This window comes from Pistacia vera, unplaced genomic scaffold (genome assembly GCF_008641045.1).
Source record: "Pistacia vera cultivar Batoury unplaced genomic scaffold, PisVer_v2 Contig212, whole genome shotgun sequence".
Classification (NCBI taxonomy): Eukaryota; Viridiplantae; Streptophyta; class Magnoliopsida; order Sapindales; family Anacardiaceae; genus Pistacia; species Pistacia vera.
Genome location: NW_022196016.1, coordinates 558,599 through 630,687, shown reverse-complemented (window position 1 = coordinate 630,687; position 72,089 = coordinate 558,599). Strand labels below are relative to the sequence as shown.

General features: G+C 37.1%; 2 protein-coding genes and 2 non-coding genes across 4 annotated transcripts; 1 reads left to right on the top strand and 3 right to left on the bottom strand.

Annotated features, from left to right (window-relative positions):
• Positions 1–40,704: 40,704 nt before the first annotated feature.
• On the bottom strand, positions 40,705–40,811 carry LOC116129661. The gene has a single exon (XR_004127941.1). It is a non-coding gene; the product is annotated as a small nucleolar RNA R71 (small nucleolar RNA).
• Positions 40,812–41,334: 523 nt separating this feature from the next.
• Positions 41,335–42,525, top strand: LOC116129498. Its single transcript, XM_031415235.1, has one exon. It carries the CDS (start codon positions 41,335–41,337, stop codon positions 42,523–42,525), a length of 1,191 nt encoding a protein of 396 aa, XP_031271095.1.
• A 13,651-nt stretch (positions 42,526–56,176) lies between these two features.
• On the bottom strand, positions 56,177–56,283 carry LOC116129650. Its single transcript, XR_004127931.1, has one exon. It is a non-coding gene; the product is annotated as a small nucleolar RNA R71 (small nucleolar RNA).
• Positions 56,284–64,424: 8,141 nt separating this feature from the next.
• Positions 64,425–65,758, bottom strand: LOC116129497. The gene is made up of 3 exons (XM_031415234.1): positions 65,612–65,758; positions 64,953–65,350; positions 64,425–64,893 (listed from the first exon to the last, which is right to left on the bottom strand). Exons 1-3 carry the CDS (start codon positions 65,756–65,758, stop codon positions 64,425–64,427), a joined length of 1,014 nt encoding a protein of 337 aa, XP_031271094.1.
• Positions 65,759–72,089: the final 6,331 nt, after the last annotated feature.

The window sequence follows — 72,089 nt, the reverse complement described above, 5'->3', positions numbered from 1 at the left end:
AGGTCCATTATCTCTTTAAAAGGTGTTACATGTTATAATACAACCACTATTGGGTGGTTGAGTGGTCAACTAGGACTCTTAGGTATATTACTCAAAAGGTTTTGAGTTTAATTTACCTCGGCCCTTAATTAGGATGGCCACAGGAGACTTACCTGATCATTAATTTTAGGGTCTTGAGGGATTAATTAGTTGAAGTACACGAGTTGGCCCAAACAACCTCGGTCAACCAAAGAAACAAAAAAAATTTGTTGCATGTTACCCCAACGTACAAGATAGTCAATAAGAAATATTTTCTAAAAGTTAACAGGATTTCTAAGTCCCATTGAATTATATTAAAATTTTAATTAAAGTATAATGGTGTTAATGAATATTCTTTCATATTGAAATGCATTTCAGGTAACAAGCATGTGGACCTTTCCTTATTAAATTAACACAAAGTACCAGTCAATAATTAAGCATACCATTTACAAATTTACTATGAGAAATGATATACGATTATGATATAGACAAGTTATATTACTTTAGACAAGTTCCTATTATAGCACTTCTAATTTTCTCTTTATATACATTTGAGACTCGGTCAAATTAATGAATATTAGTTATAAATTATTGCTTTTTTACTTCAAGATCAAAATTGCAACTTTAATCATTTTACAGAAATTAGTAACATATATATTGATAACATTATAGATTTTAATTTTGTATAATCATTTCAATAATACAGACTTTCAGTTTTAAGGAAGCAAGTATTTGTTGATGCATGATTTTGACACCAATGACGTCGCATGTGTAAAGTGCTAAGAGAGTCTTAGAAATTACACATGAAATAATTATGAGAGTTGATTATGAAGCTGAGATAATATATGTTTGAAGAAACATAATTAAAAGATTGACAAGAGAGATTTTTATAGTGGTTCGAATGTTTAAAGCAAATCCTACATCTACTGTTATTTTATTATTCTCTGACTATTTTTCTGATATCGTCTGTGAGGCGTACAAAGATAGAATAATACTTTGTTTATAGAGAAAAATAATGAAGCTCAAACGTATGCCTAACTCACATATATCCAGCCTCCTCGTTTCATGAAGAGGTGTCTATTTATACCTTTGAGCTCAATGTAATAAGTGTTTTTACAAGTTGTCTTGATATTTGGGGACTACTCTTTAATCCTTATCTTAAAATGGGATATGATTGATATAAATGCTCTTAGGTTAGTTTGTTCTTGACAGCTACTTGGCTAAGCTTATGAAAATTAACTTATAAGCAGCTAATATTTAGAGCATCTCCAAATGACTTTTTATATTACTTAAACTCTTTATTATAAAGAGTCTATCCATAAAAATAAGAGTCCGACAGACTCTTTATTCTTTAAATATAAATTAAAGAGTGAGTTTGACTCTCCACATCTAGAGAGTCAAATTTCACTCTTTATTCTAATTTTAATAAATAAACTACAAGTTTCTATGCATTTTATTTATTAATTCTCTCTCTTCTATTAAATCTCTTTCTTGAAAATAAAGAGAATTTGTATTAAATTTAAAAAGTCTATTGGATTTGAATAAAAATTTTGTTCTTTATATTTAAAAATTAATAAAGATGCTCTTTATTTATATGAAAAATACTCTTTAAAATAAAGAGCGTCACTGAAGATGCGTTTGAGATTTTAAGCAGTCATTGGAGATGCTCTTTATTTATAAGCTAATTTGAGCTTATAAGCATTTGAAATTTTAAGCAGTTACGTATTTGATTAAAATATTTATAAGTGATTGATAAATAGTTGATACGTTTTGTAAAATGTGGCTTATAAGTATATTTTATTATTAAAATGACTAAAAACGGTACTACATAATTTTATCAAATAATACATTATATAGTGAAAATTTAAAATTAAATAGGGATAATGTGGTAATATACTTGGTAAAACTAGTTTATAAATAGCTAAAAAAAAAAGTACTTTCCCTCAACTTAATTTTTTTGGGTTATAAGCAAAAAAAAAAAAAAAAAAAAAAAAAAAAAATGTTATAAACAAACATGTCAGTTTAATTTTAGAATTTATAAGCTAGTTTGATCAGCTTATAAACTTAGACAAACACCCCTTTTGTCTGTTAGTTTTTACTAAACTTTGATTGATGAGACTGATAACTCATTATGATTGGTGGTACTGATGCCAGTATAATTTTACCTATAACAGTATTAGACATTGGATTAGCTCTAAAAGAAAAGAAATTATATTAAGGAATGTAAAGGCATATTCTTATAAAATGGATTGTTTTTTGTTTAATTATTTCGCTAAATAAAATAAGAAATAAATAAAAAATATATATGCATAGGACGAATTGTTTTTTTCATAATTTATTTTTTCAAATGTGAAAATGAGGAATTAAGGCACCTTTGCGTTGATTTGATTTAGATTTTGAATGAGGAATTTCAACTTTTTAAGATTTGAGTTGATTTTTCTAACAATTGCAATGACTTAGATTCAATGGATACTTGCTTGTTTGGTCTGGTTTATGTACACGGAAAAGGATTTCTTTTTTTTTTTTTCAGTTTTTTTTTCAGTTTTTTTTTTTTTTTTCTGTGTTTGACTGTGAATAATGAAGATGAATATACTTTAAGGAGCACCAAAATTAGGTTTATTTCTCATACTCAATTTGACAGAGTTTATTCATAATTAAAAAAAAAAAAATAGTGAAAAATTCAAAGGTTTTTTTTCAAACAGCTAGCTAAATTCATTACCTCTGAAAATTTTCCAATAAAAGACTAATACTATATTATTGCATCAAACAAATATTATTTTATAGAATTTACCTATCATACAAAACCCTTATTAATACCATATTGAAATATTGTAAATCATTATTACAATCTTTGCGTGCAATATTCATATGATAGAACAATCTTATTCCAATGTGATATATATATGTGGGGAAAAAAAGGAAAAATTAATCAAAATGGTAGTTAAATAATTAATGATGAAATTAAATGATTGAACTGAGAGTTGGGGTGCCTTTGTACAACAATATGATTAATTAGTGGGATCGGTTTAGTTATAATATTCTCATTGATGATGAAGTTATTAACGTCCTTAATTATCTCTCGCCTTCCATGAAATATATAATAGGTTGTATTTATTCAAGTATATATATACATATTCGATGCCCATGGCCTTTTTTATCTTCAAAAAAATTCCATGAAAAGGAGCAAAGTTGTACCATCACTATCGTGAATCAACCCGCCACAACCAATCTTACTAAATATGTGAAAATTTAACTTAATTTTATCACAATTCTTTTACAAAAGTTTTAGAATCAAAATGGAAAATTTTTAATAAGGTTGTTAAGACAGAATATCTTATCTAAAATTTAAGTTATATATAATTAACTTAATTTTGTGGACATAAATATATAATATTATCTGTTGATACAAGATTTGCACCAACTAGAGTGATCCGATTGACTTTGACGGAATCGAAACCTATATGTGCGTGATTAAGGATAACCAGCAATGTATGTAAGAAGCAATAATGTAAATGACACAAGAGAGTTTTAAAGTGATTTGACAAGTTTGAATCTTGAGCTTACGTCCACTGTTTTTATATTTGTTGTGAGAGCTTACAATAATATTTATAGAATAATTTGCTAACTCTTTTCTCCTCGTTGGACAGGGTTTATATATAGATTATGTACAAAGGAAATAGTGAAAATAAAGGGATTACAAGTATAATTGAAATTCAACTCTGATATTCTCGCAATTGAGCATTGAGATTGCGCCAAGATTACTGTCGATTTGATCCCTTCCGAGATATCCGGGATCTGAGGTTATCTGTGAGCTGATTGAACAATTGTCGAGATTGGTCATGACTAGCTTACGTTAGGGTCGAGCTACATCTCGACGAGCTTATATTGGGTCGGACAATTGATGGAGCCGAATGGATTTTGGGTTAAGCTATAAACTCGCCGATCTCTGACTTCTTTGAGCTTGATGGAAAAATCACACACAATATTTACCCCTAGTATTCGGTGTTCGTCTCGAGCTTCGAAGACTAAATGCTCGATTTGATTTCAAGCTTAGACTTCGAAGGTTGTGCACTGAAGAAAGATCTGATCGAGCTTCATGAGTCGAACTCATTTTCGGTCGACGTAATCAACACTTGACCTTTCCTCTGCTGTGATATTCTTGAAAAATTTGAAATTTGAAATGAAGGGCATATGTGTAACTTCCACATGGTCATGTCGCATTAAATGTAGTAGCATTTGGCAGGTACTTTTAGTCGCGCGTGGGTGACTACAACTGTCCACGCGCGAAGTCGAGGCGACGATTATGATTGCAGTAGTCTGACGGTTGATCAACCTTCATATATGATTGACACGTGGCCACATCTAATGGCTATGATTGCTCGACGATTAGAGGGTTGAGATTCACTGTAGATCGATGGTTAAGGTCGAATTCCACCTCTTTGCCTCCCATGCAAACCACTATAAAAAGGGGCAACTTCATCAGAACCCACACACTTTACAAAAAAATTCAGATTTCTTTGCTTTTACTCCGTCGCTATTCTTTTGACTTCATGGCATTTTTCCGGCGAATACCCTCCACTTTTACACTTCGGTAAGGCTTCTTTTCCCTCCATTTGTTTTTATGCCTTTTGTGGTTGAGGGTGGCCATTGTCGTGGCCACATTAAGCTTTTTAGAGCTTTTTTAGGGTTTTTTGAGTGTCTCTGTCGGTTTTGGGTTTAATAAGGGTTTATGGAGGCGGTCGTTGGAATCCCGATAGCTCGCTTGCGTCCGTTGTCTGACGCGAGCTACCCTAGGTGCCTAAACCGAAAGTAAAGTGTGGATAGGTTGCCGAATTTTTGAGCTCTGACACTCGTTCGCATCTGTTTCAGGTACCCAAAGGCGAGCTATTACCATGTCTTCGTCAAGCAGCCATAGTATAGACCACATGTTTGACTCTCTGGTGGGCTTAACAGTTCTCGGGGACATATTCTCATAGGCTTCCAAGGACTTCGTTGTATGGAGCTTGGACGCTGATGTAGTGGGCTCTTCTAACCATGCTTCCGTGGAGACTCCTTCGCTAAAGAAATCTCCAGCTCATAGGCCCCGAAAGGAACCATGTTCCTCGATTAGGGCCGAGGATATTGAGCGCATAATTAAAGTTTATGCGCCTCAACTTCCTTTGAGGGCTTTGAGAGGCTTCTCCCAGAAAAATCCCCCCACCAGTTGTGTGGCGGTCTCTGATACCCTCTTGAGGTGCAGGATGTACATTCCCTCTCATTTTTTCATTGCCAACGTTTTGGAACGGTTTGGTATCGTTCCCCTTCAGTTGTCAGCGAACTTGTACATAATTATTGTAGGCATGTATATAGCTTACCAAATAGTTGACTTGGACGAGCTATCTGTAAAAGAGCTCATCCACTTGTATAAGATGAAAAAGAGTCAGGACCAAACGTACTACCTCTTTAAAGCGAGGAAAGTACATTTTAACTATTTGGTCGACGTTCCAAAAAAAGTTCCACATTGGGACTCTTAGTATTTTTTCTATGAGGCTGGGGAAACCGACATTTTTGCTCCAGAAACTAGTAAGATTCCAACCCTTATGTGTTCAAAGAGCGTTTTCAAGCTTGACCGTCAAACTAACCAAATTCCTTTGCTTTGCACTAAACGTCGAGCAGAACTTCCTTCCTGAAGCGAGCTTAAAGTGACAGCGAGTGCAACGTTACCGAGCTTATCACGCTTCCTCAGTTGGAAGCGTATGACTTTTGCGCCAACAAAGCTGAATTCAATATCACTTTTCAAAAAGGTAAGTGCTTAATAGTTCGCTATTTTTGTCCTTGCTTTGTTAGGTTGCTAACCGTTTGCTTCTTCTTTTGCAGATATATGGGTCGAGAAACCCAAGGCCTAAAGAAGAAGGCACCAGCACTTGGGGTTGCCAAGAAACCATTGATTACTCTAGTGAAGAAACAATCGATTGATACTGCTGGGATGCTCGGGCAAGGTACCTCATGCCTAGTCCTCAAGCGTAATGGTGGCAAGCTTGGGGAAGGCCTAAGTGCTAAGAAACCCGCGACTGCCTCTAAGGCAGTCGGGGGGAAAGGTGCCTCCGAGCCTTGGAAGGGCCCGACAAAGAAAACAACAAAAAATGTTCGAGTAGTAGGATGACTCGGGCAAGAAGAAGGTGTCAGAGCAGCAAGAAGGCTCAGGCAAGAAAAAGTCGACCGAGCCATAGGGGGCCTTGAGAAAGTAGAAAATTGTTGAGTAATAAGGTGGCTTGGGCAAAGAGGTTGCTAGGTAAGCTAGTGGCTTGAAGAAAGCTGTAGCCAAAGACTTGGCAAAAAAGAAGTTCGTTCCCACAGGTGAAGCTGTCATTCCCGTGGGAAGCAGATCGAGCTCACCTTTGCAATGAAGCAAAAAGAAGCCAGACGAGGTAGCTTGGGCTATGCTGGACACAATGATCGATGGGCTCTCTGAGCACATCGACGTTGGAGCCTCAGCAGCTAGGGAGGCCATCACGCCGCGGACTTATGCGGGTCTTAGAAATGCGTCTCCGCATGAGCAGCTTGCTTGGGCATGTAACTACGTGACTAAGGTATTAACAGTTCACCCCATTTCCTTTCTTATGAGCTTCTTTATTTATTCCCTGTTGACTTTTCTTTCTTTTCAGGCTTATGTGGCGACCAAGCTTCTCCTTGATGAAAGTTACCCCACATTGGAGGGTACTCATGTGGGGTGGCAAAAGACGAAGAAGCTAAAAGAGGATGTCTTGGCTAGGGCCGAGGTGGTAGAGAATAAGAAGGGCTTGAAGCAGGCCGAGCCTGAGCATTGAAGAAAGAGGCTGAAGCCTTCGAGGTCAAAGTGAGGGAATTCTTTGACAAAATCAAGGTGAGCGAGGGTGCTCGAGCAAAAGTTAAGTGAAGTCGACCGAGGGTGAGAAGAATTTGGCACAGTAGCTAGGTGCCAACAACAAGCTGAACTCCGAGCTTACCTCAATTTAGAAGGTTGTCTTGGACTAGGAGGCCAAGTATGAGAAAGCTTCGCACGAGCTTACCAAGGAGGTGGAAGATCACAAAGAGGTTAAGGTTGAGGTTGACCAACTCAAGCTCAATATCAAGGAGTTAAAATTGGACATTACGAGCCATGCTTGGGACGCTTTGGTCTTTCTCGTGTAGAAGCTGTAGGAAGCTCATCCCTCTCTTGACTTTTCCTTCCTTCTAGGGACTTATCAAAAAGAGGTCGACAGGATGAAGAATGAGGCCCAGGGTACGCAATACATTTACTCGGACAACTTTGAGCTCGACAGCAAGGATGAGGAAGGAAGAAGAGGAGGAAGCCAAAATTAAGCAAGAGGTTGAAGATCCACCTCATCTGGCTACACTCCCACTTGTTATTGTCGACCTTCCCCCAATCGAGCCTCCAAAGGATGTCCCGGCTACCGCCCCTAAAGAGGCTACCAAGACTCTTGCTGTCGATGATACTCTTGCCCCTGTTAGCGATGATCTCCCCAGACCTACTAGTGACAATGCCTCTATTCCTATTGTTTAGATTTTTTTCAATTTACTTTTTTGTTTTTAATTTAGCTTGTAACTAAACCACTACAATCAATGAACAATTCATTTTGCCCATTTCTGTCGAGCAATTTTTCCATTTCTATAGAGTCATCTCAATCGTTCTAATCGAACTTAACACAAAAAATTTGAATTTGCCCCAAGTTATGCATAGCTCGCTTCTTAAGGAACTTTTCAAACTTATAAGAAAATCTTATGTGCGACAACTTCAAGTTTAGACTAGTTTTCCGTCTTGAGTTTTGGTCGCCGGTTTATGACCGATTTTCCTTCAACGTGTTTTACTTGAGTTTTTCCGAGTTTTAGCTTTGTCGATTCAGACGATTTCTCCCTTCATGAGTTGAATTTTGGTATAGCTTATAAAGCTAAAGTGCCTTTTTCAAACTCTTGACTATGAGTTTTGGATGTGATCGCTTAGGTCGTGATTTCGGAACAATAGATAATAAATGATGAACAAAATAACAATAGATAAACAATAACGAGCAAAATAGAGTATATAAATAATACTTCTTTATTAATGAATGAAATTCGGCCATAAAAGGCCTTACATTGAATAAGAAAAAAGATAAATAATAACTAAAACCCAAGATACTATTGGTAATACCTTTGCAAATGTTCGACGTTCCGTGCTCCCAGTACAGATTCACCATTGAGGTATTCTAGGTGAAAAGTTCTTGGTGCGAGCTTTTTAGAAATCGTAAAAGGACCTTTCCATTTGGGCCCAAGTGCCCCCAAGTTCGAGTTTTGTGTTCCATGGACGACCTTTCTAAGGACCAGGTCACCCACTTCGAAGTCTTTGTTTTTGACTTTAGAGTTAAAGTATTGTTTGGCTTGCTATTGATAGGAAGCGAGCCTTAGCTGAGACTTGGCCCGATGTTCTTCGATGAGATCCAATCTTAGGCAGAGAAGATCTTTGTTTGTTTCTTCATTAAAGACCTCTCTTAAAAACGAGCTAATCCCCACTTCAATTGGGGCCATCGCTTACACCCATATGAAAGGGAGAACAGGGTTTCTCTTGTCGAGCTTCTTGTAGTTGTTCTATAAGATCATAAGGCCTCAAGCAATTCTTTAGCCCATCTTCTTTTAAGGGCATCAAGCTTCTTTTTAATGGTATGCTTAATCACTTTATTTACAGCCTCTACTTGACTGTTAGCTTGAGGCCGATAAACAATGGCAAAACTTTTCTTGATACCGAGCCTTTAATAAAAAGATTTGAAGTCTTCACAATCAAATAGTCTCCCCCTGTCAGTTATTATGGTATGGGAGATTCCAAATCTACAAATGATATTTTGGTAGACGAAATTCTTCACCTTGTTCGACGTGATGGTTGCCAACGGCTCAGCTTCCACCCACTTGGTGAAATAATCCACTGCGACCACTGCGAAGTTAACACCCCATTTTCCTTGAGGCAAAGGGTCTATCAAATCAATCCCCCAGATCGCGAATGGCCAAGGAGTTGTCAGAGTTTTCAATTCTTGGGGTGGAACTTGCGGAACATCCATGAATCTCTGACATTTGTCACACTTGCACACGAAGTTCGCTACATCATCGAAGACTGTCGGGCAATAGTACCCCTAGCAGAGTACTTTGTATGCTAGAGATTTGCCCCCTACATGGTTTCCACAAAAGCCTTCATGGATTTCCTTCATGACGAACTCTGCGTCTTCATGATCAATACACCGCAGGAGTGACGAGTTATATCTATGCTTATACAATTTTTTGTTGATAAGTGTGTACTGAGTAGACTTTGCTCAAAGGGTCTTGGTTTCATTTCTTCCCTCGAGCACTGTCCCATCCTTCAGGTATGCGATTATTGCGTCCATCCAACTGTATCTCTTCCCTGTTGCCAAAATTAACTCCGGGGGTGTGAGGACTTGGTAGAAATCTGACTGGAATGGAATCAGACGCTTCTTTACTCATCGCTGAAGCTAAGCGAGCCAGAGCGTTAGCTACTAAGTTCTTTTCCCTAGGAATTTGCAAAATAGTGAAAGTCTTGAACTGCTCAAGCTTAGATTGTACCTGTCGGAGATAGGACACCATTATGTCCTCTTTTGCTTGGTATTCCCTAGAAATCTGGTGGACCATGAGCTGGAGTTACTGTAGATCTTTATTGACTTTACCCCTATTTCTTTGGTGAGGTAGATCCCTGCGAGCATTGCTTTATACTCTGTCTCATTGTTCGAGGTGGCAAACCTGAATCTGATTGTAACTCGGATCGGGTTTCCTTCAAGACCTTCAAGCAAGAGCCTAGCTCCTGCCCATTTCTTATTTGAGGATCCATCTACGTATAAGGTCCACTGCCATAAACTGTCGAGCTTCGGCTTCACTAGCTTGCTTGCTTTCGAGTGCTTGCCTTTGACAGGCTTATTTCTCCCTCGGGTTGATAAGAGAACTTAGAAATGAAGTCTGGCAAAGCTTGCCCCTTAATCGCTATCCTTGGGATGTACTTGATATCGTACTGACTCATCTCCATGGTCCAATGAATTAACCTGCTCGATGCCATGGGCTTCTGTATTATCTTTCTCAATGGAAAGTTTGTTAGTACATGTATGGAGTGTGCCTAGAAATAGGGCCGCAGCTTCTGAGAGACGATGATGAGTGTATAAACGAGCTTCTCCACTTTAGATATCTTGTCTCAGCATCGAGCAATCACCTACTCACATAGTACATCGGCCACTACACTCCCCTTTCTTCACATACCAAAGCCGTGTTGATCACAGACTTAGATACCGATAAATACAGTAGTAGGGGCTCACTCTGGATGGGCTTTGATAGCAAAGGGGGCTACCCCAAGTGCTTCTTCAACTCTTGGAATGCTTTCTTGCACTCCTCTGTCCACTTAAAACCCTTATTTCCTTTAAAGGTTTCAAAGAAAGGTAGGCACCTATATGTAGCTTAAGAGACAAACCTGCTCGGCACGGCCACATGCCTTGTCAAGCTCAGAACCCGTTTTATGCTAGCCAAACTTTTCATGTTTAAGAGAGCTTGAATCTTGTCTGGGTTAGCTTCGATACCTCGCTGATTAAAAAAGAAATCCAGAAACTTTCCCGACCTTACTCTGAAAGCACACTTCAGGGGATTGAGTCTCATTCTATATTTTCTAAAAACATCAAACATTTCCCCTAGGTGCTTAATGTGGCTTTCGGTGACCTTTGATTTGACGAGCATGACGTCAATGTACACCTCGATTGTCTTTCCACTTTGCTCGGTGAACATTTTGTTCACCAAACGCTGATAGGTTGCTCTAGCATTCTTCAGGCCAAATGACATTACCTTGTAATAGTAAATACCCTGGTCAGTAATAAATGAGGTATGTTCTTCATTAGGTTGATAATCGGGATTTGATTGTATCCCGAGTATGCATCCATGAAGCTTAGTAGTGCGTTTTCGGTGGTCGCATCTACTAGTTGATTGATCTGAGGTAGTGAAAGGTTGTCCTTGGGATAGGCCTTGTTCAGATCAGTGAAGTCGATGCAAGTCTGCCACTTGCTATTCAACTTTTTCACCAAGACCTGGTTGGTGAGCCAGTTTGGTACTTGACTTCCCTGATAAAGTTGATGTTTATGAGCTTATCAACTTCATCCTTGAGCACTTTGGATCGCTCAACGTCCATAGATCTTATCTTCTATCTAATTGGTCGAGCCCTTGATTCGACATTCAATCTGTGACACATTACCTCAGGGCTGATCCCTACCATGTCCGCATGAACCCAAACAAACACGTTGAGGTTTTTTTTCAAGAACCCACAAGATTGTTCGGTAGCTCATCGCTTAGACTGCTACTAATATTTAGCACGGGAGTTGGGTCCTCCTCGCTGACAGGTACCTCTTGCAGCTCTTCTGTTGGCCTTGCTACGAGCTCTTCTTGTGGATGCGAGGATCTATGGTGTCTTATAAAGGTTTGGACTTCGGCTTAGACTCAGCGATAAGCATGGTTCTTGGAGCAACCATTTCTGTGCAGCATGAATGACCCAATTGTAACATACTCGAGAATCTTTCCTCCGTGAACGGAGAGTTGGTAACGTGTCGAATGCTCCAAATTAATAACCTTCCTAACCTAACTACTAAATTGTATATAAGGTAAGCAAGGGTCGATCCCACAGGGAATGATTCAATTAATTTCTATATTCTAAAACAATGAAAACAACAGAAAAATAAAATAAAACCCTAAACAATAAACATGACAATAGTAATGAAAGGGGGTTGTAGTCAAGGCAAACTAAATAAAACAAAGATATCTCTAATGGTAGAAAATATTAGGTTAAAAGCAATCAGTTCTCGGTTCAAGATCCACCTAAACATGCATTGGACATGAACTAACCGTAACACTATTCTATCTTGTTATTATGGGACTACTAACCCTAGGAAACAAGAAGCTCTGTTACCCAAATTTTCCCTTAATTTTCACTACTGAAATAAGCTCTCCAAGTAGATCCCAACCCTTGAACAACCTAGAATAAGCTCTCTAAGTTTAATTCAATGGCAGCCTTAAGAATTAGGAAAATAGATCAATCTAAGCAAAAATCTCGCAAGCTCGGATTATTTAACTTAGGTTATGTTATTCAAGATGACAGATTGAAAACTTGTCCATAATCATCTATCATCATATGTTACTTATTGAATAGAAAAAGGACAATTACGTATCACAATTCCTAATTCTAACAGGTAAAATTCCGATTAAACAATTTAGTAGGCTAAAACTAATTCACTCAAACAACAATCATAAACAATTAAAACAAAATAACATAAACAATTCCAATAAAAACAAGATTAAGAACAATGTTACTGAAGTCAAGTTACACCAATGACATGAATTTAGGCTTCAAAATCCCATTGAACTGACGAAGAAAGATAAGCCGCACATCTTGACCTAGAAAGTAAAAAACTGAAAACAAAACTCCACTGCTGTCTCCCCCCTGGTTAACCTAACACTCCTCAATAAATAACATGTTTTCTTCTTAATTCTACCCCAGGAATCACGGAAAATATTTCCTAGACATTCCCTAAAAGATAGACTTCCAGATTTGTCAAAATCTTATCAGATATGGAAAATAGAATTCATCTCCAGCTTGCACCAGGATTATTGCAATGTAAAAGATATTTTCTGTGCTCGGTCACTCATAAAAATTGTAGTCCCGAATGTGCACATGAATCTGGGCTTTTGAATCACCCACTTTCGATATCTGACGCTCCAATTAGGCCCATTCGAAGATTCAATACTCAACTAGGAATCCTTCTGCGAGTAGGATTCCAGGTCCGGTTTTGCAACAACTAATGAAGACCCAAACAAACTCGGATTCTCACCCACAATACCTTCCTGGAAAGCTTGATTTGTCAACTTTACTTTTTCTGAAGAACACTTTTGCAATCGAGAAATCTGATTCCATGAAAAACCTGAAAAAATGCAGCACTGGTCAGAATAACAAAAATCTGGAATTTCCTAATCTTTTATCACTTAGTTCCTAAAGTCTATCCAACTATGCCAAACTCACAAAATAAACTCTAATCAACTCAAATAGGCATAAAACACAACCAAAAACATAATATGGAAGGAATAAAAATATATAAATTATACTCTTATCAAGAGCTCACTATTTCTTCAGCCGCATTGTTTTGGTGAGCTCTCAGATCGTCGAGCATTTTTTGCACCGGATCTATATCTTCATTATAGGGATCACTCTAGCTGGCTCTATTCAGCCTTACCTTGAGCAGATGAGTTCAGAGATCTGTTGCTTGTGAGCCCCCTCCGTTGTTTGTATTGATGTGCAAGGTTGAGTCATGATAGCTAGGTTGGTAGGTACTATCATACTCCTCAGTGCATTGCTCACGACGTTGGTTAAAACCGGAATGTCACTCATTGCCAGATTGGCATGGGTGGCTCATCTCGTGAGCTTGCAAGGTCTAAGCTCGCCTTTGGCGTGGGTTAAAACCGGCACGCTGACGTTGGGGATATCTTTGAGTAGGTCGAGTATCCCTCTAGCAACTGTTACCTTCAACCTCCCCCATGGATTGTTTGCCCAGTCACCTTTCGGGGTTAGTTTGCTCACAGGACTCTCGTTTATGAGCAAAATATGCTCGACGATGTGGGGGGTGTCAGTCGTTCCTTGGTGCTGATGAACTAGATTGGTCACTGGCTGAGTTCCAACTTGTTGGGGGTGATGTTGGTGAAATGTGGCTGGTCAAGGTCTTGTAGGGTCGTTTGCTGGTTCCTTAACTCAACCACGTTCTGTTGCACTACCTGTGCAACCATTGTTCTGATCATCTCCACCAGTTGCCCATTCTCGGGATTCAACGTCCTTATCCCTTACTGGTTTGCAATCTGCTGCACCGGTAACACTGGTGGTGACCTAAAGGCACGATTTGATGAACCTCTTGATTGGTGGTTTCCATGTTGTCAGGGTTTCCTATATTGGTCTTTGATCTAGTATGAACCATTTGGAATTTTTAGGTGATTGGGTCACTGGAATTGATTGTTGAAAATTCTGAAATTTGGCAGAGGCCCTCCTTCTAGCGCCAAAATGTTGATACAAGATTTGCACCAACTAGAGTGATCCGATTGACCTTGACGAAATCGAAACCGATGTGTGCATGATTAAGGATAACCAGCAATGCATGTAAGAAGTAATAATGTAAATGACACAAGAGAGTTTTAAAGTGGTTCGGCAAGTTTGAATCTTGAGCCTGCGTCCACTGTTTTTGTACTTGCTGTGAAAGCTTACAATAGTATTTCTAGAATAATTTTCTAACCCATTTCTCCTCGTTGGAAGGGGTTTATATACAGATTATGTACAAAGGAAAGAGCGAAAATAAAGGGATTACAAATAAGATTGAAATGCAACTCCAATATTCTCGCGATTAAGTGTTGAGATTGCGCCAAGATTGATGTCGATCTAATCCCTTCCGAGATATCTGGGATCTGAAGTTATCTGTGAGTTGATTGAACAACTATCGAGATTGGTCACAACTAGGTTATGTTGGGGTCCAGCTACATGTCGACGAGTTTTTGTTGGGTCGAATAATTGATAGAGCCGAACTGATCTGGGTCGGGCTATAACCTCGCCAATCTTTGAATTCTTCGAGCTTGATGGAAAAATCATAGACAATATTATCATACCATATAATTATTAAAACATTTTAATCCAAAACATGTTTGTCTTAATATGAAGATCAAGTCTGGATTAGGAAAACTTCATTTGGTGTGAAAGGAATAATTGTGTGTTTAGCCATGAGAGCAAGACCTCGCGTGTGATCACCAATGAGATCCTTTCCATAGTTCGAGATCGAGCCTCTAACCTAGCCTCCAAGTATGCCATCCATCCTTAGCTTAGATCTGGAGCCTACCTGACTAATTGTTCTTGTCTATTCTGAGCCTATGTGCTCTATTCGGGCGCCTATGCCCATTTCTCTGTTTTGTTTGGTTTGAGCCTACGAGCTCCGTTAGGGCACCTGAGCCCATCTCCTTCTTTTGGGCACAGTTGTTCTGGTCTTTTTTTGACCTCTTCTGGGGGTATGCACGTAGTTTTCTATATAATTTCTCTTCTTTTATAAAATTTACCTTTTCCAAAAAATAATGTATTTCATCTACAAATTAATTTAACTAATTTCTTCACTATTCCATCTGTCATGACATTATTTCGATCATGATCACATCACTGATAGAATGCTATAAATATTCTTGCTTTTATTTTAATTTATTTACATAGTTATTGCTCACAAACTGTTATAGAAGTGTCTGAAGAAGTTTTCTTCCCTCGATCTATTTTGATATTAAATAAAGAAGAAAGCAATTCTTGCTCAATTGAGGGAGCTAGAAATCTCCAGAGTTCAAATAGAACCTTTTATGCAAATAATCATCATATTCCTTCCAATAGAAATCTAGGAAATATATATGAGCTTACAACTATACTTCCCTACTAAATAACAAAACACGTTCACAACTTAAACAAACCAAAAAACACGTTCAAACCCAACTAAAGAATCCTAAATATGTGGCTAACTTATTCAACTAAAATAAATCTCATCTATATCCTAATCTAATTTATTTAAATTAATTATTGAGATAAACTCAATCTTAATTAACAAATAAATTCCTAAGAAATCTCCTAAAATACAATTTAATTAACATTTACCCATTATCAAAATGGGTACGTAACATACCTCTCCTCTTGAAACAATCCTTGTCCTCAAGGATTTTGTTTTGATAAAACAGATAACTCTGGGCAAAAGACAACCACAACTTAATATGAGTTGTTGGAAAAATTAGTTCAAACAAATTCGGTATACTTTTTGATATTGTAGTGGCTTTATAAAATTGGATTGCAATGGCTTGTTGAGAGGAAGATTGGACTGCGGTGGCTTGGGCAGAAGAAGATTGGAAAACGTTGGCTTGAGAGGAAGAAGATTGGACTACAGTAGCTTGAGCGAAAGATGATTGGACTATAGTTGCTTGAACGGGGCACTTAACTTCTCTATTCCTATTAATTGGTCAATCTTATCAATGAGTTTGCAGAACAAAATTTGGATTTCGTTCATAAACTTTTATTGATCTGCTACTAAAGTTTTCACCGATTGCTCAAGTTTCTGAATTCGGTGGTCCATGCCTAGGCTCTGATACCACTTGTTACAGATGTGCTTGAAGAAGTTTTCTTCCCTCGATCTATTTGTATATTAAATAAAGAAAAAAGCAATTCTTGCTCAATTGAGGGAGCTAGAAACCTTATGAGTTCAAATAGAACATTTTATGTAAATAATCATTATATTCCTTCCAATAGAATTCTAGGAAATATATATGAGCTTACAATCATACTTCCCTGTTAAATAACTAAACACGTTCACAGCTTAAACAAACTAAAATGCACGTTCAAACCCAATTAAAGAATCCTAAATACGTGACTGACTTATTCAATTATGTTGATGCTTAATTTTGACACCAACTACTCACACGTGAGAAATACTGAGTGAGTTTAAAAGTCACACGTGATTATGGGGGTATTTGATTAAGGGGTGAAGAACAATGTTTAAAGTGGTTCGGATGCTTAAATAAGCGAATCCTACGTCCACTGGTATTGTATTAATATATATAAGATCAGGTCGCGTTCAGCAAGCTGATTTATAGCTTGGAGAATACAAGTGAATACAAGAGAGAGAGAGAGAGAGAGTATGCTATTTCAGAGAAAAATTAGCCCATCCCACAAACTGGAGAAGATCCCTCTATTTATAGTGTGATGAATTGAGGTAAAATTACTGAATCTGCGAGTGGATCAGATTGCAGTGCAAATCCTTCTTTGTGTCCCGTTGCTCACCTGCTCGAGTGATTTCCTCAACTTCTACAGGGATTGGACACATGGACTATTCCCAATCTTTCGCCAATCTGACGCATACCTACTGCACTAGCAGGAGCATGCCGCTTACATCAGCATGCGACGTGGCTTCATCTGAATGGTTGTAAAAGCTACTTAAGCTTTGACGGCCCATGCTGACTAGGTTCGGCATCAACCTTACTTTTTCAGGCATAACAGAAGACCCCTAGTTTTTAAGGTTTAAGGTTCGAACCTTGGGAACTACACAATTATGCCTTGAGTTGATGTGGTCGAATGGACACTGGTCGATCCGACCTAGTTGCAAAGAGGTCGCGAAAAGCATTTTCATGCAAACGACCTAAAATGATCTTCCTTAAGGTCTGTGACCTGTTCTAGACCTTATTCAGTGCCATAACGATGATTCTGGTCCTGACCGATGTTCACGACCTGATTACACTTAGCGTATTTTTTGTTGAAAGCAAAGTCACGTTGCTTCGCAACTAACACGCAACGATGGCGAAGAGTCATGTCGCTTCGCAACTGACACAACGAAGAGTGTTTTACGTAACGACCTTTTCAGCTGTTATCCGTTGTACTTTTGTAGCTGATACATTAAATGAAACACCTTTTGCTCTAATAGACATGTTCTGTGAGCAATAAGTGCCAGCCATACACATTAAATGCGAGCCATGCTGAAATGACATTCCCCATCAGAACATTAAATACGGATGTGAGTGCATTTAATGTAGAGGAGGAAAATGAGCCATTGCTTGAGTGTTTCAATGGAAAGAAACAACGATTTGGTTTCTCGAAGCGTGACGGTCACTCTTCCCCGCTGATCAGCGACACGTGGTCGCGATCAATGGTGAGATGCGATTTCTGCTCAAACGTCGTTTGACTTCGGGAAAACCAAACACCACTTCCTTCACTATAAAACCCCAGGCTCACCTCAAGTAATGTCAAAATATTCACTTCTTCAGAGAGAGCAAGAAACTTTTGTGAGCCTTGATTTTCCGTCTTTCAGACTGGTATGCACTTGACACTCAGAGCAGGAGGATCAACTTTCACACTCAAGAGGTAAGGATGATTCTCCTATTACTTTCCTTTTTTTGTTTTTTGATGATAGCCATGCGGTAACGATGAACGTTTGCTGGTGGTTGGCTGGAGAATAAACTTTCTCCTAGGGTTTGAGCTATTGGGGGTGGCTTAAGGATTCTTTTAGGGTTTTTCTAGGGTTTAAGGGAGAAAGCATTTATTTTTTCCTCCACGTCATCGTACAAAACAATGTACGACGACTGAGTGATTCCTGCATGTCGCTTTTTTTAGACCGCAGAAGTATGGACTCTTCAGCGACCAGGACAGATGAGGGAACCAGCTCGCCAATGCAGGATGCTCCAGCAGGTCCCTCTCAGGAGATTCTATCGATAGTTACTATCGAGGAGATTCAGAAGGTGGTGGACCTATACACACTTAGGGTAGAGGTCTACCAACATAGGACATACACAGCTCGGAATCCGCTAGAAGGGATGGTTGCGATCTCCGAGAACATTTTTAAGAGTGGAGCACTGATACCTTTCCACCCTTTCGTCAAGTTGGTCTTCGATCACTTTGGGGTCGCACCGCTACAGCTTACGCCGAATGCGTATATGATAGCCGTGGCTATATATATCGCATGCGGCGAGAACGGTTTACGCGAGCTAACCGCGCTAGAGCTCAGTTGCTCGTATTATCTGAAGAAGAGTAAGGACAAGGATTCCTTCTACCTCTCAAAGCGATCTACGATCGAAACAGGAATACACAGTTACCCCAGCAATGTCGGGGCGTACGAGACGAAGTTTTTCTTCTTTCAATATGATGTCATTTGCTAATTTAGGGAACCGAGTAGATTTTACTTTCTAAGACTTGGCAAATCTTTCTTTCTTTAATTTTTGCTAATGAGCTCTTTGTTTCTTCGCAGTTAACAAGACGACCAGGTTATTGGCTCTTGAGGATCTTGACAGAATCACTACATTCGGCCTTTTGCCAGAAGAAAGTCGCGACGCAAGACTGCTTGTAACAACCGTAAACTTGCGGAGATACAGTTTCTTCAATCCCGAAGCGACCTTAGAAACCATACCGAGTAAGTACCATAACTTTAGCCTGTTTTGTCATTTGCATGCGACGAACTGTTTTGCTAACGATGTTTGCATACAGCGACCATGCCTCCTAAAGTGCCCAGGTCACCGCGACCAAGGCAGTTCAACTTCCTTTGAGTTCAAGTCACCAGACCAGTTGGGGCGGCTTCCAATGGTCCCCCCGTCGAAGGGACTCCGACGGGGGCACCGGTTCGACCTACAGGTGCCTTTCAACCTACGGTTGCTCGCCCAAAGCAGAAGATAATAGCCTAGAAATCCAAAAAGAGGAAGCAGCTTCAAGTCGAGGACTCTGAATCTGAGCTGGAGGGGCTAGGCGTTCAGCCCAAGAGGTTACAACTTTACTAGGAATTCCGTTCAAGAAGACCTCCCAGGGGTGCAACTGGTATTACCATCACTCCAGCGGGCCTGCGAACGAGGCAAAGGGAGGCTGTGGATCCTGGGAGAAGGCCGGGCAAAGAACCAGCGGGTGAGACGCTACCTACCGTGGGCACGGGTACACCCATGCTGGACTCTATGGGGCAACTTCCAAAGCATTTGCAGCCGATGGTTTTCACCTTGCTGGAGTGCCAGCTCACAGAAGTGTTCGAGCGGTTTGTGGCTACTAACCCAATGGACCTGATGTCCACGTCCTTCTAGTACCTGAGCCAGGTAAAACGAGTTGTCCTCGGCGATGACTTCTTTACATTTGCTTTTTTCAATAGAAATGAAACAAACTCTTTACTCTCTTCGTTACGCAGGCCCTGCTCGCTATGCAACTGTCCCTACAGAAGGTTCAATTGGGGCCTACTGAGGGGTTGGTCGAGCTGAGAGAAGAGAATGTGCAGCTTAAACAAGACTTAGAAGCCGCACAGGCAGAGAAGGACCTATCCACTATTCAGGCGAATCAATACCTATCTGAGAGGAACACTACACTCCGCTCGGTGGATTTTCAAAAGGCTGAGCTAGAGAAGCGAGGAGAGGAAGTAAATGAGCTCCAAAGGACAGTGGCCAGACTCACCAAGAAGGCTGACGAGAAAGAGCTGGAGCTACGAACGACCTCTGAGCGGGCCTTGCGAGTAGAGTAGGAAAGAGCCCAGCTGTGGGAGACCATCGAGAAGCAGAGGTGGGCGCTTGAGTTTGAACTCCAATTCGCTCAGGGTCGTGTCGCTTCGCTGATTGAAGAGATGTAGTGACAAGAATTGGAGATTGAGAGTAAGGTTGCCGAATGGACGATCCAGTCCATCTATGCCCTTCGATTGAAGAACCCCATCATCGATCTGACTGACCTCCCCAAATAATACCAGACTATCCTTACCTCCATGGCGCGGGCCGAGGATGAAGAGGTAGCTCGGGGACCTGATCCGAAGTAGGAGCATCCGAAGTATGTCCCAGAGGAGCTCACACCCGAGCAGGTGATTGGCGATCAACCTGAAGATGTTGAGGTCGCACCACCAGGACCTGGGGATGAGGACCAGTGATTTTCTGCTTTTGTACCGCCTTTCCTATGCTTGCTTACATGTACTTTTTTCATTATAAATAAAGACATCGCTTTCTTAATTTTTTGCGAGTACTTATAATTTTTCGTACCCCATAAACGTTATACATGAGGTCGCTTTCTAACTGTTTACAATAGTATTTATGCGGACAGTATTTATGTGAACAGAACTATATACATATAGGAAAAGATATTACAAAGAAACTTTTATTTACAAGTCTTGAAAAAAGTAAGTCTTTACAAGAGAACTGAAAAGAAATGAGTTCGGAATTACTGATAATATGGGCGGAGATGCTCAGTATTCCAAGCTCGCGGTACTTTGAAACCGTTTAGCCTTCTGAGGTGATAAGTCCTCCGTCTTATCACTTTGGCGATGCAGTACGGACCTTCCCAGTTCGATCCCAATACTCCCGCACTCAGTTCTCTTGTACCGAGAAGGACTTCTTTTAGAACGAGGTCGCCGACCTGAAGTCTCTTCTTCTAACCTTGGAGTCAAAAAACATTTTCGTGCACTGTTGATAAGCAGCTATTCTTAGTTTAATCTTGCTACGATGTTCTTCAACTTAATCCAGACTTGCGCGCATAAGCGCCCATTGTCTGTTTCATTAAACAGGTCTCTTCGAAGTGAACCAGTTCCTACCTCTACATGGATCATCGCCTCGCAGCCATATGCTAGCGAGAAGGGTGTTTCTGAGGTATAGGTTCTCGGAGTTATCCTGTATGCCCATAAGACTTCAGGGAGGTTGTCAGCGTAATTTCCCTTGGCAGCGCCAAGCTTGGCTTTCAGAGTGTGCTTGATGGTCTTGTTGACAGCTTCAACCTGACCATTCGCTTACGGTCTCGCGACTGAGACAAACTTTTTGTGGATACCCAGCTCATCGCAGAACTGCTTAAATTCCTCGTTATCGAACTGCTTTTCATTATCGGAGATGAGGGTATGAGGAATCCCATAGCGGCACACAATGTTCTTGAAGACGAAATCCTTGAGCTTTTTGGTGGTGATCGCGGCCAAAGGCTCCGCTTCGACCCACTTGGTGAAGTAGTCCACCGCAACCACCGCATACTTGACTCCCCTTTTACCAACTGGCATGGGTCCAATTAGATCAATTCCCCACATGAAGAATGGCTAGGGGCTGGTCATGGTTATCAGCTGGTAGGAAGGAGCTCGCGGTCTATTCGTGAACCGCTGACACTTATCACACTTTTTAACAAAGTTGTAGGTGTTCTCCTGGAGCAGGGGCCAGTAATACCCTTGATGAACAACTTTGTTGCCCAGAGACCATGCAGCCATGTGATTACCACAGATCCCTTCATGTATCTCCCTCATGATTTAGTTTGTTTCCTCGTCGGTTACACATCAGAGGAGAAGGGTGCTAAACCTTCGCTTGTACAGTTGACTCTTATAAGTGTGTAACGAGCAACTTTGGTTCGCAGGGTTCTTGCCTTGATCTTGTCGTTGGGCAAGGTCCCGTCTTAGAGATACTGGATAATCGGGGTCATCCAGGAAATTGGCTCGGTCATATTCTTGGCCTGTTCGGGCGAGCTGATACTGGGGGCCTCTATGAACCGAACAGGAATAGTCTCTAGCGTATCTGAGTCCATCGATGAGGCTATCTTTGCCAAGGCATCTGCGACAAAATTACTGTCTCTAGGAATCTGCGTGATCGTGAAGTGCTTAAACGACAGAATTAGCTTTCTTCAAATAGTTGATCATGCTTTCTTCTTTGGCCTAATATTCCCCTAACATCTGGTTGACAACCAGCATGGAGTCGCTGTGGATGCTGATCGTGATTGATCCCATTTCTCTTGCCAACCGCAATCCAGCGAGCAAAGCTTTATACCTGGCTTCGTTGTTGGTCGCCTTGAACCCAAACCGAGGAATACCGTGAATACAAGTCCTTTCGGGACTAAGGAGAAGGAGACCTGCTCCAACCTTTTTCCTGTTCGATGATCCATCGACGTAGAGGCTTCAGGTCGATAGATTTTGGACAGTTTCCTGGGTGACTTCGCTGGCTTGCTGCTCAGATTCCTTAATTGGATAATATGAAAATTCTGAGATGAAATCGGCAACAGCCTACCCTTTGATGGTTGCTTTCGGTCTGTATTGTAGATCAAACTGACTTAGCTCCATGGCCCACTTGAGCAATTTACCCGAAGCTTCTAGTTTCTGAAAGACTTGCTTGAGTGGGTAATTGGTCAATACATGGATTGTGTGGGCGTGGAAGTACGGTCGTAACTTTTTGGAGGCGATCAGCAAGGAATAAGCCAATCGCTCCATTTTTGGATACCGCATCTCGGCGTCCAACAGGCGCTTGCTCGCGTAATATACTAGCTATTGAACCTTGTTCTCCTCTCGAACTAAAGTTGCACTGACCGCATACTGAGAGACAAACATATATAGAAGTAGAATCTCTTGCGGGAGAGGCTTGGATAAAAGAGGTGGCTTTCTGAGGTGCTCTTTAATGCTCTGGAATGCCTGTTCGCACTCGGGAGTCCATTCAAATTTCTTGTTGACCCTGAGTATATTAAAGAATGGCAAGCAGTGATCTGTTGCCCTTGATATGAAGCGATTGAGTGCTGCTATTCGCCCATTGAGACTCTAAACCTGTTTTCAGCTGGTCGGGCTTTTCATATCGAGGAGAACTTGGATTTTCTCGGGGTTGATCTCTATTCCCCTCTGATTAACCATGTACCCCAGGAATTTTCCTGAGGATACTCCAAATGAGCATTTGAGAGGATTGAGCTTCATTTTACTTCCAGAGTATGCCAAACATCTCAGCGAGATGTGCTATGTGATCAGAAGCGACGTGCGATTTGACCAGCATGTCATCAACATAGACTTCCATCGATTTCCCGATCTGTTTGAAAAACATACGGTTAACCAGTCACTGGTAAGTTGCTCTAGCATTTTTTAGGCCGAAGGGCATAACCTTGTAATAATACAGCCCCCGATCCGTAACAAATGAGGTAGGATTTCGTCCGGTGCGTACATTGAAATCTAATTGTATCCCGAGTAGGCGTCCATAAAACTCAGCAGCTCGTGCTCAGAAGTGGCATCAACGAGTTGGTTGATCCTTGGCAAAGGAAAGCTGTCTTTCGGACAGGCTTTATTGAGGTCGGTGAAGTCAATGCACGTCCGTCATTTACCGTTAGGCTTCTTTACCAAAACTGGGTTGCCAACTCAGTTTAGGTAGAGCGCCTCTCGGATGGATCCATTTAGAAGGAGATTATCTATCTCAACCTTCAAGGTAGCATATCGCTCCGAATCTATTGCTCTTCTCTTCTAGCGGACCGGCCTTGCCTCACTATCGATATTCAGGGCATGGCAAATGATATTTGAGCTAATCCCAACCATGTCAGCATGTGTCCATGTGAACACATCGATGTTTTCCTTGAGGAAGCTAGTCAGGTCGCTGGCGAGCTAGGGGTTGAGATTACTTGTAATTCTCAACACTTGGCTCGGCTCGCTCTAGTCAACTGATACTTCGGACAGGTCCTCAACCAGCCCACTGGAAGGGCATTCCTAGATATGAGGATCCAAGTTATCCTCTGCTAGACTAGGCTGTGGTTTAATCCGACTAATCGCCATTGCCTGTTTGGGGATGCCAGGTGGACTGTTTTTCCCTTGCACGCCACTGCACTGCCCTTACATAGCAGTCACGAGATACGCGTTGAGATCTGCTAACTTCCCTTATCCCCATCAGGGTGGGGAACTTCATCTTTAGATGGTAGATTAAAGTGAATGCTTTGAACTTTCTTAGTAGAGGTCGTCCAAGGAGGCCATTGAAAGCGAACGGACAGTCCACTACTAAGAACTCAGTGATCTTGGTCACCTCGTTAAAGTCACCCAATGTGACTTGGAGCGAGATTGTCCCTTTGGGGATCAGATGATCCCTGGTAAAACCATATAGCGGGATGGAGGCAGGCTTCAGATCGGCCTCATCTAGATTCATTCTTTCAAAAGCCTGCAAGAACAAGATGTTCACGGCGCTTCTGTTGTCCATCAGCATTCGGTGGACATCGCAACGCCCTATTTGGGGCGTGTTGACGAGAGCATCGTTATGGGGATGATGCAATCGAACTGCATCTTTCTCTGAGAAGGTGAGTTCCTCCTCTCTGCGAACTTTAGATGGTCGTCGCGTCATGTTCAATACACTGATGGGTTACATGAGCATACCTTTCTTAGGCACCTCGTGAATTCCCTGCGAGATGTGGTCCCCCAAAGATAATCCCTACGCTGCAGATACCTTTGCGACCATAACGCTTCTTGCCTGGTTCCTTTTGGTTTTTCTCCTAGATGGGAGTAGAGTCATCAATGTACTCTTTGAAGTGTCCCTGCTTGATGAGGTCTTCAACTGCTTGCTTAAGGGCTCAACACTCATTGGTGTGATGCCCATTATCCCTATGATAGCGACAGTACTTCTTACTGTTTTAGGCTAAAAAGGGATTTTTCATAGGCCCAGGCTCCCCGAGCAGGCCGGCCTCTTCTAACTTATCAAGAATAGCAGAGACCAATGCATTCAGAGGAGTGTACTAACTCTTGTCGCGATCACGACGAGGAACTGGGGCGTAAGATTTCTTGGGCTTATACCGCTGCTTCTTTCCTTTTCAATAATTGTTATTAGCCCATCTACGATCAGCCCTCTTATTCTCCTCCCGACCAGGCGTAATGCCCGAAGGACCGGGGTCGTGGCGATTGAGCACCGCCATAGAGTTTTTAATGTGGAGGTATTTTTTCATAAGGCTGTAGAAGAGGGTAAGGGAAACATCGTCCTCAGATTGCAGTTCTTTCCACATATCTGTCTGTAGATGAACTCCCGCAATGATGAGAGTCCAAACGGACTCTTTGGGAGTGTGAGCTACCTTATGAAGCTCCTTGTGGAACCTGCCGATATAAGATTGGAGGGGTTCATCCTTCTCTTGTCTTATGTTGCTGAGATAGCTCAGATGCATCGAGAACTTCCTATTCACCTGGAAGTGTCTCAGAAATGTCGAGCTTATCTGAGGCCACGAGCTGACTGATCCCACTGAGAGCAACCTGAACCATCACTTGGCATGAAAAGTAAGAGTTACCGCCAAGCAACGACATTTTGCCAAGTCAGAAACTTGGTGGAGTTTTATGAGGTCGTTGAACTCGTACAGATGATCCTGTAGATCAGAATTCCCATCGAATGCTTGCATGTTGGGCATTCTAAATCTTGACGGGAGAGGGGCGGCTAACACTACCGGAGAAAAGGGAGACGCCTCTACGACCTGCCTTTGCTCATTTCGCTAAGCCTTTAACTGATCAGGGGCTCACTGTAGTTCCTCAATATGAGGCAGCGGAGCCATCTGGGGATCGCTTTCTGCAACGTGGGTTCGACCCCCACGGTTGCGGTTGAGGAAAAACCATAGGTCAGATTCCTCTTCGCCTCAGCCGGCAGTCCTGGCCAATCTTGACACACCCTAGCTAGAGTCATGTGATGGAGCTGAATGGTCCGGGGAACCTTCCTGACCTCCGTGGTGGTGCGAATCGACTCGCGAACGGTGGGAACCTCCCGCGCCACGATGATTGAAGTCGTCATTTTGGCGATAATGGGAGTCTCCCCGCCTTGCACTTTTGTGGGAGTGCTCGTGCGACGTGGCACGGGACGACTCGGGCCGCAATATGTCACCGAGCCTTTGCGCCATAGGTATTCTACTCGGGGCACGGTTGGTGTTCACTGGCCCCTCAGAGCCTCTAGGCCCGCTGTGCGCCATTTGCTTTCCTTTTCTTTGATGTGCTGTAGTGTGCGCGGTATGGGCTTTTGCCCTTTTTCGCGCTTTCATGCGACCTGCAGACGTTTTTTGTGGTGGCACTGCCTCATTCGATTCGGGTGGCACAACCCGATCCAACCAGTCCAGCCTTTGGCTAACCGTTTGGAGAGTATTATTGAACCTTTCCAAGTAGCTCATGACGGTTGGATCAAGCCATGAGCTTGAAGGGATATCCCCCACCAGATTTTGTGGGATTGAGGGCGCTTCGGGAGAAGTGTCCTCTTGTACTTGGGGGATCTCTTCATCACCATGATTGGTTCACTTAGATTCAAATCGGCAAGCCATTTGTTGTAGTGGGACTGATTAGTCAGAGATTCTCCTGATGAAGAACAAGTACTAAATCAGGCCCTCCTTCTAGCACCAAACTATTGATGCTTAATTTTGACACCAACTAGTCGCACGTGAGAAATGCTGAGTGAGTTCAGAAGTCACACGTGATTATGAGGGTATTTGATTAAAGGGTGAAGAACAATGTTTAAAGTGGTTCGAATGCTTAAATAAGTGAATCCTACGTCCATTGGTATTGTATTAATATATATAAGATCATGTCGCGTTCAGCGAGCTGATTTATAGCTTAGAGAATACAAGTGAATACAAGAGAGAGAGAGAGAGAGAGAGAGAGAGAATGCTATTTTAGAGAAAAATTAGCCCATCCCACAAACTGGAGAGGATCCCTCTATTTATAGTGGGATGAATTGAGGTAATGATTACTGAATCTGCGAGTGGGTCAGATTGTCGTGCAAGTCCTTCTTTGTGTCCCGTTGCTCACCTGCTCGAGTGATTTCCTCGACTTCTGCAGGGATTGGACACATGGACTATTCCCAGCCTTTCACCAATCTAGCGCATACCTACTGCACTGGTAAGAGCATGCCGCTTACATCAGCATGCGACGTGGCTTCATCTGAATGATTGTAAAATCTACCTAAGCTCTGACCGCCCATACTGACAAGGTTCGGTATCAGCCTTACTTTTTCAAGCATAACAAATTAAAATTAAAATCATATATATCTTAATTTAACTTATTTAAATTAATTATTGAGATAAACTTAATTTTAATTAATAAATAAATCCGTAAGAAAACTCCAGAAATACAGCTTAATTAGCATTTACCCATTGCGGTTCGTAATACAAACGTTCTGAAATTCGGTGGTCTGAAAAATTAACGCAGAGCGATGATAAATAAATATATATTACTCATCTGTTTCTTGAGATTATACAAAGAACACAAAAGCACGGAAAGAAAATGATCGATGTTAATGCGCGCTAGCTCTTGACTCTTGTGCAATTGAACTGATAGTCTTTCTCTTCAATCACCAGTCAAATCCAGTCAATACATACAGTCTACCTCGTCCTCTCTTAAATTTACCCTTAACTCAAAATTAATGGACCGATCAGTCACATTAAATTTAATTCTAAAATAAATTTCCATAAACAATATTAAAATATTGAGATATTTCCCTTATTGACATAAATATATAAGTTTTATAATTTAAATAATTCACCGTATGCATTAAAAGTTTATGTGATTTTGGTAGTTGAATCTTAGCTTGTAAAATAGGATATAGTTGTTGGATGACAAGATTGCAATTTTTTAGGGAGAAGGACATTTTCCCATCCAAGGTTTGACGAAACGACAATTTCCCACCTTCGTTAGGTTCTGTTATATTTTCCGTTAATATTTTACTGAAAAGACAAAAATACCTTTAAATATTTGACTTTATAAATTTTTTATTATTTTTTATTTAACCAAAAAGTCTAATATTAAAAAGTCAAAAAAGAAAAAATAGTTAGCTCTTACCTAAAAAGTTATGAGTAATATTATGCAATTGTTTAAAGTTAAATGACATTAATATTTATTTATTTATCTATAATATCATCGATATCCCATCACTATTATTCAATAATCTACTAAATTTATAATGTTTTTTATTTTTACTAATTAACATAGAAAATCAATATTTTTAATTAATTAAATAAAAAAGGAAAAACAAAAATATTTCTTTACACTTGAACTAATAAATAATTGAGTAAAGACTTTGACTTAACTAAATTTTAATTTATAATAAACTATTTAAGAGTATTTTCATCTTTTCAGTCAGATATTAATAAAAAATACTAACAACACTTGACGAAGGGTGGGAAAGTATTTTTGAAACTTATCGGGTGGGAAAATGTCGTTTTGCCAAACCTTGGGTGGGAAAGGGTCGTTCTCCCAATTTTTTATTATATTGTTATTCAATCAATATTTAAACAATATCAAAATGAGGAATGTTCTAATATTTAAATAGAAAAATTCTCCTGATTAACATGTTATATAAACATTTCTTAGATTCAAGGGGTAAATCTTAGTTTTTTTAAAAGACAATATCTTAACCATAATTAAATAAATCTTAAGATAGATAAAGTTTTTCTCTACATTAACAAGAATAATACTATATCATACTTTAGGAGATTTTTTGTTTTTTCAGATATTTTAGGAAGATTTTTTGTTATTTCAAATATTTTAGGAAGATTTTTATTATTATATCATATTTATGGAAGTCTATCCCTTTAACCCTTAGGTAAATGTTTGTTAAATTAAAGCGGTAAAATATTAAAGTTTTTAAAAATACGGAACCTGGATAAGTTTTTTAAAATACGTGTGTAAAAGTAAATTAAACAAGAGAAATGAACCGAAAAAAATAAAAAGCGTGCATCTGAGAAAAGATGTGAAGAACAGAAGGAGCAGAGATTTACAGAGAACTGACAGTGATAAGTGACGTATCAGATTATAAAATAAGTGGGGAGAGACCTTCACAGTTTTCAATCTGTGTAAGTCCAGGCAGCTGCCAATTTAGACTGAAAGTTTTATTAGTGGTGTTTCGCTGCCGTACGCATGAATGAGCTCCAATGCCCCATGCTCCATGCCCCGTGCCCCAAACCCTAAATGATTTCGCAGAGGAAACGTGTCCAATTGGGAACAATTTATAAACCCTCGGTTAAATGAAAAATCCTCTCTGGGTTTTCGACACCTGTCCTCGGAGAAACATATTGTCTTCTGAGGAATCAAGTGAAACTATGTAACACTCAATATCATTTATATATATTGTCAGTAAGATTTATGATTATGATTTAACTCAACATGAAAAGTTTTTTGAGAAAAAGTTAAAAGTGCCTGGAACATGCTTCACTTTTTATTTATTACATCATAATTATATATGTAAATTAAGATTAAATATTTGATATTAAAAAAAAAAAAAAAAAAGATGTGTTTATGGAAAATGGGATATCTTTGATGATTTTATTCTTAGTGAGGTACAAAATCGATCCAATTTTAAACAGATGTGTTTATGGATGGATGTATAAGGACAAGACGATGGCACATGCAATCTCTACAAATAGGAGAATCTAGGGATCGTGCAAGAGTTGAAAAAATAAGATAAAAAATCAGTGGCGTCTTCTAATGATAAAAGAACTTGTGCGTTCAAAATGCAGAAAATAAATGAATAATTTATACAATAAGATGTAGAAGAGAATGTGAATTGAAGTTCAATTTAAGTAATTCATAAATTGAATTAATTTTTTTATGGAAGTAGATATGAATATGATGGTGGTAGGTTATTAGTTATGAATTTAGCTTCTTCAATTCACATCCTGAGAATCTCTTGCGTAAGATGTTGCAGGGAACTGTGTTGTTTTCTGGATACCAGAATATAGGGGTGTTCAAAAGAACCGATTGGAACCGAAACCGACGGATACCTGTGGTTTGGTTTCGGTTTCTACCCGGAACCGGTCGTCAACGGGTAGGTTCCAGTTCCAAATTTTTGGAACCGCTATTATGCGGTTCTGATTCCTATAGTGAGGAATCGGAATTGAAACCGGGAACCGAGACTAATATAAAATAAAATTAAAGAGTAGAGGGTTAATAAAAACTTTTGTAGAAAAAGTAATGTGCATACATTTATATTTATATTTCATAAAATTTAAAGTAAGTTGGTTTGACTTTTGAGAATCTACCTTTACAAAGTAATAGAGTTTTGAATTTTGAATTTATAATTTATAATTTTATTTTTGTTAACAAATGCCAGGTGGGGGGGGGGGTATTTGTAAGTTTTTAAGGATTTTTTTGCTATTTTAAAAACTTTTTGGGGGTATTGTAATTTTCGGTTTCGGTTCCTAGGTACCTAGAACCGGAACCATTGTTACAGGTTTCGGTTCTGGATACCTAGGAACCGGAACCGAACTAGGTACCTAGGAATCGGAACCGTCGGTTCCGGTTCCGGTTCCGGTTCCCTAAAAAAATGCAGGGTACCCGGAACCGAACACCCCTACCAGAATATATTCTTTAGACAATTTGTACACTTTGCCTACCATATATATATATATTAAATGCCACAACCTTGATGTTGCAACTTGCAATTGATCAGTTCGTAATGGGTTCCACTTGATAAATTGTGGTTGACCAATTGCGAACTGTCACATCAGGGTTGTGAGAAAAGTTTGTGAGAAGAGATTGTGGGTGTAGTATTACTCATATATATATATATAAACCAAAAATCTATAATAACCTACATCAAAATCACTAGATCTGAATAAAAATTCAATCTCTTTATTACACAATGTTGATGTGTAGAGATTTGAATTCCCTTGTAGATTTGTACAAGAATGAGAATAGATTTTGTGCTAAGCAATATTCTGAAAATCGGACCAGACCGTCCGGTCCGACCGGTTCGACCGGTAGTCGACAGCATATCCGGTCCGGTATCCTTTGAAAACTACTATTTTCAATCAAATTGGATTGAGCCGCGGTTGGACCGTCAGAATAGTGCCTAATCGCTATCTAGTTGCGATCCAATCGCAACTCAATCCCGTCGAATTTCTGCATCGTTCGAGGGAGAAAACACCACCATTAGACTTGACGACATCTCCACGACAAAACCCAGCCATTTTAAGTGGCCGTCGTCCAGCCTTCGTCGCTCGTCGTCCACCTAAAGTTCACGCGACCGTCAGACTTCTTTCTTGATTCCGGCGAGTTCCGGCGCCGATGGAACTCCCTAGCACCACCATCAGATTCGCCGACACCTATACATCAAAAGCCCCATGATTCCAAACTTCGATTGGCCGTCGATCATCGCTGCCACCACCATCACCAGTCTCTTCGGGCAACAAGGGTGTTTTGGACAGATTTCAAAACTTAAGGGAGTATTAAAGGATGTTTTTGATGAATTTCAAACATTTAGAGACTAAAATATAATATTACAGAATACGGTCCAACTGACCGATCCAACCGGTCAAACCGAAAACTGAACCCTTGAACGGGTCATAGTCCGGTCCGGTTTTTGGAACATTGGTGCTGAGAGCATTAATAAGCTTTTTTTTTTTTTTTTAATTCATCAGGTGGTTCGGGTCAGTTTACGCATCTCGACTAATCCTCAAGACCTATTAAATACTCTACAAGCCTAATGTTCGAGGTAAACCACAAATTAAATGTGGTAGGTGACTCTGAGGTTCAAACCCAAAAAAATAACAAAGTGAGCCAACATTTTTGATCACCTGACTATTCCCTTGAGGTTATTAATAAGCTTTTCAAAGACTGAATAAGGGAATAAGATCATAAAAAAATAAGGGCTTTTTGGTTTAAGAATAAATCAATTACATGGTTGATATGGTCACATTTTATGAATTTTCCTTTTTATATCATTCTAATAATGCAGAAACCTTTTGGAAACCCTTTGACTATTACATGAAACTGTCCATCAGAACAAAAAAAAATAATAATAATAATAGAGGACCCAAATTTATAAAGATTGAATAAATGTAATTTACTGTAGCCATTGTCCTTCAAACCTTACTGAAGAGATAAATCCAATCCCACTAGTTTACAAATTTGTGGTCAGAAAACAAAATTATTAGAATAAATACAAAGTAAGATTAGAATCTTGATCTCCGATCCTGGACATCACAGCTGTACGTTGTGGACCTTTATGAGAAGAAATATTGACGACTTCCGAAAAGAAGGGCATCATCATCATCATTATCATAATGTGCCGAAAATAAGTGTGTTCTCAGATTCACATTCACAGATTCACTAGAGTACTCAATTACTCATACCCCATATTGATATTGCAGTTGAAAGTAAACGAGATTCTTCTTTATGAATGAACTGATTAAATACATAGTATATTGATTCTGAATACAATATATTCAAACTGTGCTTAAAACTAATGAACGGTTTGACATGGGTTTAGTTTATATATCTCAAGTTTTTTTACATTCCAGTCTATTATGACATTAATTAAATCTGTCCAAACTTTATATATACAGTTTCTTCAGAGGAAATATGAATGAAAACTTCTCTGGAAAGGGAGATATTTAAAGTTTCATATATGCCATGAGTGGAAGGCATTTGGAAAAGACCCTTCAACTACATCATTCAGAGCTGGGGTCATTGATAGCTAATGAAATAGACAGGATATTTGGAATTGATATGAAAAGCATATAATATAATTATAATCTCCACTATGACAAATTCATGTCTTTCTCCTGGCCATGCATGTGAGGCTATCAAACTACTTGACATTTGACAATATAAAACATAAAAATTAATTAGAAACCTAGATTTCTTTTTAATATAAGATTATGACCTCGACTTTTCCTCCACGGTTCTCTCATTCAATAAATTTCAAATAACTCAGCATCCTATTAGGACTCCACTATGTGAAAGAAAGGATGAATTTGAAATTCCTTCAGTACTAATTTTTTTAATTTTTAATTATTCTTTTAGGTGCTGGGATTGAGAAACAAATGCTGAGAATAAATAACTTGTATATTTATATACCACAAGAAAAAATTGATATTCCAATGCTATGCAATTTCATCGGAATACTTACCTTACACCGGCGCATTCTTGCGTTACTCATTGTAAAACCTTGTGACAAAAATGGGATTGGGGTAAAACTTTACGGAGGAACAGTTGATGTGGCAGGCAAGTAGTATGTAAAACAATCAAGAATAATACGAAATCAAAAACAATAAACACACACAAGAAAAGAGAGAATTAATAATATGTGTGATTTACTTTAGTTTATCCAATTAACATGCTACGTCTAACAAAATAAATATTATTGAAATATTGTCTCATCTCTCGTTACAACGAATGAGTTTGCATGACCCATTATTATTGAAGTGGTCGACAACTCTAATAGTATAAAGAATCATGCTATTTTAACTTAGAGAAACCCCTCTTCCTTTATATAGTCCTTATGTTTCTCATTATTATTAATGTATATTAAAAAATCTTAATGCATTGATTAAACCTAAGCCAAAGGCATGCATGCATGCTATATTGATATATTATATTATTCATTAACAAAAGTTTATATATATATATATATATAGTCCTTATGTTTCTCATTATTATTAATGTATATTAAAAAATCTTAATGCATTGATTAAACCTAAGCCAAAGGCATGCATGCATGCTATATTGATATATTATATTATTCATTAACAAAAGTTTAATTTGATTTGTCCCAAAAACAGTTAATGCTAAAGCACAAATTAACAAAATCAACCATATACGACTCTTGAAAGATTTAGAGGGTATTTGTCTGAGCTTATGAAAATTAGCTTATAAGTAACAAGTGATTTTAGCTTATAAGCATTTGAAATTTTAAGCAATTACATATTTGGTTAAATTACTTATAAGTGACTGATAAGTAGTTGACGTGTTTGGTAAAACGTGACTTATAAGTACATTTTATTATAAAATGACTAAAAAATGTATTACATTAAACAAGGGTATACTATGAAATTTTAAAATTAAACAAGGATAATGTGGTAATATATTTGGTCAAATTAGCTTATAAGCAGAATGCTTATAAGCAAAAAGAAAAAAAGTACCTCCCCCAACTTATTATTATTATTATTATTATTATTTTGGCTTATAAACTCAATTTATAAGCTCAAAAAAATTATAAATAAATATGTTAGTTTTAATTTTAGAGCTTATAAGTTAGTTTGACCAGCTTATAAGCTTAGACAAACACCCCCTTATTTAATTTACTTCGATTTGTCATACATGTCATTATCACTTCATCTAAACTAAAATTGGAAAGTGATTACACTAAGCAACTCGCTAAACCACTTGGCATAATTGAGTATTCAGATGACTGAAGATTAATTCCCCAAAAGAAAAGTTCATTTTTTTTTTTCTCTTCAGTGGTCTTGTCTCATCATCGATTCAACTCCAACTAAAATCGTAAAGTAATTAATTTAAGCTATTGTTCTTGTTGTGATTGCAAGATTCCCGAACTCAAAACACCCAATCTCAGCTAATTAATCAAGAAATCAAATGCAAAAACAAACAAGAAGACAAGAATTTTTATCGTGGTTTACTTACTTAAAATGGATAAGCTACATTCACGTTGAGCTTTAGTAAGCTTGGGGTTCACTGCACAAGAGATCAAGATTCATTACAAATACAACTAGATTCGACTCAATCAAATCACTCAGTCCCTGTAATCCTCTCAAAGACTCACCCGTAACAAGGAAGAACTCAATTGTAGAAACAAAAAGTATAAAGGTTGTATAATTCTACTGAATTGCATTCTTTTATACTTGCACTGTTGGAGAATCTTGGTCGATAGATTTTGCAGCAGTCAATGATCAAGATCAATCTTGGAGCTTTAGAATGAAACGGCATCATTTAAGTAATGCTGGTGACACCATTTTGTGCTTCACCATTCAACATTTCTTAAGGTTATTTAATTAATTACATACCCCCGTATATTACTTTAATTAGTATCAAGCTGCTTTGGATTCATACAACATAAGGAAAACGGAAATCTAATCATAATTTTTTTTTTTTAATTTTTTACTTTCCCATTACATTTTTCACTTGTGATTTCGCCAAATCTATCTTTGACGAGAGTGAATTGGTTGAGTTAATTTAAAAAGGCAGTCCAATTATCACTATGTAGAGTGGTTAATTAGGTAAAAGATTTTCACTTTTAACTGAAACTTAAGTAATAAATTATCATATAAATCCAAATATATAATGCTATAATCTGGAATTTTTTTCTAAGTACACCTTCTTAGAATTTTATTTTGTTGAAAGATTCAAGTTTTACAAACAAAACCTATTTATTATTACCAAACTAACTAATGTGGTCGGCACAAATAGATTAATAATTAATTACATGAGAAATATAAATAAAACAAAACAAAAATTGAATTTTTTTTTTAAGAAAAGTGACCTTTGTGAAGCGTTTTCAGTTTGAAGTCATATAGGTTTATGAAAATATTTTTATTTTTATAAAGTTCAATTTTAATCAAACAATAATGTATTGAATTTATGTATGTTGTATACATTTATCTTTAGAATTATGAAAATATGTTGAGTAGAAATCTAACCTTTACAAAAAAATTAATTATGAGTGTACTAAAGAGAAGAGGTGTGATAATTATTTTTAAGATACATTTAAACTCCATTAATCTTAAGTTTAATCAAGTTAACTACTTCTGTGTGGTCAAGTGGTTCGATAGGAACTCTTGTGTGTATTACTCAAGAGGTCATGAGTTTGAGTCTATTCTCGGTTACTAATAGGGGTAATCATTGGAACTCTTATTCGGCCAGTAGTTCAAGGGTTCTAGAGTATTAGTTGAGATATACGTAAGCTAGCTCAGACACATTGGTTATCAAGAAAAAAAAAGTTTAATCAAGTTAATTACACTCAAAAGGCTCGAGGGAGACCCTCTTAAAATTCAATCTTCTCTTCAAATTTCAAGCAAATGTCCAGATCACATGAAGAATTTATAGTGATGCCTAAAACTTGCTACACGGATTCCATAAGAGCGTCTTCTAAGTTATTTCATTAAAAGGGTAAATTTCAAAGAGCTGGAGAGTCTCTGAGAGAGAGAGTGAATCTTGTATCATTTAAAAGAAAAAGAAACATCTCCCCATATAGTTTTATGAATATCACCAATGCCTTCAACTAGATAACATGCATATGGCCCACCCTCAAATTAAAAAAAAAAATATATTATATGTAATTTTTTTTTTCATTTTATGTCAATTTCAACTAAAAACATAGAATATAAATATTATATGCTATTACATTTTATTTTGGTCCACCTTAACAAGAATTTTTGAATCCGCTACTCTATATATATAGTTCGTAAACAAATAATAAATATACAGATAACTAACGTGATATATTTTTCCAGCTTTTTCTTTCAAGATAGAGAGGCACTAGAAAGCCAACTAGTGTACATCTTGTCCAATGAATTGTGGTGTTGAGGAGGTAGAACATTCCTTTCAGTGATTTTCCAGAAACCACTCGATGCACGTTTGCTCATGACCGTCCCTCAAGACCAAGAGATTTACCAAAAATACCTAGTGATGCCGATTGTGTTTAATCATTTTTATCAAGAATAAATTTATATATAAAGTATCCATTTATTTTTACATTTTTATAAGAGTGGTTAAGATTGTTGGTCTCTCTTTGTTAATTAACTTTTAATCCATCCCCTTTAAGTTTTCATTTCTTCTCGTTGGTTTTGTTTGTTTGTGAATGTAATATTTAGATCTCCGAATATTTCAGGATTTTTTTTTCCAGGGATTATAATTAGGCAGTGGTGATGGTGACACAACTACGTAAATTCTCCCAATTAGGGTTTGGATGAGTACAAAAGCAACCTGCCAGTTTCTCTTCATCGTATATAGACAATTGAAATCTCTTCAAGATCCTCCTTGGTCAAATAATTTCTCTAAAAAAGCTGTAGGCTACACAGATTTAGGATTCTGTCAAGCTGCATGCTCTCTCTGTCTTATGTAATGTGTGCATTATTTATTGTTACACAAATATGACTTAGCTTTGAAAGGCCATCGCTTCTTGTAAAAAGACAATGTGCAAATTCGTACCCCATTGCCATTTTTATGTAATCTCCATGTTACTCGATTGCAACTGTACAAACATGTTATTATAATTCTATCTGAAGAGAATTTCATCAAGAATCATGCGGTTTAAGATATCGATCACTTAATCTTGTCCATGTCAACGAGGAGGTGCCGAACCTATTTTGCCTAACTTGGAGAGAAATACAAAGGGTCCCTATCCTATTAATAATATTTCCAAAATACATGTTTGTTTCCCTATTTTGAAAATACTATTATATTTTATTCAACTAATTTAAACCCCCAAGTTTATTAATTTAACTAAACACCCCCTAAAAAAAAGTTTAAAAATTTACAAAAACACCCCCACCACCCACATTTGCCAAATTCCGGCCACCACTGCCAGAAGGTGGCCGAAATCTGGTATAATGGCCCACTACCGGTTGGATGTGGCTGGTAGTGTGCCAATATATCATTTACCGGCGTGGATCTGGCTGGAAAAGGTCATCTCGGCGCACGATCGGCCAGATCTAGCCAGTCGTGCACCATAACTCCAGATTCTGGCCAGATTTTCGCAGTGATGGCCGGAATCTGGCAACTGTGTGTGGTGGGGGTGTTTTTGTCATTTTATAAATTTTTTATATATTGGGGTGTTAATTAAATTAGCAAACCTAGGGGGTTTTTTTTTGTTAATTTTTAAATTCTACCTCATAATAATCACCCAACTCTACCTACCAATAATATTTCAAAAATACTACTCAAAATGATAAAACAAACACACCCATCACCACTGTGGTTTTAGTTAACCATCACTGGGTGACCTGATGGTAAAAAAAAAAAAAAAAAGATTTTATGAGCTCCTGAGTTTGAATCCCCTTAAACAATAATAGGAGCAGTCATATGGACTCTTACTCGATCAGCAGCTCTAGGGTCACGGAGGATTAGTTGAGGTGTGCGTAAACTGGCCCAAACACCCCCGGTGATTAAAAAATAATCTGGTTTCAGTTTACTTTGGTCATGGTCCTACAGTTCTAAATACTAGACAACTCTCCTCTAATTTGAATGGATGTTACTAGTCAAGATTGTTAACTGAAACTAAAATAATAAAAATACCCATAAAACTGATGTTAAAAATATGTTTATTTAGTAGTTTGTTAATCGGATGATTTTAATTGAGGGATATTTTTGTCATTTCCTATACCTCGAGTTTCCTAGTTGTCTAAAACCACAAGAGAAAAATACAATTAACAGGCCAAATTTGAGGGGCTATGATAAGAGCTTGAAAATACACATTTAGTTAGTGGTTTATGGGGATTAATTGTGGGAAATTAGGCTTAATTTGGTAAAGTTGCTTAATATTTTCATAATTGCCTTTTACGGGATCACAGGTGTTTTTGAGTATTTTTCAGGCTACTAGTGCTTAAATGTTATGCTCGGATGAAGAATCATGTTGGAAACGGAATGAGTGATGAGTGGAAACAAACGGATCAAGAATCGGAGTTGAATTGAAGAAGTTATGGAAGCTGAAGTAAAGAGAAGATTCTAGATTACTTTTCAGCTTGAGCATGCCTCGGTATTTTGAGAATATCTTGAGCTGTAGAACTCAGATTAAGACTATTCTTAGACCGTTGGAAATCTTATTCAAAGGGAAATAATTCACATGTTTACCACTTTTCCAAATTTCATTGTTATCGAGTTCCAAAATCAGAACAACGAAATGATGCAAGAAGAAGGCCAGCAGCTATTGTGTCGCGGCACACTTTTTCCAGTAGCTACTATGCCGCAGCACAGTGTCGGGGCACAGTCACGGAACTTAAAAATCACTTATCCATTTTTTTGGTAGAAAAATAGGGTTAAGAGTCCTATCCCTAATAGAATTGAAGGAAATAAAACCCTAACCCTTGTAGGATATAAAGGGAGGTCTTTTAGCATTATTTTGGGGATATTCTTGGGTGAGAAGAAGAGGAGAAAAATCTGCAGAGAAGAGAAGTAACAGAAGTTCTGGAGCTTTGATTCACAATATAGAGAAGTTTTCCTTGTTCTTTTCTTATAAACTCATGATGAATGTTTTAATAAAGATGATTGTTTCTTTCATGTTTATAATGAACTAAATTTATTCTCTCGGGCTAAGATGTAGCCCAATCTCTTAATTATGTATTGATCTTTGATTGTTCATGTTTATTAAGGATTCTTCCTAAGTTTTACTATTATTCCTAATGCTTTTGATTCTTAAGGGCCCAAGAATTGGATGAACTAAATGTAATACCCAAGATGTCAAATGAATAAATTTTTAAAGTTTTGAAATTATATGTTTGGATCCTGCATGACATTTTATATGCATGTTTCGGATATTATTATTATTATCCTTACACAGGTTTTTTTTCTTCTAAATACAACTCGTTCTCCAAACATGTATCCCTGGGATTCTCATTGAGGGATATTCAGAGGATACCTGATTGGAGGGGGGTTTTACCCTATTGGACTAGGTTGAGATCGAGAGATGATACTTAGTTGGTCTACGGTAGTAAAACCATAGGTTGAGCGAACGCTAGAGATAGGTTACCGCGACTTGTGAGGTTTTGGTAAACTTCATAGAGCGTAATGATCTCCAATTGCTTAAATCTGATTAGAGATCATTCGGGTTAGTAATTATGGGTTAATTTGATAATTGTTCGAGAGAAAGTTATTAGAAATTTAGGGAGTTTGACCTGTAGGAAGAGCTTAACCAAATTAGCATAAGAGATCGATATATATGAATAAAAGTTGGTGTGAAGTCTATGTCCTAGGTCTAGTCATCTTGTTTTTACCCAAAGGTTTATTTTAATTGTTCTCTTTTTAATTTCAATTGTTAATTTTATTTAATTTAGGTTTTCCTTGATAAAATTTGGATTGATCAAATAGTAATAGGATAGTTTAATTGGTAATTGATAATAGTAATTCCGTTGGGTTCGATATCCGTATTTATACACTTTATTACTTGCACGATTTCATACACTTGCGAAAATCAACAACAAGTTTTTGGCGCCGTTGCCGGGGAATTGCTTTTATATTATCAATATCAATACAAGCTGTTTAGTTGTTAATTTGGTTTGTATTATATTTTTTTTTAATTATTTTTTTTTTTAGTGCTTTAATTTTTAGTGTTGGACTATACAGAGGAGTTAGTTCAATGGCTGATACAGGAGTTGAAGTTGTTCAAAGAGCATTGAAGGACTACTCTAGTCCTACTGTTGAAGGGTGCTATTCTAGCATCAGGAGGCCACCAATTTAAGCAAATACTTTTGAAATAAAGCCCGGAATTATTCAATTGATACAACATTCGGTTCAATTTGCAGGGTTACCTAATGATGATCCCAACCTGCATATTGCAAACTTTCTGGAGCTATGTGACACATTCAGACACAATTGAGTATCTGATGATGCAATTAGGCTTAAACTTTTCCCATTCTCTCTTTGGGATAAAGCTAAGGCTTGGTTGATTTCTCTGCCATCAGGAAGTATTACTACATGGAATGAGTTAGCTCAAACATTCCTTACGAAATATTTCCCACCTGTCAAGTCTGCTAAAATGAGGAGTGACATCACTAATTTTTTCCAGCAAGATATGGAGTCACTTTATGAAGCTTGGGAGAGATATAAGGATCTCTTACGGAGGTGTCCTCACCATGGGCTGCCAATATGGTCGCAAGTGTAGATGTTTTACAATGGGTTACTGCCAAATATACAAGTGATGATTGATGCTACAAGTAGGGGAGCTTTGAATAATAAAACACCAGAGGAAGCCTATAAATTGATTGAGGTGATGGCTAGCAACAATTACATGAGACCTTTGGAAAGGAATGTTCCTAGGAGAGTAGCAGAAGTGCATGAAGTCAATGGCTACACCGCGTTGGCTACTCAACTTTCAGCCATTCAAAAGCAATTGGAAGTTACCTTAAAGGTAAATGCTATTAAAACTCATTCTCTAACATGTGAATTTTGTGCAGGAAATCATTTATCTAGAGATTGCTAAGAAGGAAGTCTATTTGCTCAACTCGAACAAGAGCATTATGTCAACAATTTTCAAAAAAGGCAAAGGAATCCATACTTAAGCACATGTACTCCGGCATGGGAAAATCATCCGAACTTCGCGTGGAGTAACAACAATGAGCACAAACCACCACCAAGCTTCCAACCTCAAGAGAAGAGATCTAATATGGAGAGTATGCTTACTAAATTCATAGAGGAGTCAGGAAAAAGATTTGACAAGAATGAAGCTCAACTCCAAAAGTATGAAGTTTTATTGCAAAACCAATCCGTTTCCATAAGAAATCTTGAAACCCAAATGAGGCAAATCCACAATATTTTAGTGGGAAGAGTTCAAGGAATATTGTCGAGTGATACCGATAAGAATCTGAAGGAGAGATTCAATGCTATCATGCTGAGAAGTGGTAAGGAGTTGAAGGGAGCAAGCAAAGAAGGCGAAACAAAGGAAAAACTTGAAGATGAAAAAGAGGGTAGAACCAAGTGTGTCGCAACACAGTGTTGCGGCACAGGGGCAGAAATTGACAAAAATGCCCATGTTGCGACGAACGATGACACAACCCTCCCGTATCCTCACAGAGTGCAAAAAAAAAGATTGGATAAGCAATTCGGTAAGTTCATGGACATGTTTAGATCTTTACACATTAACATTCCTTTTGTAGACATGTTGGAGCAAATGTCGAAGTACGCAAAGTTTCTGAAGGAGATTATCACCAAAAAGAGGAGGTTTGAAGAACATGAGACGGTGATGCTTATGGAAGAGTGTAGTGCGTTGCTATTGAAGAAATTACCACAAAAGCTCAGAGATCCAAAGAGTTTCACAATTCCTTGCACAATAGGTAATGTTCATTTTGCTAAAGTTTTATGTGACCTAGGAGCTAGTGTTAACCTCATGCCATTTTCAATTTATAAGAAACTAGGCCTAGGGGAAGTAAAACCAACCATAATCCATCTTCAATTAGTTGATAGGTCTATAAAATACCTCAGGGGAGTAGTAGAGGATGTCTTAATAAAAGTAGATAAACTATTTTTTCTGGTAGATTTTATTGTATTAGATATGGAAGAAGATCAGGAGGTGCCTCTACTTTTAGAAAGACCTTTTCGAGCTACGGGTAGAACGTTGATAGATGTTCATAAAGGAAAACTAATCTTGAGGGTAGAGAATGAACAAGTTGAATTCAATGTTTTTGATACTATGAAATGTCCACCCAAGTTAGATACATGCTTTGAGATTAGTATCCCTGATGATAAAGTAGCTGAGACCTTAGAAGAAAAAATACTTGTTTTACCCTTAGAAAAGTGTGTGTCAATTTTAGGACTTTGGAGGAGGAAATTGAGAATAAGAGGGAAAGAGAGCAATTGAAGCTTTATGTAGATGGTGGCAGTAAGGATAGAAGGGTTTGGATTTTCCTAGATGATCCAGATGAAGGATTTAAAAAGTCGAGCTTAAGAATCTAATAAAGCAGGCTTCTTGGGAGGCCACCCAAGCTTTTACTTTAATTTGAGTTTTGTTTTGAATTTATTTTAGATTTTCATTTAATGTGTAAGTTGTGATAACTTTGGTTGGTTTGACATGTTAATTGTTTATGTTCACCCATTATTTTATTATGCACACTAAATTGGCCAAGAAAGGCGCATAGTTTTTTTTTTTTTTTTTTTTACTAGATTTCCAATGACTATTGGACACGGCAAACGTTATGCATGCCTTCACGCGATTATCTCCACATTCATCTTGAACACGAAGGACATTGTAGTTGTTCTCTTTGTCATTAGGACAATGTTCATCTCTAACGTTGGGGGTAAGGAATATTTTTTTATGGCCAAATTTAGTTCATTCGATGGACATCTTTGATATCTTTTGCTTTGAATTATCTCTTTAAAAGCTTTTGGGTGAAATGTTGTTAGGAGTTTGCTCATCCATAAGTCAATGAAAGACTATGATAGTGAATTTGTGACATTGAGATTTGATTAACTTTCACGTAGTGTAAAGACAATAGTAGATGACAATTGCATTTAGTTATGACTCTTGGGAATGGGTTTGATTGGTTGAATAATTTGGAAATTAGAGACGTTTTATGTGTGTGTTTATGGGCAATAATTTTTTTGTGAAAATTGTGCATAATTGAACTCATTTGATACTACTTGAGGCGAAATCCTGAATCTGCATTGCTTAGGATATGATTAGGCAATTTTCTTTGGAACGATTGAGCCTTCAAGCCAACCATTTACTTTATCTAGTACCCTTTCAGCCTATTATTATACACTTGGTAAGCCTAATTTTTTTTTGTTGTAAACCTACTATATCTCACCTTGACGATGAAGCCTAAAAACACTTTCCGACCCATCTTATGTGAGAGACTTAATTTAGGGTGACCTTATAAGAAAAACTCATGAAAAGAAGTGTGGTAGAAGAAAATAATATATCTTTTGGAACCACAACTGGTATGTGTAATGAGATAGGTTGGGGGTTGTGAAAAGAAAAAAAAATGATAGTAGAAGCAAGGGGGGGTAGAAATTTTTTTTTATGAGTTACTATCTTCCTAAAAATAAAAATAAAAAAATTTGACGAAAATAGGAAGAAGAAGAACTGAAATGAGGTACATTACATGGAGTTTGTGCTAATGTTGGAAGGAAGGTTCAATCAATGTGAAGGGTAGAGGGCGAATGAGAAGGGAAGCAAGAAAGAGATTGTTCATGGTCATTTACTGTAAAATATTGTCTCTTACGTTTCGTTAAAAATTCCTTTCCTTTCTTTCATAAACCATTATCCTAGCCTAACGTTACAACCATGAAAAAGACCTAATGATCTGAGGTAGTGATTGGATTTACATTAGTGGAGAGTGATTTGAAAAGTGAGCTTATGGAGTTTGATTGACATTTGTTTTATTTTCATACTTTGACTATGGAAGCTATGCATAAAATATTTGGGCTTTGGATGAATGGTTGTGAATGATTATGAGAGAGTCAATAACAAAAGTGTAGTTGAAATTCACTTATTCTTTACATTGATGTTGTTAATTATTCGATTGTCACATTGACACAATTTTTGAGATGATTTATGTATGAATCCTAAAATGTTTGTTTAAGTTCTTAGTTTTGAGTCTAGGTGGGTGTAGGTTTGGATGCTTGTGGTATCATCGCTGGAAACCTCCCGAGACTATAACTCGTCCAACTAGGGCGCTTAGGGGTTTAAAGGTTGTTGCATATGCTAACTACAACCGTGACAATCTACGGAAGTGATTTAGGATATGTAACACCTATTGAAAACTGTACAATGCATGCATAATAACAATAGAAAAGTTGGGCCCAAAGTTTTCTTTCATTAAAATCATGTGTCTTTTATACATAAAGAGTACTGTTTACAAAAATGTATTTTAAAAGACAAACAGGGGAAACAGTGTAGCTATTCCTCATTGCTTGCCGACGCCCTTCCGACCGAACATCATCTAGAACCTGCATCCACAAAGGAAAATAACGGGGTGAGCACAAAATAATGCTCAGTAAGTAAAACTCTCATCTGTCTGTCCCCGTAATAACTCTTAATTCTTTCCTTATGCTATCTCTGATTCTATTTCTGTTTCTAATAACATCATGGCCTATCTTACCGGAGGTACGACCGGATGGCGTTCACACAGCACCATTCACTCTCTATGGCATCGGGTGGAATTCACACAGTACAACCGTTCATAGTGACTAGAGTGAGGATCACAAAGCACCAACTCGGTTATTTTAACTATCGGGTGGAGATCACCTAGCGCCTACCGCCTCTTATGAATTTTGGGTAACGATCACCAAGCATTTACCGTCTCTAGTCACTATCGGGTGATGGTCACAAAGCCAACCCGTTCTACTAAGTGTTGGATGATGATCACAAAGCATCAATCTACTTATCCATCGCTTACCGGGTAGCGGTCACAAAGCATCTACCCATTTATACCTATCGGGTGACGATCACAAAGCATCGACCCATCATCTAAGGGCTATTCGGATGATGATCACAAGCATCAATCCGATTCCCATAACGGTCGGGTGATGATCACAAAGCATCATTCCAACTATACTACTCTTCAATTCATTCTATTGTAGCATTTTTCAATGCTCTCTACTCTTAGAGTAATTTACCCACTAAGCTCTCTACATAGGGTAATTGCATAAACCATTTCCTTACACTTTCTTAGATCACTTTTCCATGACAACTAGTGCCTATGGATGGTTCATCTTCACCAATGCACTTATGAGATGCCAACATGCAATGTTGCAAGAATTAAGGTTATTTCTCACACTCAAACCTCTTAGGCATTTCATCAAACAACTCATGTGCACTACAAAACCCTATCTAGCCATGATTCTAAAACTTTCTTAACCATCCAAAATGGGGGAAAAAACCCCTTTACAAAGTCACAAAACCTGCCATAGAAAACACTTCCAAAAAGGGAATACATAATACCCCTTAAATTCCATCTCAACTACCTTGCCAAACCAACAACCCATTTCTCAATTTTGCAAGGTATAACAATCACAAAGCATAGAAATCTCTATTTAATCCTTCATACATGCTAATTACATGCACACACATACATACATCATTTCTATCAAAACCCTAATCAAGAAAATTCATAAATCTCAAACTTGGGTTGGGTTTTACTTACTGTAAGGAGAGACTCACAAATTCTTCCTTTCACTTGTTTAGCTTGACTTCTCCTCTAATCTAACCAAAAGAATGAAAACCCTCAAACTTCAATATGGGTTAAAACTCCCAAATCACACAACTTAAGAAGAAATCCTTACCTTAGGAAGCCTTAGGTTGCTTTTCTACCCCAAAACCCTTCAAAAATCCCTTGAAAACCTTGATCAAAAGAAAAGAGAAGTTGAGAGGAGAAGAATGAAGAGTACGTTTGAGAAGAAGAAATGAGGGTTTCTTTGATTCTAATTCTTTTAATGAAATATAAACACACTCATTCCATTTTGCCCTGTTCTACTTTGGGAATTCATCCATATCCTTTGATTCATTACAAACTCACCCCTATCTCAACTATTCTCCATGAAATATCCTTACAATTAACTCCCCACTTTTCCTGTTAATTAGGGGTAGAAAGGTCAAATTGTCCTTAAGGAAGAAAATATCTAAAATCAATACACTTTTATTTCGGGCCGTCGCCGCGGCGAATAAACCTCTGTCGCCGCGGCGAAACTTTCCAGGGAGTTCCCCTTGGTTTCAACACATCTTCGCCGCGGCGAAGCTTCTTCTTCGCCCCGGCGAAGAACGGCAGACTGAACTTCTTCTGTTTTCATCCAAATTTTCAGGGCAAACATTCAACACAACACTCAAACAAATAATAATAACAAAAACCAACTCGATTAAGGGCAAAAGAGGAAACAATAACAACGTACCTCAAGCGGGGCGTTACAGGATAGTTTAGATATAGACTTTATTTTGTTTGAGGTTTCAAGCTAAAGGACTTGTTCTATCGCTTAGCTTGCTAGGGACTAGCAAGAAGCTGGTTGGGGGTTATGATAAGAGCTTGAAAATAAACATTTGGTTAGTGGTTTATGGGGATTAATTATGGGAAATTAGGCTTAATTTGGTAAAATTGCTTAATATTTTCATAATTGCCTTTTACAGGATCAGGGGTGTTTTTGAGTGTTTTTCAGGCTACTAGTGCTTAAATGTTATGCTCGGATTAAGAATCATGTTGGCAACAGAATGAGTGACGAGTGAAAACAAACGGATCAAGAATCGGAGTTGAATTGAAGAAGTTATGGAAGTTGAAGTAAAGAGAAGATTCTAGATTATGTTCCAGCTTGAACATGCCTCGGTATTTTGATAATATCTTGAGCTTTAGAACTAGAATTAAGACGATTCTTGACCGTTAGAAATCTGATTCAAAGGGCTACAATTCATATGTTTTCCACTTTTCAAAATTTCATCTTTATCAAGTTCAAAAATCACCATCTCTGAAGAACAACAGAATGATGCGGGAAGAAGGCCAGCAGCTACTGTGCAGCGGCACAGTGCTGCGACACACCTTTTCTAGTAGCTACTGTGCTGCAGCACAATGCTGGGGCACTGTCACGGAACTTAAAAATCACTTATCCGTTTTTTGGTAGAAAAATAGGGTTAAGAGTCCTGTCCCTAATAGAATTGAAGGAAATAAAACCCTAACCCTTGTGGGATATAAAGGGAGGTCTTTAGCATTATTTTAGGGATATTCTTGGGTGAGAAGAAGAGGAGAAAAATCTACAGAGAAGAGAAGTAACAGAAGTTCTAGAGCTTTGATTCACAATATAGAGAAGTTTTCCTTGTTCTTTTCTTATAAACTCATTCTGAATGTTTTAATAAAGATGATTATTTCTTTCATGTTTATTATGAATTAAATTTATTCTCTAGGGCTAAGATGTAGCCCAATCTCTTAATTATGCATTGATCTTTGATTGTTAATGTTTATTAAGAATTCTTCCTAAGTTTTACTATTATTCCTAATGCTTTTGATTCTTAAGGGCTCAAGAATTGAATGAACTAATGGACTAGGTTGAGAACGAGAGATGATACTTAGTTGTTCTACGGTAGTAAAACCATAGGTTGAGCGAACGCTAGAGATAGGTTACCGATACTTGTGAGGTTTTGGTAAACTCCATAGAGCGTAATGATCTCCAATGGCTTAAATCTGCTTAGAGATAATTCGGGTTAGTAATTATGGGTTAATTTGATAATTGTTCGAGAGAAAGTTATTGGAAATTTATGGAGTTTGACCTGTAGGAATAGCTTAACCAAATTAGCATAAGAGATCGATATGTATGAATAAGAGTTGGTGTGAAGTCTATGCCCTAGGTCTAGTCATCTTGTTTTTACCCAAATGTTTATTTTAATTGTTCTCTTTTTAATTTCAATTGTTAATTTAGTTTAATTTAGGTTTTCCTTGATAAAATTTGGATTGATCAAATAGTAATAGGATAATTTAATTGGTAATTAATAATAGTAATTCCCTTGGGTTCGATATCCGTATTTATACACTTTATTACTTACACGATTTAGCACATTTGCAAAAATCTACAACAGGCTACCAAAGCAATGGAGAGCCAAGTCAAAAGTTGTAAATATCGAACCTACCCCATCTTCGCTTTTAGAAGCAAAATTAATTACTAGGGACCTGCAATAGATTTTTATTACCATGCTCATTAATTAACCTATAAATTCAATTAATAATCTGCGTGTATATGGTTGCCTTTCATTTATATACACTTAATTGAATTCAAATATCTATTAATATACAAGTGATGATTGAGCTGCACAAGTAGGGGAGCTTTGAATAATAAAACACCAGAGGAAGCCTTAAATTGATGAGGGATGGCTAGCAACAATTACATGAGACCTTGGAAAGGAATGTTCCTAGGAGAGTAGCAGAAGTGCATAAGTCAATGGCTACACCGCGTTGGTACTCAACTTTCAGCCATTCAAAAGCAATTGGAAGTTTACCTTAAAGGTAAATGCTATTAAAACTCATTCTCTAAAATGTGAATTTTGGCAGGAAATCATTTATCTAGAGATTGCTAAGAAGGAAGTCTTTTGCTCAACTCGAACAAGGCATTATGTCAACAATTTTCAAAAAAGGCAAAGGAATCCATACTTAAGCACATGTACTCCGGCCTGGGGAAATCATCGAACTGCGTGGAGTAACAACAATGAGCACAAACCACCACCAAGCTTCCAAACCTCAGAGAAGATCTATATGGAGAGTATGCTTACTAAATTCATAGAGGAGTAGGAAAAAGATTTGACAAGATGAAGCGCAACTCCAAAGTATGAAGTTTTATTGCAAAACCAATCCGTTTCCATAAGAAATCTTGAAACCCAAATGAGGCAAATCCACAATATTTTAGTGGGAGAGTTCAGGAATATTGTCGAGTGATACGTAAGAATCTGAAGGAGAGATTCAATGCTATCATGCTGAGAAGTGGTAAGGAGTTGAAGGAGCAAGCAAAGAAGGCGAACAAAGGAAAAACTTGAAGATGAAAAAGAGGGTAGAACCAAGTGTGTCGCAACACAGTGTTGCGGCACAGGGGCAGAAATTGACAAAAATGCCCATGTTGCGACGAACGATGACACAACCCTCCCGTATCCTCACAGAGTGCAAAAAAAAGATTGGATAGAATTCGGTAAGTTCATGGACATGTTTAGATCTTTAACCTTAACATTCCTTTTGTAGACTGTTGGGCAAATGTCGAAGTACGCAAAGTTTCTGAAGGAGATTATCACCAAAAAGAGAGGTTTGAAGAACATGAGACGGTGATGCTTATGGAAGAGGTAGTGCGTTGCTATTGAAGAAATTACCACAAAACGCTCAAGATCCAAAGAGTTTCACAATCCTGCACAATAGTAATGCATTTTGCTAAATTTATGTGATAGGAGCTAGTGTTAACCTCATGCCATTTTCAATTTATAAGAACTAGGCCAAGGGAAGTAAAACCAAACATAGTCCATCTTCAATTAGTGATAGGTCTATAAAATACCCAAGGGGAGTAGTAGAGGATGTCTTAATAAAAGTAAATAAACTATTTTTTCGGTAGATTTTATTGTATTAGATATGGAAGAAAATCGAGAGGTGCCTCTATTTTAGAAAGACCTTTTTTAGCTACGGGTAGAGCGCTGATAGATGTTCATAAAGGAAAACTAATCTTGAGGGTAGAGGATAGAACAAGTTGAATTAATGTTTTTGATACTATGAAATGTCCATCCAAGTTAGATACATGCTTTGAGATTGCTTCCTGATGATAAAGTAGCTAAGACCTTAGAAGAAAAAATACCCTTGTTTACCCTTAGAAAAGTGTGTGCAATTTTAGGACTTTGGAGGAGGAAATTGAGAATAAGAGGGAAAGAGAGCAATTGAAGCTTTTGTAGATGGTGGCATTAAGGATAGAAGGGTTTGGATTTTCCTAGATGATCCAGATTGAAAGATTTAAAAAGTCGAACTTAGACTCTAATAAAGGCTTCTTGGGAGGCCACCCAAGCTTTTACTTTAATTTGAGTTTTGTTTTGAATTTATTTTAGATTTTCATTTAATGTTAAGTTGTGATAACTTTGGTTAGTTTGATATGTTAATTGTTTATGTTCATCCATTATTTTTTATGCACATTAAATTGGCCAAGAAAGGCGCATAGTTTTTTTTTTACTAAATCCAATGACTATTGACACGGCAACATTATGCATGCCTTCACGCGATTATCTCCACATTCATCTTGAACAAGAAGGACATTGTAGTTGTTCTCTTTGTACATTGAGGATAATGTTCATCTCTAACATTGGGGGTAAGGAATATTTTTTATGGCCAAATTTAGTTCATTCGATGGACATCTTTGAATATCTTTTGCTTTGAATTATCTCTTTAAAAGCTTTTGGGTGAAAGTTTTAGGTGTGTGCTCATACATAAGTCGATGAAAGACATGATAGTGAATTTGTGACATTAAATTTGATTAACTTTCACGTAGTGTAAAGACAATAGTAGATGACAATTGCATTTAGTTATGACTCTTGGGAATGGGTTTGATTGGTTGAATAATTCGGAAATTAGAGACGTTTTATGTGTGTTTTATGGGCAATAAATTTTTTGTAAAATTGTGCATAAACTCTAGAACTCATTTGATAACCACTTGAGGCGAAATCCTGGAATCTGCATTGCTAGGATATGATTTAGGCAATTTTCTTGGAACGATTGAGCCTTCAAGCCAACTATATTACTTTATCCTAGTAACCCTTTGAGCCTATTATTATACACTTGGTAAGCCTTATTTTTTTTTTTTTTTGTAAAACCTATATATCTCACCTTGACGATGAAGCCTAAAAAACTTTCGACCCATCTTATGTGAGAGACTTAATTTAGGGTGACCTTATAAGAAAAACTCATGAAAAGAAATGTGGTAGAAGAAAATAAATATATCTTTTGGAACACAACTGAGTATGTGTAATGAGATAGGTTGGGGGTGTGAAAAGAAAAAAATAATATAGTAGAAGCAAGGTGGGGGTAGAAATTTTTTTTTTTTATGAGTTACTATCTTCCTAAAAAAATAAATAAATAATAAATAAATAAAATTTGCAGAAAATAGGAAGAAGAAGAACTTCAAATGAGGTACATTACATGAGAGTTTGTGCTAATTGGAAGAGAAGAGTTCAATCAATGTGAAAGGTAGAGGGCGAATGAGAAGGGAAGCAAGAAAGAGATTGTTCATGGTCATTTACTGTAAAATATTAAGTCTCTTACTTTGTTAAAAATTCCTTTCCTTCTTTCATAAACCATTATCCTAGCCTAACGTTACAACCATGAAAAAGACCTAATGATCGAGGTAGTGATTGGATTTACATTAGTAAAGAGTGGTTTGAAAAGTGAGCTTATGGAGTTTGATTGCACATTTGTTTTATTTTCTACTTTGACTATGGAATCTTGCATAAAATCATTGGGCTTTGGATGAATGGTTGTGAATGATTATAGAGAGTCAATAACAAAAGTGTAGTTGAAATTCACTTATTCTTTGCATTGCATGTTGTTAATTATTCGATTTTCACATTGACACAATTTTTGAGACGATTATATGTATGAATCCTAAAATGTTTGTTTGAGTTCTTAGTTTTGAGTCTAGGTGAGGTGTAGGTTTGGATGTTGGGGTATCATCGCTGGAAAACCTCTGAGACTAAACTCGTCCAACTAGGGCGCTAGGGGTTTAAAGGCGTTCATATGTAAACTACAACCGTGACAATCTACAGGAGTGATTTAGGATATGTAACAACCTATTGAAACTGTACAATGCATGCATAATAACAATAGAAAAGTTGGGCCCAAAGTTTTCTTTCATTAAATACATGTGTCTTTTATACATAAAGAGTACTGTTTACAAAAATGTATTTTAAAGACAAACAGGGGAAACAGTGTGTAGCTATTCCTCATTGCTTGCCGACGCCCTTCCGACCGAACATCATCTAGAACCTGCATCCACAAAGGAAAATAACGGGGTGAGCACAAAATAATGCTCAGTAGTAAAAACTCTCATCTGTTCTGTCCCCGTAGATAACTCTTAATTCTTTCCTTATGCTATCTCTGATTCTATTTCTGTTTCTAATAACATCATGGCATTCTTACCGAGGTACGACCGGATGGCGTTCACACAGCACCATCTCACTCTCTATGGCTATCGGGTGGAATTACACAGTACAACACGTTCATAGTGACTACCGAGTGAGGATCACAAAGCACCAACTCGGTTATTTCTAACTATCGGTGGTGGAGATCACCTAGCGCCTACCCCTCCTTATGAATTTTGGGTAACGATCACCAAGCATTTACCGTCTCTAGTCACTATCGGTGATGGTCACAAAGCTCAACCCGTTTCTACTAAGTGTTGAGATGATCCAAAGCATCAATCTACTTATCCATCGCTTACCGGGTAGCGTCACAAAGCATCTACCCATTTTACCTACATCTGGGTGACGATCACAAAGCATCGACCCATCATCTAAGGGCTATTCGGTATGATGATCACCAAGCATCAATCCGATTCCCATAACGGTCGGGTGATGATCACAAAGCATCATTCCAACTATACTACTCTTCATTCATTCTATTGTAGATTTTTCAATGCTCTCTACTCTTAGAGTAATTTTACCCACTAAGCTCTCTACATAGGGTATTGCATAAACCATTTCCTTACACTTTCTTAGATCACATTTTCCATGTACAACTAGTGCCTATGGATGGTTCATCTTCACCAATGCACTTATGAGATGCCAACATGCAATGTTGCAAGAATTAAGGTTATTTCTCACACTCAAACACTCTTAGGCATTTCATCAAACAACTCATGTGCACTACAAAACCCTATCTAGCCATGATTCTAAAACTTTCTTAACCATCCAAAAGGGAAAAAACCCCTTTACAAAGTCACAAAACCTGCCATGAAAACACTTCCAAAAAGGGAATACATAATACCCCTTAAATTCCATCTCAACTACCTTGCCAAACCAACAACCCATTTCTCAATTTTGCAAGGTATAACAATCACAAAGCATAGAAATCTCTATTTAATCCTTCATACATGCTAATTACATGCACATCACATACATACATCATTTCTATCAAAACCCTAATCAGAAAATTCATAAATCTCAAACTTGGGTTGGGTTTACTTACTTGTAAGGAGAGACTCACAAATTCTTCCTTTCACTTGTTTAGCTTGACTTCTCCTCTAATCTTAACCAAAAGAATGAAAACCCTCAAACTTCAATATGGTTAAAACTCCCAAATCACACAACTTAAGAAGAAATCCTTACCTTAGGAAGCCTTAGGTTGCTTTTCTACCCCAAAACCCTTCAAAAATCCCTTGAAAACCTTGATCAAAAGAAAGAGAAGTTGAGAGGAGAAGAATGAAGAGTACGTTTGAGAAGAAGAAATGAGGGTTTTCTTTGATTCTAATTCCTTTTAATGAAATATAAACACACTCATTCCTTTTGCCCTGTTCTACTTTGGGAATTCCATCCATATCCTTTGATTCATTACAAACTCACCCCTATCTCAACCTATCTCCATGAAATATCCTTACAATTAACTCCCCACTTTTCCTGTTAATTAGGGGTAGAAAGGTCAAATTGTCCTTAAGGAAGAAAATATCTAAAATCAATAACCTTTTATTTCGGGCCGGCCAAATTTGAGGGGCTATGATAAGAGCTTGAAAATACACATTTAGTTAGTGGTTTATGGGGATTAATTGTGGGAAATTAGGCTTAATTTGGTAAAGTTACTTAATATTACGGGATCACGGGTGTTTTTGAGTATTTTTCAGGCTACTAGTGCTTAAATGTTATGCTCGGATGAAGAATCATGTTGGAAACGGAATGAGTGACGAGTGGAAACAAACGGATCAAGAATCGGAGTTGAATTGAAGAAGTTATGGAAGTTGAAGTAAAGAGAAGATTCTAGATTACGTCTCAACTTGAGCATGCCTTGGTATTTTCAGAATATCTTGAGCTGTAGAACTTAGTTTAAGACGATTCTTCGACCGTTGGAAATCTGATTCAAAGGTAAATAATTCATATGTTTACCACTTTTCCAAATTTCATTGTTATCGAGTTCAAAAATCAGAACAGCGGAATGATCCGAGAAGAAGGCCAGCAGCTACTGTGTCGCGGCACACTTTTTCCAATAGCTACTATGTTGCACCACAGTGTCGGGGCACAGTCACGGAACTTAAAAATCACTTATCCATTTTTTGGTAGAAAAATAGGGTTAAGAGTCCTATCCCTAATAGAATTGAAGGAAATAAAACCCTAACCCTTGTGGGATATAAAGGGAGGTCTTTTAGCATTATTTTGGGGATATTCTTGGGTGAGAAGAAGAGGAGAAAAATCTGCAGAGAAGAGAGGTAACAAAAGTTCTGGAGCTTTGATTCACAATATAGAGAAGTTTTCCTTGTTCTTTTCTTATAAACTCATGATGAATGTTTTAATAAAGATGATTGTTTCTTTCATGTTTATTATGAACTAAATTTATTCTCTAGGGCTAAGATGTAGCCTAATCTCTTAATTATGTATTGATCTTTGATTGTTAATATTTATTAAGAATTCTTCCTAAGTTTTACTATTATTCCTAATGTTTTTGATTCTTAAGGGCCCAAGAATTGAATGAACTAAATGTAATACCCAAGATGTCAAACGGATAAATTCTTAAAGTTTTGAAATTATATGTTTGGATCCTGCACGACATTTTATATGCATGTTTCGGATATTATTATTATTATCCTTACATAGGTTTTTTTTTTTTCTAAATACAACTCGTTCTCCAAACATGTATCCATGGGATTCTTATTGAGGGATATTTAGAGGATACTTGATTGAAGGGGGGTTTTACACTAATGGACTAGGTTGAGATCGAGAGATGATACTTAGTTGGTCTACGGTAGTAAAACCATCGGTTGAGCGAACGCTAGAGATAGGTTACTGCAACTTATGAGGTTTTGGTAAACTTCATAGAGTGTAATGATCTCCAATTGCTTAAATCTGATTAGAGATAATTTGAGTTAGTAATTATGGGTTAATTTGATAATTGTTCGAGAGAAAGTTATTGGAAATTTAGGGAGTTTGACTTGTAGGAAAAGCTTAACCAAATTAGCATAAGAGATCGATACATATGAATAAGAGTTGGTGTGAAGTCTATGCCCTAGGTCTAGTCATCTTTTTTTTACCCAAAGGTTTATTTTAATTGTTCTCTTTTTAATTTCATTTGCTAATTTTATTTAATTTAGGTTTTCCTTGATAAAATTTCGATTGATCAAATAGTAATATGATAGTTTAATTGGTAATTGATAATAGTAATTCCCTTGGGAGTTTAATTGATAATTGATAATAGTAATTCCCTTGGGTTCGATATCCGTATTTATACACTTTATTACTTGCACGATTTCGTACACTTGCGAAAATCTACAACAAGTTTTTGGCGCCGTTGCCGGGGAATTGCTTTTATATTATCAATATCAATACAAGCTGTTTAGTTGCTAATTTGGTTTGTATTATATTTTTTTTAATTATTTTTGTTTTTAGTGATTTAATTTTTAGTGGTGGACTGTACAGAGGAGTTAGTTCAATGGCTGATACAGGAGTTGAAGTTGTTCAAAGAGCATTGAATGACTACTCTAGTCCTATTGTTGAAGGGTGCTATTCTAGCATCAGGAGGCCACCAGTTCAAGCAAATACTTTTGAAATAAAGCTAGGAATTATTCAATTGATACAACATTTGGTTCAATTTGCAGGGTTACCTAATGATGATCCCAACCTGCATATTGCAAACTTTCTGGAGCTATGTGACACATTCAAACACAATGGAGTATCCAATGATGCAATTAGGCTTAGACTTTTCCCATTCTCTCTTCTGGATAAAGCTAAGGCTTGGTTGATTTCTTTGCCATCAGGAAGCATTACTACATGGAATGAGTTAGCTCAAGCATTCCTTACGAAATATTTCCCACCTGTCAAGTATGCTAAAATGAGGAGTGACATCACTAATTTTTTTCAGCAAGATATGGAGTCACTCTATGAAACTTGGGAGAGATATAAGGATCTCTTACAGATGTGTCCTCACCATGGGCTGCCAATATGGTCGCAAGTGTAGACATTTTACAATGGGTTGCTGCCAAATATACAAGTGATGATTGATGCTGCAACTAGGGGAGCTTTGAATAATAAAACACCAGAGGAAGCCTGTAAATTGATTGAGGTGATGGCTAGCAACAATTACATGAGACTTTTGGAAAGGAATGTTCCTAGGAGAGTAGCGGGAGTGCATGAAGTCGATGGCTACACCGCGTTGGCTACTCAACTTTCAGTCATTCAAAAACAATTGGGAGTTGCCCTAAAGGTAAATGCTATTAAAACTCATTCTCTAACATGTGAATTTTGTGCGGGAAATCATTTATCTAAAGATTGCCAAGAAGGAAGTTTGTTTGCTCAACCCAAACAAGTGCATTATGTCAGCAATTTTCAAAAAGGGCAAAGGAATCCATACTTAAGCACATATACTCCAGCATGGGAAAATCATCCAAACTTCGCATGGAGTAACAACAATGAGCACAAACCACCACCAAGCTTCCAACCTCAAGAGAAGAGATCTAATATGGAGAGTGTGCTCACCGAATTCATGGAGGAGTCAGGAAAAAGATTTGACAAGAATTAAGCTTAACTCCAAAAGTATGAAGTTTTATTGCAAAACCAATCCGCTTCCATAAGAAATCTTGAAACCCAAATGAGGCAAATCCACAATATTTTAGCAGGAAGAGTTCAAGGAACATTGCCGAGTGATACCGATAAGAATCTGAAGGAGAGAGTCAATGCTATCATGCTGAGAAGTGATAAGGAGTTGAAGGAAGCAAGCAAAGAAGGCGAAACAAAGGAAAAACTTGAAGATGAAAAAAAGGGCAGAACCAAGTGTGCCACAACACAGTGTTGCGGCATAGGGGCAGAAATTGACAAAAATGCCCATGTTGCGACGAACGATGACACGACCCTCTCGTATCCTCACGGAGTGCAAAAACAAAGATTGGATAAGCAATTCGGTAAGTTCATGGACAGGTTTAGAACTTTACACATTAACATTCCTTTTGTAGACATGTTGGAGCAAAGGCCGAAGTACGCAAAGTTTCTGAAGGAGATTATCACCAAAAAGAGGAGGTTTGAAGAACATGAGACGGTGATGCTTACGAAAAAGTGTAGCGTGTTGCTATTGAAGAAATTACCACAAAAGCTTAGAGATCCAAGGAGTTTCACAATTCCTTGCACAATAGGTAATGTTCATTTTGCTAAAGTTTTATGTGACCTAGGAGCTAGTGTTAGTGGTGAGTGTCAAATCCAACAAATAATAAAATTCTCACTCTCAAATAAATACAAACTGTAATAGTGATGAGCAAGGTCATATCCACAGAGATTTGGTAGATTTATTTTAATGAAAATTAAAGCAAAGAAAAAATGGGGGTTTTGAAATTTCGAAGTGAAATAAAAGAAAACAATTATAATCAACTAAAAATTAAGGAAAAATCAATATCAGTCAAATATCCAACCAAAGGTATAATTTCAGAATTGGTTCAGAGAATTGATCACAGATACAAGGATAAAATCTTCTATTCTTCACTAAATTGGTTATGGTTATTAACAAGCTCTAACAATCTATCTCTCCTTACTTTCTCGATAACCAAAACAAGCTCTTTGATTACTTCCCTTGTCAATAAACAACCCTAAACAAGCTCTTAGGATTTAATCTATCGACAGCATTAATAATTAGAGAGACTACCAATTCTAGCCAACAAATACACAAGCTCGATTCATTTAGACTAGATTATACATCTTCATAACATAAATCGAAAATCCCTTTATAATCAACTATGTTATTTTACCACTAATATTAGAACATTTAAACAATTACGGATTTAAAGTTCTAAATGGCAATTTATCAGCCTGATAATTGAACAACGGGCCCTTTGTATCAATCAATCAAGACAATAATTGTTAATAAACATAGAAGATATATAAATAGTAAAGAAATAAAAGAACACTGAAAATTATTTAGATCTCACAATCCTTGAAGAACCAAAACTTCAATTATCCTTCAGTTGGAAGAAAAGTATTTAGCTACACATAATTTAAAAGAAAGCCTAAAGAAAAGAGAAGAAAAAGAGGTAGAGATCGATGTCCCCTTTTCTTGTGAATAATCTCTCTATTTATAACTCATTTAATAATAGTTGTCCTATCTAGGTCAGGAAACTAATTAAAAGCAAATCCCACCAAAATAGGGAGTCTTGGCAAATCCTAGAGATTAAGAAAGGGTAAATAAATCTTTCCAGCTGTCATAAATATCTTTTTCTCCAACAAATTCGTAACCCTAAGTCAAAATCTCGGATCCAATAACGCGCCCACGCTTTATCTGCTGACTGCTTTTATGAACATTCTGGGAAAACAGGACGTGCCCACGCTTTAAGCAAAATCCACTTCTGGAATGTATCTCTTTTTGAGCTCTGATTTTTTCTCTCCAAATCTCTTGATTTTGAATTCAATTTGATTTAACTCCTTAATCTACTCCACAAAATACGAAACATAATCAAAATCCAAGATTTAAGCATTTATAACCATTAAAACATGAGGAAATATAACAAATATATAGATATTATGAATGCTTATCAGTTAGCCTCATGCCATTTTCAATTTATAAGAACTAGGCCTAAGGGAAGTAAAACCAACCATAGTCCATCTTCAATTAGCTGATAGGTCTATAAAATACCCCAAGGGAGTAGTAGAGGATGTCTTAATAAAAGTAAATAAACTATTTTTTCCGGTAGATTTTATTGTATTAGATATGGAAGAAAATCGAGAGGTGCCTCTAATTTTAGAAAGACCTTTTTTAGCTACGGGTAGAGCGCTGATAGATGTTCATAAAGAAAAACTAATCTTGAGGGTAGAGGATGAACAAGTTGAATTTAATGTTTTTGATACTATGAAATGTCCATCCAAGTTAGATACATGCTTTGAGATTAGCATTCCTGATGATAAAGTAGCTAAGACCTTAGAAGAAAAATACCCTTGTTTACCCTTAGAAAAGTGTGTTGTCAATTTTAGGACTTTGGAGGAGGAAATTGAGAATAAGAGGGAAAGAGAGCAATTGAAGCTTTTTGTAGATGGTGGCATTAAGGATAGAAGGGTTTGGATTTTCCTAGATGATCCAGATTGAAAGATTTAAAAAGTCGAACTTATGACTCTAATAAAGCGCTTCTTGGGAGGCCACCCAAGCTTTCTACTTTAATTTTGAGTTTTGTTTTGAATTTATTTTAGATTTTCATTTAATGTATAAGTTGTGATAACTTTGGTTTAGTTTGATATGTTAATTGTTTATGTTTCATCCATTATTTCTGTTATGCACATTAAATTGGCCAAGAAAGGCGCATAGTTTGTTTTTTTACTAAAATCCCAATGACTATTAGACACGGCAAACATTATGCATGCCTTCACGCGATTATCTCCACATTCATCTTGAACAAGAAGGACATTGTAGTTGTTCTCTTTGTACATTGAGGATAATGTTCATCTCTAACATTGGGGGTAAGGAATATTTTTTTATGGCCAAATTTAGTTTCATTCGATGGACATCTTTGAATATCTTTTGCTTTGAATTATCTCTTTAAAAGCTTTTGGGTGAAATTGTTTTAGGTGTTTGCTCATACATAAGTCTATGATAAGACTATGATAGTGAATTTGTGACATTGAAATTTGATTAACTTTCACGTAGTGTAAAGACAATAGTAGATGACAATTGCATTTAGTTATGACTCTCTTGGGAATGGGTTTGATTGGTTGAATAATTCGGAAACTTAGAGACGTTTTATGTGTGTTTTTATGGGCAATAAATTTTTTGTAAAAATTGTGCATAAACTCTAGAACTCATTTGATAACCACTTGAGGCGAAATCCTGGAATCTGCATTGCTTAGGATATGATTTAGGCAATTTTCTTTGGAACGATTGAGCCTTTCAAGCCAACTTATATTACTTTATCCCTAGTTAACCCTTTGAGCCTATTATTATACACTTGGTAAGCCTTATTTTTTCTTTTTTTTCTTTTTTCGCTGAAAACCTAATATATCTCACCTTGACGATGAAGCCTAAAAACTTTTCGACCCATCTTATTGTGAGAGACTTAATTTAGGGTGACCTTATAAGAAAAACTCATGAAAAGAAATGTGGTAGAAGAAAATAAATATATCTTTTGGACCACAACCTGAGTATGTGTAATGAGATAGGTTGTGGGTTGTGAAAAGAAAAAATAATAATAATAGTAGAAGCAAGGTGGGGTAGAAATTTTTTTTTTTTTTATGAGTTACTATCTTCCTAAAATAAAATAAATAAATAAATAAATAAATAAAAATTTGCAGAAAAATAGGAAGAAGTAGCTGGGAAGAACAACTTCAAATGAGGTACATTACATGAGAGTTTGTGCTAATATTGGAAGAAAGAGTTCAATCAATGTGAAAGGTTAGAGGGCGAATGAGAAGGGAAGCAAGAAAGAGATTGTTCATGGTCATTTACTGTAAAATATTAAGTCTCTTACATTTTGTTAAAAATTCCTTTCCATTCTTTCATAAACCATTATCCTAGCCTAACGTTACAACCATGAAAAAGACCTAATGATCCGAGGTAGTGATTGGATTCTACATTAGTAAAGAGTGGTTTGAAAAGTGAGCTTATGGAGTTTGATTGCACATTTGTTTTATTTTCGTACTTTGACTATGAAATCTTTGCATAAAATCATCTGGGCTTTTGGATGAATGGTTTGTGAATGATTATAAGAGAGTCAATAACAAAAGTGTAGTTGAAATTCACTTATTCTTTGCATTTGCATGTTGTTAATTATTCGATTTATTCACATTGACACAATTTTTGAGACGATTATATGTATGAATCCTAAAATGTTTGTTTGAGTCTTTAGTTTTGAGTCTAGGTGAGGTTAGGTTTGGATGTTTGTGGGTATCATCGCTGGAAACCCTCATGAGACTAGAACTCGTCCAACTAGGGCCGCCTAGGGGTTTAAAGGCTTGTTACATATGTTAAATGCAACCGTGACAATCTACAGAAGTGATTTAGGATAGTTTAGATATAGACATTATTTTGTTTGTGGTTTCAAGCTAAAGGACTTGTTCTATTGCTTAGCTTGCTAGGGACTAGCAAGAAGCTGGTTGGGGGTTGTGATAAGAGCTTGAAAATACACATTTAGTTAGTGGTTTATGGGGATTAATTGTGGGAAATTAGGTTTAATTTGGTTAAGTTGCTTAATATTTTCATAATTGTCTTTTACGGGATCACGAGTGTTTTTGAGTGTTTTTCAGGCTACTAGTGCTTAAATGTTATGCTCAGATGAAGAATCATGTTGGCAATGGAATGAGTGACGAGTGGAAACAAACAGATCAAGAATCGGAGTTGAATTGAAGAAGTTATGGAAGTTGAAGTAAAGAGAAGATTCTAGATGACATTCTAGCTTCAACATTCCTTGATATTTTGAGAATATCTTGATCTGTAGAACTAGGATTAAGACAATTCTTGAACCGTTGGAAAGCTGATTCAAAGGGCTACAGTTCATATGTTTACCACTTTTCCAAATTTCATCTTTATCAAGTTCAAAAATCACCATCTCTAAAGAATAGCGGAATGATGCTGGAAGAAAGTCAGCAGCTACTGTGCCGCGGCACAGTGCTACAACACACTTTTTCCAGTAGCTACTATGCCACAGCATAGTGCCGGGGCACAATCAAGGAACTTAAAAATCACTTGTCCATTTTTTGGTAGAAAAATAGGGTTAAGAGTCCTATCCCTAATAGAATTGAAGGAAATAAAACCCTAACCCTTGTAGGATATAAAGAGAGGTCTTTTAGCATTATTTTGGAGATATTCTTGGGTGAGAAGAAGAGGAGAAAAATCTACAGAGAAGAGAAGTAACAGAAGTTCTGGAGCTTTGATTCACAATATAGAGACGTTTTCCTTATTCTTTTCTTATAAACTCATGATGAATGTTTTAATAAAGATGATTATTTCTTTCATGTTTATTATAAACTAAATTTATTCTTAGGGCTAAGATGTAGCCCAATCTCTTAATTATGTATTGATCTTTGATTGTTAATGTTTATTAAGAATTCTTCCTAAGTTTTACTATTATTCCTAATGCTTTTGATTCTTAAGGGCTCAAGAATTGAATGAACTAATGGACTAGGTTAGATCGAGAGATGATACTTAGTTGGTCTACGGTAGTAAAACCATAGGTTGAGCGAACGCTAGAGATAGGTTACCGCGACTTGTGAGGTTTTGGAAAACTCCATAAAGCATAATGCTCTCCAATTGCTTAAATCTGATTAGAGATAATTCGGGTTAGTAATTATGAGTTAATTTGATAATTGTTCGAGAGAAAGTTATTGGAAATTTATGGAGTTTGACCTGTAGGAATAGCTTAACCAAATTAGCATAAGAGATCGATATGTATGAATAAGAGTTGGTGTGAAGTCTATGCCCTAGGTCTAGTCATCTTGTTTTTACCCAAATGTTTATTTTAATTGTTCTCTTTTTAATTTCAATTGTTAATTTAGTTTAATTTAGGTTTTCCTTGATAAAATTTGGATTGATCAAATAGTAATAGGATAATTTAATTGGTAATTAATAATAGTAATTCCCTTGGGTTCGATATCCGTATTTATACACTTTATTACTTACACGATTTAGCACATTTGCAAAAATCTACAACAGGCTACCAAAGCAATGGAGAGCCAAGTCAAAAGTTTTAAATATCGAACCTACCCCATCTTCGCTTTTAGAAGCAAAATTAATTACTAGGGACCTGCAATAGATTTTTATTACCATGCTCGTTAATTAACCTATAAATTCAATTAATAATCTGCGTGTATATGGTTGCCTTTCATTTATATACACTTAATTGAATTTAAAGATCTATTAGAAAATATAAATATATTTTCAAAGAAGTATATATATTTTGACCTTCCCTGAGTTCTGATTCAGGTAAAATAGGTTAAAATCTGTCTTAGGGGGAGGCTTGAATAATTCATGAAATTTTCAAAGAGACCTTTCGTGAATTTTTGAAGTTTTCTTTTTTTTTTTTTTTTTTTTTTTTTTGGGGTTTATTTTTCAAATCATAAAGAGAAAACAACATATTCCTACCCGAAGTTTAGCGAAATCTCAAGTTAATACAACTGGTTGCATTTATTTTAGATTCTCATACCTAAAGTAACGTCGTTTCCTTTATTTTAACAGATTCCCAACTTTTCACTATAGCACGGTGCACGTTAGCATGCTAAAGTACGTCGGCGCTTTCTTTGGCAAAAGATGGGGCTCATGTTAGCAGAAAGCGGCTCACGTTAGCAGTGTCCAAACCGACGAGTTTTGGTTTTTTCTTATCGATTCCAAAGTCCAAAATCACTTCTAAGACCACCGTTGAACTCCTTATAACCTCTTTTACAAAACTTATACCTTCACTTGCCGACCTCACTCATCGTTTCCGACCACCTCCAACAGTCACTAACGGTGTTTGTTTAAGAGTGGGAATCTAGAATAAATATAACCAGAGATATCAACTTAGGTTTTCGCTAAACCTTATGTGGTAATATGTTGTTTACTATCTATCCTAGATCTAACTGGGTCAGGGTCATTCCTTGTATCCGTTCTTATAAATAGTACTTCTGTAATGAATATAATTTAATAAATTTACAGATATGATAAGACTTTGCTTGTCCAATTAAATGGAGGACATGGTCATTAAGTAATGGGAAAATTGCATAAATAACGGCTGCCTAACGTTGAGAGTTTTCTTTTCCATTTTACAAGATTTTAATCATTTAATGAAACCTCAGGAACTATATCAATAAGTAATATATATATATATATATATATTGTCCTTCAATTTACCAACCCTCTATTTCATTTTTGGGTTGTTGAATGTGGAGCAGAAAAGACACCTAGTTCCTTTATTAGATCATTAATGCATAAATCCATGTTATAGCATGAAAATCACTTATATAAGATGCATGACTAGGACTAGGTGTTCCAACTGGAAGTTTCACAATAAAACATACAAATTTTGTAATTTTTGCAGTCATTACAAACATTTGATAAATTTAACAGAGAAGACAAGGATGCCTACCAATCTCTTGCCATTGCATATTGACTTGAAAGATACAATCTAGGTACAAGCCCACCTCTAGTTGCCAGATTCCGAGCGAAGCTGCTCCAATAGTTCTGGCTTTAAAACAGCATAACCGCTCCATGTTCTCCATTCGTTAGAAACCAAGCGAAGCAGCTCTTTGAGAGATGAGGCTGATTTTGAAACGAGTGACGCTGCAATGGGAGAGACAAGGCTAGGGTTGAAATGAATAATCCCAAATTGGTCAGGAAGGCCGGTGATATCTTGATGGGAATACTGAGCGATTTCAATGAAAAAACGCACGAACCAACTCCTTTTCATGCCTTCCTGATTAGTACAGTGTACCAGTAGCAAGAAAATTTTCAATTCGGAGTTGAGGATCGATACATAGTTGAGATACTTGTTCCACTGCATAGAGGAATCATATGTACGCTTGAAGCTAACAGAAAATCCTTCGAGTCTACTACCACTAATTTCCCATATATTCATTAGATGAACCTCATGTTCTTTAAAATTAAACGTCCCCCTGAGACCAGCAACTCACAACCATGCTCAGAAAACAACACTCGGAATGCATAATCATACCTGACCCTTTGCCTGATGAGAAATGAAATAGTGTAGAACCCCTCATCCTCTAAACTGAAAGCAAGGATCACTTTATGACTTTTGCGATTTCTATCCTTGATTATCCAGTGGAGAGCCCCATTCCAGCATACAACTGAATCCCAGTCACCTTCAAGTGCAATACCAGGTCTCTTTAATTGTCTCCATGAACTTTCTCCGAGCGTAATTATTTGAAACCCACTAATGAAATATTTGTTGTTGGTTCTGTATGCTCGCACAACTTTGTATTGACCAGATAATGGATCAACGCCAAAACCAATTTGATGACCGAGAAAATTTTCTTCTAACCCAAGCAATGGCAAAATCAGGCACTCTTTTGTTACTGGGTTACATATGATTACAGGATCTAGCTTATTTTTCTAAGAAATGCAGAGCAACCCATTGCAAGAACACATAATTTGAAGGGCAGGCAAATGAAATCTAAAATGTGCTGGCAACAGCATTTTCTCAAAAGGAATCTTTCTAATCTTGTGCTCCTCAATGTCTAGTAATAGTAGCCTCTTCACATCTACTTTATATTTTGATTGAAGCATGAATTGTGGTGGTTGATTATTGGCCTTGCTCAATTGCAGATTGATGAAATATGGATTTTGAGTCAGTCCATACCAACTCCAACAAACACTTATGCATCTCATGATTGATTCTATGGGAAGCCTAGACAGAATGTCATAAATTAAATCAAGAGGCAAAATATCCACTTCCATGTGTATCTTGCCATATCGATGGCCTCTGCGTCTTCGCTTGAGGGTCATCATCCGAGAACGCATTCTAAATCTCACCTCAAATCACTTCTTACAACACATATATATCTCATTAATCAAACTTTAGGCATGGCATGACTTTGACAGTAACTCTGTGATAACATAAGGAAACCATAGATAATGTAACATTAGATCAAAAACCAATACCAAAATTCCAAACAAAACATAGGTTTTTCTGTAGTGATATACATTATTTATATAAAAATACCATCTATTCCATAACCAAATTCGTTAAACTGTGAAAAACACATTTTATGTTACAATCTAAATAACTCCACTTAAAGCCCCAGTTTTTAACCATCTTCCAACTAAAAAATCAAATAAAATCCGTTCTCCCCAATCTCCGTAATTACAAAACCAAGTTGCATAACCGATTATTCTTTGTGTGAGATGATAGTGTAGATTTTTACAGATAACTCTAAGATTAAAACTGATGAAACAAGTAAATAAACACTAAAGTGAACAAGGCACAATAAAGAGACAACAAGAAGAGGAATCAAACCTGGATTGAAGAAAGGTTGAAGGGTAGACGTTTGAAAGAGAGGTTGATGAAAATTATGAAGACTGAAATTGAGTTTGATTGATTAAAGAAGCCAAATGAAAGAAAGAGAACTGGTGTCGAGGTTTATCTTGAAACACAACAGCAGCACTTGAACGTCACCCACATGATCATTTCCCACTCCAGTTCACTCCATACCCAAACTCACTATACTTCAACTCGATTGCCACAGGAAGTTACCGAAATTTCATGTCTTCTTCTACATACTAGGTTAAAGCGTAACCCAATACATCTAACTTTTTACACATTTCGACACATTTCAGCAATATTGTATAAAGGTTCGTGGGAAGTAGTCATGGGTGTAAAATTACTTATAGGGAGTGTTGGATCATTTAATGTTTTATTATAGGGGATATTATATTAATGGAATAAAAGATCACCGGAAAGATTACTAGAAATGTTTAAAAAATATGTTTAGTTGGTTCGAATAAATAGGTGAATAATATGTTTGGTTGGGAGGATAAATGGGTGCGTATGTTATATAGATTACTAAATTACCCTCTTTTTTAAATACTAATATAACAGTATTTTTTGAATAATTTCTTTTAACCCTCTACTTTTCAGATTTAGCAAAAACACCCTAGCAACCAAAAACGTTTTAAACTTAATAAAAACACCCATACGCACCCTAAGCCACTGTTGACAACTAGCCACCATCGTTGGCGGCCATTGACAGTGCCACAAATCTGGTCGTGACGCCAGCAGTGTCATAGATTTGGTCATTTCACGACTAGATTTATGGCCATGAAATGGTCAAGTCTTTGGCCGTGAAACGCCAACCGCTTCACAGTCAAAGACCTAGCTATTTCACAGCTAGATCAATCGTCATTTCACAGCCACATCCTTGGCCGTGAAACGACTATAGATCTAGCCGTGAAACAGCTAGATCTAGCTTTTTCGACCATGGATCTGTGATCCATGGTCAGAAAAAGCCTCACCGGCACACGACCGACCATATACAACCGGTCGTACGCCATTATGGTGACTTTTGATAGCCTCCAGTGGCTGTCCATGGTGGCTAATTCTAGGCATAATGGTATTTATGTAAATAATGACAATAACAAAGGCAATGTCGTCCGAAAAAATTAAAAAGTGAGGACAAAAGTGTATGCATGAGTGATTGGGTGTTTTGTAAATATTAACAAATATAAGGTTAATTTGGACCAAATGCTCAACTGTTTAGGGGCAACATGGGAAAAAAAATTGTAATACCAGGGTAAGTTTTAATAACAGCCCTCCCCCTCCACCCCCCGGTATTAAGATTCCCAGAATATACCCCCCAAATGCTACTGTTTGTCATAAAATATTACAAGAATAATTTTTTACAAACCAACCAAACATCGTCATCTACTCAATTTAAAAAATATTACCCCAATTATCTAATATTAACCTGATCCAAATGGCCCCATAGAGGTATATTATATTAACGGAAATAAATATCACCTTAAAGATTATTAGGAATGTTTAGAAAATGTGTTTGGTTTGTTCGAATATATTGTTGAATAATATATTTGGTTGAAAGGATAAATGGATAGGTATGTTATATAAATTATCAAATTGTCCTCTTTTTTAAATACTAATATAATAGTATTTTTTATTATTATTTTTTGAATAATTCTTTTAACCCCCTACATTTGAAATTTTGCTAAAACACCCCAATCATATAAAACTTTAATTTATAAAAAAAATCACCACCCACCCCAAGCCACTATCGGCAGCTAGCCACCACTGTCAGTCGCCATCGACAGTCGACGGAACGGGGCACAATTGGCCAGTTGTGCGTTGGCAAAGCCGGAAACGACCATGGATCACAAATCCATGGCCGAAAAACGGCCAGATCTATGGCCATTTCATAGCCATAGAAACCCCAGATCTGGTCATTTTCGGCCATGGATCACACCGACGCACGACCAGATAGATCCCACAGGTCGCGCCCCATTACGGCAACTGATGCAGGCAGTCAGCGGTGGTGAGTCACGGTTGGCGGTGGTCTTGGGTGGTTGGGGATATTTTGCTAACTTTTAAACTTTTTTGTGGTTGAGGTGTTTTAGCTAATTTCTCAAATGTAGGAGGGTTGGGTAATTGTTATTTGGTAGACATTTGAGAGCAATTATGTCCGAAATGGTTTTTAATTAAGGGCAAAATGGGTAAAAAAATCATATTACCCCGGTAATGTTTTAATAACACCCCCTAACAAGGTAATAAGATTACTCCCCACATCACCAACAGTAAACACTATTTACAATAAAAGATTCTCGTAATATTTTATTACTTACAAACCAAACATAGGAATCTTGCAAAATAAACGAAGATTATCCGTGTTATCTTATTTACCCCCAATCCAAACGGCTCCATAGTCTAAAATATCTAACTATTGTTATTTTGCAACCCCAAGGGATTGGCCTAATCATAAAAAAGGAATGTTTCCTTCATTGACTTCCGGTGTTTAAATTATCTTGAGATCACCTATCGTATTTGTAGTTTACCTGAAACACTGGGCTTATTAGATGTTCAATAACCCTCGATGATTAATTGAGGTGCGTACAAACTGACTTGGACACCCCGATTATTAAAAAAGAAAAAAAAAAAAACACATTGTTATGTTACACATTATTAGCTAATAAAATCTGGAACATGTTTGCATAAAGTTTAAAGATAAATTTGTAAGAGTATAATTTAAAATGAACAATATTTATTTAGTTGGATTTGCGGGATGTTATGGATATAATTTGGGTTTTTTTTTTTATTTTTTTTTTTTATGTAATTGGATGTGTTATATTTACATGATCATATAAGGAAATTGAACCAATTTTAGTTTTAGTTGAATAGATAAAGTGTTTAATTTTTATTGTTCTCATAACTTAATCCCTAAATCTTTCATTTCTATAATTTATTTTGTTATGAATCCCTTCTTGTATGAATTACTCTTTTTGATAGGTTTTTATATGAATAATTTTCCTACACAAACTACATGTTTCTTAAAAACAGAAAAAACCTTAAGAAGGCCATTGTCCCTTTGATTGTGTGTTCTCTTAATTGGGCTTGGCCCAATGTTTCATATTGGGGCTTCGCATATTTCCCTTTTGGGCTTCTGCACTCAAACCCAAAGTCTATTTAATTACCTTATATGCTCAGCTCACTCTCTTCTATACTATTATTAAACCCAACACAGATATATATTAATTAAACTATTGCTCCATATTAATTAACCCACACAAATTTTGGGATATACCTCTATCTTAATTTTATATTAATTAACATGTTGCCTCGTATTAATTAAGTCATAAAATTTTTGGTATATATACCTTAATCTTGATTGTATCTGTATTAATTAAGCCACACAAAATTTGGGATACACCTTAATCTTGATAGTGTGTGGCCATATTTTGGGATATACCTGAATCTTGATAATGTCTCACTCATTGGTCAATTTTTGGCTCCCAATTAACCTCGATTTACCCATTGGTTGAGTTACAGGAGGCCCATTTTAGGGGTCCAACTAACCTTGGCTTATTGGTCGATTTTGACTCTCACATTCATCGGTTTTTTGCTACCAATTAACCGGGGTTCACCCATTGGTCCATTTTTGGCTCCCAAATAAGGGATAAGAACTTGACTCTGCTTTGATGCTTAGATACTACTGGTAATTCTAAAGACTAATCTATTAAGTAATGTTACCTACATGATTTTATAAGTTAAAGACCTAACTCACACTTATCCGATATGGAACTTAACATTAAGCATAAAAAATCGAAGAAAGGGATAATGAGATGCTGAGAGAAATAAATTTTAAAAAAATGTAATTGGATAAACAAATTATTTCCTCTCAAGTGTAACGAATCCCATATTGGAAACGTATTAGAAATGTCTTAGGCTTATGAAGGGGGGAATCTTTCTACCTAATAGATTAGCAGTTTGGATGTGAAACTCTTGGCCCATGACAAAAGGTATCAGAGTGAACCCGATCCATCTTTCGATGTCCCATCAAACGCCCACGTAGGGGCATCCACATATGATTGTGGATCCACACAAGAGTGAGGTGGACGGGTAGACAGAGGGAGCCTCGTTACAGGATTGAGTGGGGGAGAATGTAACAAATCCCACATCGAAAGCGTATTGAAAAAGTCTTGGCCTTATAAAGAGAGGAGTTCCTCCACCTAACAGGTCAGTCTTTTGGGTGTAAAACTTCTGACCCATGACACAAGGAAGCATATCCCTCTCTTTGAAATCTCAAGCGGTGGGGATGGGTGTTGTTGAGAGGGACAAATCCATGAATAGGGGAATGGGTATTGATCAGTATCATTCAGTAAAAAGCAAGTGGGTATTGTCATTTTCCCATCTTTAAATTCCCTTGTGGAGATCTAGCTACCTCAAGTTTCATGGATGGTGGCATCCACATTTGTTGCTTCCTTTTCTCCCGTCAAATTTTCAAACGCATCATCCACCTTATCATCATCTTTCTATCTTTTTCTTTCCATAATATTTCTTTACCAAAGCAAAGCACATTAAAGCTGGTTTGATATATTAGTTGGTTTCATTATCCTTCTTTAAAGTTGAACCTTGTTGACAAAGAAAAACTAAACAAAGTGCTTTTGATAATGCATACCATTTGAAGCCATAGCTACCTTAAAATCCTTCTTCTACAAGAAAAAGAAAAAGAAAACCTCTTTTTCTTATCCAACCTTTACCTGCCCTTTACTCTGTAAATATCATCAAAAATTTTCAACAATCACTTAGGAGTTTGAAACTCAAGAGTTATGGCGATGCCATGTGAATTTGGGAAGTGTCAGGAATGAGTAATGAGGAGTGAATGTGTTACATTTATGTTATGCGTACAGCCAAATTTTCTGCTAAATTACAAGGGAAAAGGGCCGAAGACGGGACCCTAAAAGGAGACAAAACCAGCAGGCAATGTTGACTGAGTTGGATGGACATGGATGGACGATATACGTGGAGGTTTTTAAAGAGATCAATCATTGGAGCAGTATATATATATATAATTTAATAATATTGCAATTGGTAGCCTTAAAATTAAATGAAGTAGATGAAATCTTTAGCTTCCAAGGACTCTACGGTATAACCTTTTAGATGGAATTAATGATTCCTCTTCTCTTGCGAACTTCAAGATTCTTTTTTAATTTTATTAGCCATTAAGAGATTCCTAAAGATGCAACATAACTATAAAGCACAAACAATAATTATGATAAAAACATATATATGGAGTAAATTAATAAACAAAAGAAAACTTAATGTGAAATTGTCATCTTATCTAAAAGCTTAAACTACTAAGTGGAAGTTCAACTTTATATTAACCCCCAAATAAATTGACCTAGTGTGAACAGAATTTGAGTTAGGGGTAATTTGACCTGAGGATAAGTAAGCAAACAATATTTCTTTGTAGTACGAGTTAGAAGATATCGCTAAACCTGGTGTGAATGGAATTTTATTGTATATTAATTTCTGCAAAATATCCATTGCCTAACATAGGTAAATATATGTGGCCAAAAGTCCTTCAGCAAAATTAATGCAAGCTAGCTCTAGCTATATATTTCCATCAGTTTTAGTTGGCAATGGCCCCTCCTTCTCCAAACCCTTCTGCCTGGGGGCAAATCATTTAACTCTATTCCTAAAAGACAATATATTGTTGGCCACCATGCATATGAGTAATTAACTCTCCAATCAGCCAGGGAAAGTTTTTGTGGTGCTCTATTAGCAACTTCTATAGTCATTTCCATGAACATATAGCTGCAAAAGTCAAGTTGAAATTGAAAGAACTAG

Coding starts and splice junctions, on each gene's coding strand:
- LOC116129498 (XM_031415235.1), top strand. CDS start 41,335: ATGGAGAGTATGCTTACTAAATTCATAGAGGAGTCAGGAAAAAGATTT.
- LOC116129497 (XM_031415234.1), bottom strand. CDS start 65,758: ATGCGTTCTCGGATGATGACCCTCAAGCGAAGACGCAGAGGCCATCGA. Junction 65,351..65,611: donor CAATCATGAGATGCATAAGT/GTTTGTTGGAGT, acceptor TGCATTTCTTAG/AAAAATAAGCTAGATCCTGT. Junction 64,894..64,952: donor CTCATCAGGCAAAGGGTCAG/GTATGATTATGC, acceptor TGCTGGTCTCAG/GGGGACGTTTAATTTTAAAG.